This window comes from Adiantum capillus-veneris, chromosome 2 (assembly GCF_014529385.1).
Source record: "Adiantum capillus-veneris isolate H3 chromosome 2, ASM1452938v2, whole genome shotgun sequence".
Classification (NCBI taxonomy): domain Eukaryota; kingdom Viridiplantae; phylum Streptophyta; class Polypodiopsida; order Polypodiales; family Pteridaceae; genus Adiantum; species Adiantum capillus-veneris.
In genome coordinates, this window is record NC_140932.1 from 164,862,397 (window position 1) to 164,934,485 (window position 72,089).

Genomic DNA, 72,089 nt, shown 5'->3' on the forward strand with positions numbered 1-72,089 from the left:
GTTATCCTCTAGTTTTTCTCTTAAGAGAAATGACCAGGTCATGTAGGAGCCAAGCAATTTGGGCTGCGGTGTCCAAAATAAGTTTTTGCATTATGCAGTTATAGACTCACTTGTAGGGTTTATTTGGCGCATGTTGTCACATGGGATACAGCATGGTCTAGGGACTCAAGGAGTTTGGTTTAGCCAGTGTGGAGAACGGCTAATGAGGGTCCCTCTCACTCCCATCGTAGAGTGTTTGCAGTTACCTCCATGCACAAGTACATCTTGTACTTCAAGGATGTTCTTTTTTTAGACATCCTTACATGAGACATATTCCACATGTGGAGAATGTGAGTCTCTAGGACTGACACTGGCGCCCACTATTTCAAGTGTGTGTCACGACAAAGTCCCTAGGTGCTGGTCAAATATGTTTTCTAGACCATTTTTAGCACGACGTATCAGGAGAAACGTTGGCCAAAAATTGTCGGATACTGAGAATGACTTGTTAAGGTACAAGTGCAACTAAACAACATTACATATGGTTGTTTATGCATATAGCAAGGCTATGAAAAGGTTTCATTGGTTGTACCTAGAAGTGATTATTGTTTCACCTTCTATTATGATTCAAACGTTCCAGCAAGGCTTGCAAATGATTGCAGCTGAAAGTATTTAGTTCTTTTCAGAACTATTTACATTCCTCTTTCATGTGTGCTAGGAGCATCACATTTGCCATCAATATTGGTCAGGATGATCATGGATATACACGTTCAGATCTCTTTTTTGCTAAATGCATGCACATTAAGTGTTATGGACCCTAGTGTTTAGCAAAGGCTGATTTGGAGCGACATGCATATTCATCACATTAGTTGCTTATGAAGCATTTTTACACTCTATGTGTAGTATCTCTATGAGCTTACTTTTGGGTCTACCAATCACCAATAGAGGTCAAGGCTCAGTTTGGGTGCTTGTGGATTTTTTTAACGTTAAGCAAGATGGTTATTCAACAAGATTGTTGTTTGCTCAACAATGCTGTATGATATGGTGATCTTCATTTACCAGTCGTTTGGGAAGACTGTCTGTAAATCATGGGGAAAAACACCTCAGTACTGTCAGTTATCCAAGGGGATAGACAGATTACAAAGGGTAATTTGGTGCTAAAGGATATACAAAGTGCGTACATTAGCACCAAGCAATCCAATTAATAAGCATTTATTGCTCTACTTGGAGTTTGCTTACCATAAGTTAAAGCATGTTTGCGACTAGGTTTAGTCTCTTCATGTATAACTTAGGTTCTCAACCTGGAACACTAGCTATGGTGGGGTTGTTTACATATGAAATTTGAGAGCAAGTCAAGGACTTAAACTTGGCTGATGAGTTATGTCATCAAGTTACTTTCATGGAAAGTGAAAGGAGGTACTCTTTTGGGTACATCTTTGTTGTGATAACTCGTTTAGCATGCTCAGGTGCGTTCTAAATGGAGTCTACAAACTATGATTAGATGGGAACTGGTAACAAAACATGGTTACAAAAGGACAAAATTATGGAAAATCAAGATGTTACTCTTGGTTTCATTGAACCTCCTACCGTGTTCCGGTCAAGCATATAGTTGGATCCATGAAGAATGCCATTGTGGACAACATTAGTGTATCACCACTATTGTTTTTGAGGATGAAAACACTTCTCCAAGGGGGGAGTAATGTCAAGCAAGGATCCTAAGGAGCAAGGCTCGAACTAGGGGGTCAGGGACCTGAGGCAGGGGCTCGGACTGTGGACCGGTGTGGATTGGGGATCCATATTGTGGCTAGGGCTAAGAGCCGGCCTATATTTAGGGTGGTGTCAAAAAAATTCAAAACTATTCCCAAAAAAACTTTGTAAATCTCAAAAAATCATTGGCAATCACAATCAAACACTTTCAACACACACAAAGACACCAAAAATAGCAGTTTTTGCCAAAAATGCCAATTACGACAAAAGCAACAACCCGACCCTCAAAAATAGCGAAACGATCAAAACTTGACCAATGAGGGCACAAATGCGCTCAAAATGATGCCTAAATATGCACACAAAACAACTTGTCAAGATCACAAAATATAAAAATTTTGGGGAATTTATCGGAAATTAATGTAAAATCAGCAGAAAAATGCCCCAAAAATTGCCAAAAAAACTTTCACAAAATTCTTTACACATAGGGAATAGTACAGCCAAATCAAAACTCAATAATCACATTGATTCAATTGCCAATTAATTTCACCCTTAAAATCCAAAACTAAGCAATTAAACCGATAATTTTAGGTAAAAATTTGACGCAGTCGGAGTGTGTACACCCCTGTTTTGAGCTCGAAAATGCAGCAATTCACCATTACACACATCAATTTTGCAATCAAACAACGGATTAATCATGCACATTAAGGACTTTTTAGATGCATATACTAAGAATTGGCAGTTTTTATCAATTTTTAGGTGTGCACACACGTGTTAATCTTGTCAAAATTGCAAATTAGACACACAAATGTCTAATTGGGCATGACCATATCACAAATCAATCATCACATTTGCAAAATCATTATGCACACATTGATTTTTTGGTGCACACACAAGGGAAAAATAGTGCGCACACACACCTAAAATTTAGCGTACACACACTCAATTAGAATACACATACACTTGATTTTTGTGCACAAAATTGCAATTGACATTCCAAGCATGCAATTAAGTAAATTAGCATTGCACATTAGCCATAAAACTGTCAATTTGCACATTCAGTTCTAAGAAAATTTTGGCATTACGACGGCATGCAAAAATGTAAAATCAAAAGTTCCAAATCATCAACTTGACAATAGTGAAGCATACCACACAAATCATCAACTTGACAATAGTGAAGCATACCACACAAATCTTGAATCCAATAGCACCATCCAACCACCAATTATACAATGTGTAGGGCGCTTCTGTTGATGCTCCAAAGCCCTAATGTTGTATTCCAAAATCAACAAATCATTAAGCAATTAGCACAAACCAGCATTGTTAAAATGCAATCGAAGCCTCTAATTAGGCAAACATCAAAGCATAAGCACAAAATGTTAGTCCAATTAGTAGAAAATTAGTGTGTAAGTTAGCAAAAATTAATGAAATTAGCAAGCGGTTTGTGTAAAATTAGAGCGTGTAGACACACAATGAGTAAGATATTAGGGAAAATTGAACACATTGCTTCATGCATACACATCCAAAATCCACAAAACCATGAACAAACAAGTGAAATTAGTGAGGAAACCAATCGGATTATGCCATAATTACACTAGCATAGGCCATCGATCCTCGACAACGGCGCCAAATATTGGGAGTACCATCGTAGCATAGCTCCAATGATCAACAATAATTGTCAATCCGGAGGGATGAGCTACCCAGCTAGGGCCTGATAACTCTCACCGATTAGTGAGCTAATCATAGCAACACGAATGACAACTCTATGAAGTAGGCTTCTCGATCTATGGAGGAGCTTAGCCACAAAGATTGGCAATCTCCACATCCACTTCGCTTCCCCTCAAATCAACCCAATCACACACATTAATGATTGCAAAGACGTACACATCACTAACCCTATCATGAAACACACTAATCACAAGCGCGCACACACATAGATCTATTGAGCATCCGCACTCCAATCAAACATACATGCACACACAAAGAATAGAGGCCAATAGATTAGGCGGGATCAACCACTAATTAGTTATGATATAGCTAATCAAAGCATCATTAACAATCATAAGAAGTATGAGAGAGGCATAGTGAAAGAGAATTAAGCTTTGATTGGTGTTAATCAAGTCACATGCGCAAGGAGAAGCTCAAGGACTCCATAGCCACACACTTCATGAGCTCTCACCAAAGAATGGTCTCCACAAATGAGGCTAACAATCCTAATTTCTTTTACACACTGCTTTATATACCTCGGGTAAAAATATGCATTGGCCTTTAGGGCTCCATGACTTAGTGAATTTGCAACCTAAGTACACTAATTGGCCTCTTCTTTACAGCTTGGAACACATTATAAATATTACAATGGCTTGAAATAAACTTGGAAATTGCAATACATGACCATTTTGGAAAATGTGAAAAATTGTGTAACTCCAATCTTTACTGCTTCTTTGTATTGATCTTCGATGTGCATCCATAAGGCTTGGGCCTTTAGCAGCTTCTGTTAATTGACGCCGGCTCAGTTAACAGGTTTTGAACTTATACATTTGGACTACATGCCCTTTCCAATATGGCTCTTAGGTTGAAAATTCTTATTTGGTTGGTGATTACACTCTGTAGGAAAAATACAATTTTTTTCCTCAGACTTGGAATCTCAACTATGATAATCTTAAAGGGTTATGGGTATGTTTCCCATGATGTAACAAGGCTATGGAACCAATTGTACCTTGAATGTGGCACTTCATGGAAGACTTAGGCTATTTTTAGGCTCTCGAGTAGATGAAAATCCAAAGTATGGGAAAAATAGACATCCAATGCATGTGAATCTTGTTGGGCAGGGGTCTCTCATTGTGTTGAACACTATGGTGATCATCAAAACTTTGTGTGCTGCCAAAAGACTAGGCCAGAGAAAAACAAGTGTTTTTTTCCTACGTAGCACAAAGGATAAATTTTTCAATCATGCAAACATCCTAACATGATCATATACTTCCTGGAGACCCATTTGAGGTGTCACTTCAATAGCTGGATGGCAAAATCATGGCTTTGGGCAATTCTACCCTTTGAAAGATCCTTCAAGATTTGAACCAGACTAAAGGCTATTACCGTACACAATGTAGCATGGGGGATGTTGACCTATGGAAACTATATATGAAGTCACTCCCTTTTGATGCCAAGTGCACGATTTGAGGCGATTTGGCACTTTCTTTGGCCATGAAGCTCTCTTGCTATTAGTTTATCATTTACCTTAATATTTATTGATATCCCTTCAGAAAAGTTGTTAGTCTTCATGCTTATGAGCAAATGGTGAATTTTGGTTTTGACTACAGGAAAAAAACATATATTTTTTTGGCACGATTTATTTTCCAAGGTCGGTTGTGATTCTGAGGCTATGGGTTGGTTAATAGACTCAAAAGCTACTTGCCTATGAATCTAGTAGGATTTGGTCAATCGTGACGAGAGTTACGGCTTGCAAACCAACGATCCAAATTCTAAAATTTTGCTACCACATCATCCCTTAATCATGTTGAATCAGATGGTACCATTGCGGCCAAATGGACAACTAGATCCATGACACTACAACAAAAACAAGTGTTATCGACGCTGCCCGTCGCTATGCGCGTCGCTATACGCGTCGCTGCGAAACCAGTTGCTATTAGCGACGCAGATAGCGATGGGCATAGCGACGCATATAGCGACGACCATAGCATAAAAAAAATTTCTTGGGCAGAGGGCAGGTAGCCTGGCCTGTGCCGAGTTAAAAGATGGACACAGCCACAGCCAGACTTCCTGCCCTCTGCCCAAGAAAGCGAGCAGCACCAAAATATCAACCATGCTCCCGCGCGCAGAAATTTCGACAAAGTTCCCTTTGTTTTTACATAAACTTTTCAAAAAAAACCATATCATGTATATGCCTCCTACATGCTATCCATGTAAGATCTCACATGAGATTTAAGGCCAATGAAAGACAACCGTACCAACTGAAAAGCATAGCCATAACTTAAAAGCATAACCATAACTTAAAAGCATAACCATAACGAACCATAACCATAACTTAAAAGCATAACCATAACGAACCATAACCATAACTTAAAACCATAACCGGCTATAACCACTTTGATCAAAACCATAATGCAGATAACCATAACCCTAAACAAAATTAACAATAACCATAAGCATAACCAGAAAGAGAAACAATAACTGTCTATACAATGACAATGACAATAATCATAACCATAAGGGAAACAATAACTGTCTGAACACTAACTGTTTGTACAAAAAAGAGACACAAAAGCGTGTCTGTGTCTCACAAAGCATATAGATGAAATCTGGTCCACTAATGACTAGGCGTCGCAACCTGCACATAGGACAACTCACAAAATTAGTATTGATATTACTTCACATATACTGACTTAATTAAATCAACTCATACATATTAACGTCTCACCTCAAGCGATCAACGAAACTGTAAGGCCTCCCAGTCTACAGGCTATCCTGAAGCTTCAAGATCATTCAGTACTTCATAGATACCTCTGTGATATCCATCTGACTCCTCTTCGCGTGATGGAGCTTGATGCATCGCAAGATTCTGCGTTTATACAAAAATCAAAGTAATAAGAATACATGATTCATCGCGTTTTAAAAAACGCCATAGTTAAGATTGGATTAGAAACTCACAAACTCATAGCGAAAGGTGTCGAAGCCTCCTCTGTCAAGATGAGATGTCCCCCTAGTCATCTGTCGTACCTGCGCGGCCTCACGCTACTGTCTGAACCGCGTGGCCGCTGTCCGCTCATCCTCCCTGATCTGCAGCCACGTCTCGTGTGGGATGCCCGAAGGCTTCGGTGAGCCGGTCCTGAAAGCCTTCCGAGCTGCATTTCGTCGATGTTTGATGGTGTCCCGTGCAACACCCTTGATCCACCGCGCCGAAACAACGGAAGAACCCGGAGCAGGCTAGTACTCTCTCAGGATGGTCTCCACTATGTAAGTGACTTTTTCCTTGTCTTGCTGATCCCAAGACGTCAGAATGCTGGTCCAAAATTGCAGCTCCATGAGCTGGCGAATCCGCTGTCGCATCTCAGTCCCGACTCTATCCATGTCAACAGAACCATCTCCCCGTACAGTATAGAGCTTGGAGGCACTAGGATCGTGTGCCCCCCAAGGTGTCCGAGGTGTGCCAATAGGTGTATCGAGAGGTGTGCCTGGGTAAGACGGGGGTCGTGAGCGAGGAGGGGTCGAAGCATCTGTGGACCCTCCTCCACAGTAACCACCACCTCCACCTGACGATCGCCGAGATCGGCGAGTGCGCCTGTGCTGCGGAGATGAGGACGTACCCGCCTCTGCCCCACCCCTAGGTGTCGAAGCGGCCGTGATGGGAGAAGAAGGCATCGTACCCATAGGCGTCCTGAACCCCGTAGGCGTCCCCCCCTAGGCGTCGGTCCCTCGGGTGTGAAGCCCGGAGGCGTAGTACCAGTGCCTCTGGCTACCCAGTACTGAGATGCCTCTGCCATCTGAGCAGGCGTCATCCGTGTAACGAAGCCCATGAATGCATCTGCACTCATGGAAGCGAGATCTGGAATCTCGTCTGCCATACTAAAGTCCTGCACAAAGAAAGCAAAATGAAGCGTCAGAACACAGTTGTTTAAATTAACTTTAAGCTTAATTTTAAATCAAAGTCTTCACACAAACACTTACAGGCCTAGGCCTCGACGAGTGAGGCATCATCGATAAGATCTAGCATCTCCTCCATGCCGTTGTCTTCTCTCTGTAAGCCCTTTTCTGCTTCCATCCGTGGCTCTATATTGGTCGGACCTTCACGCATAATCTTTTTTCTCTCTCTCTCAAATGTAGGTGCTATGTCGCGGAAATCAATGCCCGTTCCATAGGAGTCGTATCGTAGATTCTGTACAGTTTCTCTAGCAAACTCTCCATACTTGTGCACATGCTCATTACATATCCTACGCTTGCGCAGGATTTGATACTTGCAAAGCGTGCACGAGCATGCAATCTTTTCCTCCATGTTAGTTGATGACGTTGCCATCTACAATGATTATGAATGTTGTTTTAATATATATATATATATATATATATATATATATATATATATATATATATACTCCTCACAATGTAAACTACCTCGCATTCTCTAGTCTTGCCCAATCTCCGTACACCTCGGTCTAGAGGTGTACGGAGATCAGGACCACCGGGTCAAAATCTCGTCTTTATTGGTCAAATCCTATATGGGTAGACACATATGTGCACTCCCAGGTGTACATGGCAATGCATGTAGCAGACAAAACCCCTTTGCCTCTTTTAGTTCCATAGTTTCTTCTCTGTCTACGAACCCACCTGCCTCCATTCCAAGGTAGCCTGTCAGAGAAAGCTTTCCAATGCCGCACTTGATGAAAGCACAAGCCATGGAAGTTCTCAGCCCAATGAAAGTTTTCTACCTGATTGTAAACCGGACGGGGCCTCCATGTCCAAGCCAGAAGATAATGTGAAGATGGATGAGCAACTTGAGAAAGATTCAGAAGCCTTGCATGGTTCTTGCTCAAAAAAGCGATCTCGATCTCTCTTTCTCTCTCGATCTCACTCTCACTATCTCTCTTTCTCTCTCTCTCTCTCTCTCTCTCTCTCTCTCTCTCTCTCTCTCTCGCTATCTCTCTTTCTCTCTCTATTTCCTTATTTTCCTATCTCTCTCTCTCTCTCTCTCTCTCTCTCTCTTCACTTCCCTACCTCTCTCTCTCTCTCTCTCTCTCTCTCTCTCTCTCTCTCTCTCTCTCTCTCTCTCTCTCTCTCTCTATATATATATATATATATATATATAACTCTCTTTCTCTATCTCTCTATTTCCTATCTCTCTCTCTCTCTACTTACCTCTCTCTCTCTCTCTCTCTCCCGCTCTCTACTTCCCTATCTCTCTACTGATCGAACGAGAGACTGAGCTAGGGAGATCTAGACGTCCACGACTGCGGAGGACTACACAACATCGATACAGGCTGCATTAGAGGATCTAGCTAGGTCACTTTGGCTCGACATGCATAACGCCCGATCAGACTACTGACCATGGAGGAGATTGATGAGATCCGCCAGCGACAGCTGCTGGATCTCCTATGATCTACCTATCCCAGCTAGCTGGTTTAACCGTTTAGTCCATACCCAGCAGTTTAGGATTCCATAATATTTTATTTTGTCATCTTCTTACTCTGACTTTGTATCAAATCCATCACATTGTAACTTTCTTGTCTCATGTCTCATAGGTCACTTTGGCCTTTCGAAGACGTTAATATAACATTTCATTTCATTTCACTCTTTAATTATTTTTCTTTAATTTTAATTTCCTAAGCATACATTAATTCTCTATCTCTCTCTCTCTCTCTCTCTCTCTCTCTCTCTCTCTCTCTCTCTCTCTCTTTCCTAGACACACACACACACACTTTTCTCTCTCTCTCTCTCTCTCTCTTTCCTACACACACACACCGCTCTCTCTCTCTCTCTCTCTCTCTCTCTCTCTCTCTCTCTTTCCTACACACACACACACACACCGCTCTCTCTCTCTCTCTCTCTCTCTCTCTCTCTCTCTCTTTCCTACACACACACACACACACCGCTCTCTCTCTCTCTCTCTCTTTCCTACACACACACACAGCGCTCTCTCTCTCTCTCTCTCTCTCTCTCTCTCTCTCTCTCTCTCTCTCTCTCTCCCTCCCCTACACACACACACACACGATGTAGAGAGAGAGAGAGAGAGAGAGGGGTTGGGGGGGGGGCATAATACCTGCGCAGCAGGTGGAGGCCAAGATTTGAGCAGAGCGCAGGCGAAAATGGCCCCTGCTGCTCGCGGGTTTCGCTTTTTTCCCCTTTTTTTTTTGCGTCGCTATACGCGTCGATATACGCGTGAGAAGTAAAGCCTTTCCACGCGTATATCGGCGTACATTGAGACACGTATATCGACGCGTATAGCGACGCCCGCTAATTTCGTCGATATACGCGCGTCGATATCTCCATGTTGTGTTGTAGTGTGAAGGATGCCACGATGGAAAACATTAGTGTTCTTACGAAGATATCACCACTTTTGTTTTTGAAGACAAAAGCACTCCTCCAAGGGGGGAGTAATGCCAAGCCAAGGGCCAAAACTATGCAGTACGGGGGTATGTATGTAGCTAAGAGCTAGAGGCCACGGCCCTATATATAGTACGATTAAGTGGTTATTGAATGTGTTGTTCCCCCCGGTCTTAGAAAATGTGGAGCGAGGAGTTTAATTAAGAACGTAGGAAGTAGGGAAGGAGTGGAGGTTGGAGATGATGAGTGGAAGGAAGGAGAGAGGGATAGCCCTAGGGTAAAGTTAAAGGAACAGGCAGCGGGGGAGAGAGAGAGAGAGAGAGAGAGAGAGTTTCGTTGTTGCATTTGATTATTGATGATTAGATATGGGGGTTGCTCTCCTGTGTATACTAAATAATGCAAAAGGTTGGGGATGGGGTGATAGATCAAAAGGTGGAGGTCGGTATAGAGATGGGTTGTCAAAAAGAGTATTCAAAAATAAAAAAATAAAAAGTGTGTGTGGCTCATAAAAAATGGTGCCAAAAAAGGGTGAGAGAGAATGGGATGATGTGTAACTGGTGAGAATTGTCATTGAGGGTGGGCGGTTAGCGGTTCGGATGGCTAGCGTAGAGAGAAGGGGGGACTGCAGTTGTAGAGAGAGAGAATCAGTGGGACTGGTTTGCAGGTATATGAGATGAGGGAGGGAGAGAGGGGAAGAGAGTTGGACATCGTGGGTAATTGTTCATGGGTTGGGTTGTCATGCACAAGACGATTGGCAGCATGGTTGAGAGAGAGAGAGAGAGAGAGAGAGAGAGAGAGAGAGAGAGAGAGAGAGAGAGAGAGAGAGAGAGAGAGATAAAGTGTCATCGCAGCCCATTGACGATCGCATGGTGAGTGGGAGGGGGGTTTGGGTTGCATGGTCATGTGCATCACTGGTTGGGAGAAAAATGTAGTGGTTCAAGGGGGTTGCATGCTATCTACCCACTTCCAATTTCCAAGAAAAGCCTATCGAGACTCGCTAGGTATGTGTGAAAGCTTTCAATGAGCCAGGAATGTGGATAGTTCATGGGTGGGTGGGAGTGAGTTGCAGAGCAAAAAGGGGGGGTTGTGAGTGGTTATAAAAGGCATCGTAAGCAACTAAAAAAAGAGGAGAGTTGTGTGTTGTTTGGCAACGGACGCCACAAGCCAGTTACCAAAGTTGGCCAGTAAAAGTCAGCGCCACACGATGTCATGGGGGGGGTTGGGTTGAGCTCAATGCAAGGTTGGGTGGGAGCGAGCTGCAAAGCGAAAAGGGGGGGTTGTGAGTGGTTGTAAAATTGTGTGATAGTAGGTGCCGTGTAAGTAGCTCAAAACAAAGGAGAACTGTATGTTGGTTGGCAAGGGACGCCACAAGCCAATCACCAAGTTGGCCAGTAAAATTCGGCCCCACACAATGTCACAAGGGGGGGAAAAAGATCCATACAAGGTTGGGTGGTACCATGTAAGGGTTTGTGAGCTACACACGATGTGTTTGGGTTGTATGCAAGAGCTGTCGAGAATTGTGGGATCTGCCACCTTTACTCTTCTGCATCTTGTTTCCCATGCTGCTCCATAATCTTGCCCGGTTTTGCCATCTTGTTTGGACCCGTGATGTTACTCCTCCCACAATGTTCTTTTATTAAATTAAACTATTACTATGTCTTATCACTGGTTTGAAAAGAAAATAGTTTGAGGGTCGTTTCCCACCACGTTGAGGTGTGGTAGATGGGTCAATCGAGTTCCTTGTCAAATAGGAGGTCACAATTAGATCTTTGAGGTCTTTGGGATTTTAAAATTTATCTTCCTTCTACTTCGTTCGAACTCTATTCTTGCGACACTGAAACTACTATGATCCTTCTTCTCGTTCTTGTTTCGAAATGACCGAAGCGTGATAGCTTAGTTATCCTATTTTCTCTTGAAAAACAATCGTTGAGCACAAGTTTTGGGATAAATCTATGCATATTATAGGAGTCATCTCTGCTTACTCGAAGGCTCTTCATACATTTTTGCCATGCTTCTCCTCCTAGTCAAGCAACATGGTCTCTACAACATACAAAACAATTATGCAGTAAACAAATTTCAAGATTTTAAGTTAATTATGTTCAATCAAAACATCGTGACAAGAATAACATATTCTATAGTTTGTTAAAAAAACAAAACGCTTATCTTCTTTACAACATCCATGGCTTGATTCTTGATCTTTGCAACTTGAGCATGACCAAGAGCGTTGTCTGAGCTAGGATACCACTGCAACAGTCGGAAGGGTGGTGTCCCTACGAAATACACAAAAAAACCATGCTATGATCGATAAAAGATCTCCATACTTGGCGTACCACATATACATATAAATGAGACTACCACGATCTGAGAGAGACATAGAGCAAGAGGGAGAGAAAGCATGTGCATATGCACCTCCTAAAGTGGAGTTCTACACCAACACGACGAGAGAGAAGAGAGGAGAGGAGAGAAGAATAACACAAACACTTGGTGCAATCTCCCCTTCGTGCAAGAGTGAGCATTTTCCTCTTGTACATATTTATTTATAGATTTTTTGAATGCTCAAAATGATTACAAACTATCCACCCATAAGTACACTGACCATAACTCATAAAGAGCACTTTAATAATAATATATTTATGAATGTGCTATCCTTTTTCCTGGATCGTTGTTCGCTTATGATTTTGCTACGTATCAGCTACGATAAATAAATAGTTTTCAATTTCCATTACAGATTTTGCTAATGCAGTTAACTCGAGCCAATCCTCGTCATGCTAGTAGGCATAGGTTCTAAGCCAAACAACGACTTCAATTGCTTCTTTTGGATAATAACATTTTGAATTTGTTCTTTCTATAAAGAAAAAATCCTAACATAAAACTTTTTAATGTTAAAAAGCTCTTTATTCGATATAGATGCTACCATATTCAAGCACGAGAATGCAGCAAGTGCACGAGAGAATTTTTTGATAGTAATTGGGCAATTTTGAAAACCAAACCTTTGGAAAAGAATGCATACATCAAAAGATGAACTAAGGCAAAGAATCTCTTAATATTCCGAGAAAAGTTTGACAATATTTCATCGTAAAACTCGAATGATGACAACCATGAATAATGAGTAGAAGTCTATCAAAGTTTGGGCTTAAACAAAATCTATAGTGACTCAAGATAGTGTCAAGCCAATGGCTAGTGAGCATTCATGCCCACCTATACATGTCCTATGGCTCTAGCGACTTAATCCACCTCTCATAAGTAATTTGATTGAGTCCGATCCCCAATGCCTCACTTCGAAAAACCTCAGGTCAACCTTGCAGAAGACTATGCAAGCACAACTCAAGACCAACTGCTATATAGTGCCAAATTGGAACCACACAAGCGTACAAGGTAGTATCCATATAGTGTACATAAGCCTGAGATATGTAGAGCAAAGTGGCTAAACAATAGTAGATTTGCATGTAAATAAGCACCAAAGTAAAACAATCAAATCAAAATCTCTCACTGAACTAAACACCCACCTCAACCAAACATTGCCTCAATCACTACATGAGAGACATCAACTTATAAGAGAGCAAAAACACTGTCAAAAGTGCATCACAAATACCTACATGACACATATGTTGTGGGATTAAAGAAGAAACATGGGACTTGTTGAAACTAAACTAGGATAAAGGGTTGTCGAGGTTTAGTTCTTGGTTGGGTTTAGTGTCCTGAAACATTTAGTGGCACCCTAAAATTTGGCCCCAGTTGTGAGCGGTGGCCCGTAGGCCTACTATGCCCATGTGTCAATTAACCCTGTTTGCCCTACTTACATGCACATGGAGAGACGATCATTAACAATTCCTCACATTTGACTTCTCCTCCTAGGCTCAAATTACTACTATTACTACTGGTAACCCTTAAAAGAAAATGCAATAGTTGGGAATATTCCTTGACTCCCCTCTCTTTTTCTCAAACTTCATCACCTCCTTTGTATAGCCTTCCTCTCGTCCTCCTCGCCTCCACCCTTGCGAGGATGGTACACCATTGCATATAGCACATAGTGGAGCCCTGTGAGGACTGGTCCACCCTTGCCTATAGCACATGGTGGAACCTTTGAGAGGATTGGTCCACCCTTGCCTGTATTAGCCCTTCATTTGCTCGCTACACAACTCGCCTCCCTTCCATGCTAATTGCCTCCTCCTTCAAAACACCTCTCCATTGCTTTACGCCTCAAAGAAAAACTTGAGAGCAGCCATGGAAGCTATATAATTAGCAGAAAAGGTTTGCTTGTGTGACCTTTGGCGACGATCGACAATTTGCTCTTCAGCTCCCATGAGAATCTCAAAATTCGAGAGTGGGCGAGGTCTGATAAGGGATCACATTGAGCGGATGAGCCTTGCATCATGGTCCTGCTCGCATCGTGGGACTGCGTGCGTAGAGCGATGATGCCAAGACTTATGTGCATGTGTAGTGCAACCAAAGAAAGAACTTGGAACGCAAGGAATGCAAGACAATCCAACAAGACCATGTCTTCATCATTTTCTCGTGCTTTGCACGCACATCCTTTCCTCATGCTTTGCATGTAGCATGAGAGAGAGAGAGAGAGAGAGAGAGAGGGAGTATTTTAACGTCGTAGAAACTATCCCAAGAGACCTTAACGATCTATCCGACAAGGAGAGTCGAACTCAAGACCTGTTACTCAAGAGAGAAATGGCATAACCAATCTACCACACTTGGGTGGTAAAAAGGTTATACCATTTTTCTCTTTTTATTAGCGCGTGCACACACACACACCCCCCCCCACACACACACTCGAGAATAAGAGCAAGAGAGTATTTTAACGTCGTAGAAAACTATCCCAAGAGACCTTAACGATCTATCCGACAAGGAGAGTCGATCTCAAGAGCTCTTACTCAAGAAGGAAATGACATAACCAATCTACCACATTTGGGTGGTAGAAAGGTTATACCATTTTCCTCTTTTTATTAAGAGCTTTCCTCGAGAAGGAAATGACATAACCAATCTCCCTCACTTGGGTGGTAGAAAGGTTATACCATTTTCCTCTTTTTATTAGCGCACACACCCACACACCCTATTACTCAACAAGGAAATGGCATAACCAAATCACCACACTTGGGTGGTAGAAAGGTTATACCATTTTCCTCTTTTTATTGGCACGCACACCCACACACACAAACACACACACTTGAGAGTAAGAGTATTTCAACATTGTAGGAAACTATCCCAAGAGACCTTTAAAGATCTATCCGACAAGGAGAGACCCGTTTGTGAATAGGGAAACGGCATAACTAGTAGAGAAGGTTGGTCTTTGTGAATGTTGGCATTTGTGCTACTTAGGTCCGTGTCACACTAGGGCAGACAAGAGGTGGCCTTGCTTAGGTGGCGAGCATCGGTTCGTTGGGCGAAAAGGTAAAGTTGGTCGAGTACCTTGTCAGAGGGACGGGCAAACACCTCGGCCAAGTTTCCAAACTCCATGGCCATCTGCAAAAAGGCACGCGGGAAGGGAACTCACGGGCTCTGAGCCCTGCTGTGCAACGTGCAACGCGGGGGCTTCATCATCTGCCCTACCCCCATTCGCTGTGCGCTCAGGGCTTCTCTTTTGTTAAAATTTGTGTGTGACAGCGAAGTTGCGAACCCTCCGAAAATCAGAGTGGGACGGGTGTCCCAGTCTGACAGGGGCCTTACACATAGTATAGACCAATTTCTAGAGGCTAGACCCAATTCATTTTTCCATTTAAAATGATTGGAGGGCCCTACTCAATAGAGCCTAGAGAGACACAACCCTCCATTCTCGTCCCTCGTCGAAGCAAACCTATGGCGACTGCCAACGTCTGATTTTGTGCACCCAGTTTGATGGCTGCTCGCCATCGACTCTGCACTGTGCTTCTTCGTTCTGTCAGAAGCGAGCCCCGCTACTCAACTGGGTTTGAAGCTTCAGCTGCAGTGCATTGCGACCTCGAGCGAAAAGCAAATGCAGTCTGCCGCACTCGCTGCTTTATTGCGCAGGCTATTAAGGATTGCCGTTCTCTCAGCAACCAGCTCTCTTCTCTCAGCTTGAGGGGCTCCAGGTTTTCGTCTTCATCATCTTTTGCAGAGGATGATCTTCCTGGAAGAGATGACCCTGGTTGCGAGAGAGACTCTTTGAGATGGGAAACCGAGCAGCAGAAAAAGCAACAGTTTCTTCCAACTTTGTCTTCTGCTTCCCCTCAAGCCATGCTTTTACCCTCCTCAAACTCGAACCCTGTGCAGGATCAAGAGGCTTATATGATTCCCGAGGAACCTAGCTCATTACCACCGCCAGCCCCTTTTGGTGAACCTACCGACATCTACATCCCTGTGAAAGCTTATTTCATCTCTCGGAGGTATGCCTGCTCCATTCCATCTCATAGAGTTGTGCTAAAACTATAAGACCAGTGAAAGCAATGCAACGTGGCCATTCACTCAAAGTCAAATCAGAAGATCATATCTGCAGAGTGAAACAACTACTGCAAAGTGCTCTTAGGTTCATTTCAAAATGAGTTTACCCATACATTGTATCATTGGGCTGTCTAAAAGTGTGTTTCCCTGCATTAGACCTTACACTACAAGTGGACAATGTGAATTGCATGGTCCAAGGTCTAATGTTAGCAAAATTACTTTTAGACAGCTTCATGATACAATGTCTACATGTGTTTCACAGGGCATTAAACTTTTTGGGATTATGAGGTGGTGTGGTAGAAGTTACACGAGAGTGGAAAATTATCATCCGAGTAGTTTCGATATGCCATGACAATGTAGGAAAACTATCATGTTTTGTCTCAGAAGTTGCACCAAAACTCCCAATGACCACTAGAGCCATGATTAAGGAGTTTTCGTTTTTGGGTCCATCACGAGGAGAAGATTTCTGAACAATGTCAAGCAAAGAGAAAGTATAGGTTGAGCAGGTTCTTGTAGCAGGATGATGGTTATGGATACAAAAACTTATGCACTTCTTTTTTTGGGCTTTTATACAGAATAAACTTGAAAAGTTTGCAAGATGAGCAGTTTCTTGGAACAATTGCATCTCGTAATCATCTAATCTTGAAATGGAAGGATCGACCTCCAGGATGTCCTCCGGCCACTGGCAAATTTGTGTGTGTTTTGCTTTCCCTATGGTTAGCATCAGCGCCAAATCGTTTTTCATAAAAATTAACTGGTTAATCTTTTGCTTGACACCAGGATATGCAAGGGATGACCACATGGAGCTCTACGCGCTATATTGTGGTCTTCAGTTATGGAGCAGTCGTTCTTTTTAATTTTGGGGATAATGAGGAGCTTGAGTGCTTGGATGTCATACGTCAGCATGGTTCGGAACAATGCCAAGAAGCTAAGAAGGATGGTGAGTGTTGTGTTATGTAGACAAAGATGCATGGTTAGGTTGTCTTTACTGCCGATGGTTATGTATTCTTGTGGATGATTGAGATGAATTTGGGAGTGGCATCCTCTTTTGAGGTGGATGCTTTGTTTAGTAGAGGTTTGTATGGATAAACACCAAGACGCGTGTTCATGCACATACATGGGCACACAAACATATACATACGCGATATATTATATGCTATAGTTTATGGTCATTTTATCTTCTATCACCTCCTATCGAGCATGATCTCTATCCATTGTGCAATTGAGTGTATTGTGCCTAGCTCACACTTCAATGGGAAAGCTGTGAGTTGAGAACGCTTAAAAGCATAATTAACAACAATTACAACATAATTGTCAAGAGAATAGAACGCTTGTTGGTTAAGTTTTATTTTAAAAGCTAGCAATTTCATGGTTTTCCTTAATATAAAGCTTTAGCCCAACTTGTGATCCTTACATTTGCAAACTTTCCTCAAGTCTTGGCGTTCTAGAGTGAGAGCCCACCCATAGAAATGTCAAAAGTGCAGCGAAAGGTGTGGTGACACGGGAGCATGGTAGAGAGAGACGCTAGAGAGAGAAAATGGATAGAGAGTGGACAGTCTTGCGGGGGCAACTTTGCTATCGCGAGAGATACAAGGCTCTATTGCCAAAACGAGGGCACCCCCCCTCCCCTATATAGGGGGTCACAGAAAATGCCCAACCCAACTCCAAATGAAGAGAGAGAGTGCAAAAAATAGGGCGCCCAACACAAAAGCCAACAAGGGACAAAATCCCCCCACATGTCTAGAATTGTAAAAGCCTCAGAAGGTTAGGCACAGGCACAAAGAAGCCCTCACTCACTAGATCTAGATGGGAAACCAGAAGATGGCCTTCAAGTCCTCCTAAACTCTAGTATAGCGAGTGTATTGTTGTGAGGGGATGGTCATTGGCATTTCTGTATAACATCAGCGTTCGCTCAAGAATTGAATTTGTTTTCTAGATGAAATTACTCCTCTTAAGGGGAGGCATGTCAAACAACTGAGTGATGTGGCTTGACCCTATGGATCAAAAGAGGAAGAGGATGAGTCCAGTTTAAGTTCGATTGGAAGCGGTGATCCAAAGTTGACGTGGTAGGTCCAATGTCAGCCTGCAATGGAAGGTGTAGTGACAAAGAAACACGTGAAAGGGAGAGAAGATAAAGAAAAATTACTTGAGATAGAAGATGTAGAGAGATCGGACAAGCCTTGCAGGGCAACTCTACTACACTAGAGAGCTGTAGGGTTTTGTGTTGCCAAAATGAGGGTACCCCGCTTGGGCTCCAAAATGCCCGACACTTGCAAATACCCATGACCCAAAACTATGGAATTATGAGGAAATAGGGCATACAACAGGGCGTCCAACTCAAAGGCCTACAAATGGCCAACTTGGACAAAATCTGGATAATCCCTCGACATGCGTAGAATTTGGAAAAGTCTCACAAGGCCGGGAATAGCTGCAAAGAAGCCCTCACTCACTAGATCTAGACGGGGAAACCTTGTTAGACTTACACCACTCTGTTGCTTCACTCAAGTCTAGGGCATACATGTACGGCTAGTATGTCTGCGGGCTGGCCACCCATAGTCTAGGTTGTACCTGGTCCGACCGCCCGAGTTTGGGGCCGGTCGCCCACCTTGTCCGAGCGCCCTCATATTTCTTGTCACAAGACGGGCACCACGTGCCAATAGAAAAGAACAGATTGAACAGACTTTTACCACTCAAATAACAATTGAACTGAGAGAGAGACGACACGCGACACGGAGTGGCAGAATTCCACCCCAGAGAGTATTGGCCCCAAACTTTGGCGCCCTTTCGGTATTTCTTTATATTGCATCAACACAGTACAAGCCGATACTTCAGACTCTGCACCTTCTCCAGGAAGCATGCCATAGAATTAGCCCTAGCCTCATATTTAAAGGCCCTAGGCCCCAAAAGCAGTTTAACATGAAAAGCCTTCAAACTCAAAAGCTTCTGGTCCAAAAGCAATGCCAAAAAGCTGCCAACGAAATCCGTATAGTCTGCCACGACAGCATAGAGAGAGAGAGAGAGAGAGAGAGAGAGAGAGAGAGAGAGAGAGAGAGAGAGAGAGAGAGAGAGAGAGAGAGAGAGAGAGAGAGAGAGAGAGAGAGAGAGAGAGGGAGAGGAGAAGAAGAAGAAGAAGAAGAAGAAGAGGAGAGTTTTAACATCGTAGGAAACTATTCCAAGAGACCTTAAAGATCTAGCCGACGAGGAGAGTTGAACTCAAGACCTGTTATTCAAGAGGGAAATGGCATAACCAATCTACCACACTTGGGTGATAGAAAGGTTATACCATTTTCCTCTTTTTATTAACACACACACACACACACCCACACCCGAGAAGAAGAGAGTTTTAACGTCGTAGGAAACTATCCCAAGGAGACCTTAAAGATCTAGCCGACGAGGAGAGTTGAACTCTCAGAGAGAGAGAGAGAGAGAGAGAGAGAGAGAGAGAGAGAGAGAGAGAGAGAGAGAGAGAGAGAGAGAGAGAGAGATTCATGACAAGGGTTTTGTTCAGGTCAATCAGCCTAGAATAGGAAGTGTTCTGGCACTTTTGTGAGTCTGTTCGCAGACCGTGTATGCCCAGGCACTTAGAGTAGATGCATATCCTCTAGTTGCACACAACATGATCATTAGAACCCATCAGGAGCATTTTTACAGTGCACAGACCAATTTTCCCTATTTTAGCAATTTTCACTTGTTATTATTACGTGACTTTTGTTGGGAAACTAGGTAGGGCAATCTGACTCAGCAAGTATGTAAGAAAACCTAGCGCTAGCACTTTCTGGTAGAAGAGGCAGCAGAGACGTGACATCCAACAGAGCACCTTCTCAGCAAGAGAACCCCCCCCCCCCCCCCCGGATAACTTAGCGTTTTCACCCAAGGACCAAAGACCAAGAGCGAACGTTTTCATTTGCATCGCAGATCAGCTAGGGTTTTGCATTTGCAACATCCTAGAGACAACAGACATGTCACGATTGTGACTATGTTAACAGCAATACATCTACTCTTAGTTGTAGATACGCGAAGTGCCATGCCAAGCAGAATCCCTACGCTTGGATGGTCACACCCCTTCGCCCAAAAGACGTGCCTCTTCGTCAAAAGCCACACTCCTTCGACGACTGGTCACACCCCTTCGCTCTACGGGTGCGACTCTTCGCCCAATTGTTGCAGCTCTTCGCCGAAAGGATGTGTCTTTACGTCTAAAGTCATGTCTCTTCACTAAGAGACATGTCTTTTCATTTATGTCTCTTCGTCTCCTATATAAGGAGCCTATTGTACTCAGTTTTCAACAAGTCATCAATCAATCAAACACAGAGTCTTCTAAGTCTTGTTTTGAGTTCAGTTTCAGTTTCTTAAGTCTTAATCATGAGTTTAAGTACTTAATTAAGGATTAGCGACTAGAATCCTTACAGTGGTATCAGAGCAAATTTTTCCCGGGACCCGAAGGTTGTGAGCCTCTCACCCTCGCCGCTACCCTCTCCCCCCCTTCCCGGAGTTGCATGGAAGCAGAAGAAAGGTGGTATGCATGTGCATACGAGCATATGAGGTAACCTAGACCTTATTTCTCAATTCTGTAAACAGAAAACAGAACACAGATGTGTGTGCGCGCGTGCGCGTACCCGTGAAGGTGATGTTGGTGGTCCTGCTATTGCCCTTTCGTGGGATGCACCCTTTGGCTTTTGCTTGCACCTCTTTGTGCAAATAGCCACATATTCAGCAGGCTGCCCCTTCGAGCTCGCACCCCTTCGCGACGGCACGCCCCTTCGTGTTCGCACCCCTTCGCGACGGCGTGTCCCTTCGTGATCGCACCCCCTTGGCACATGCAACGCTGGCTGGATTGCTGCTTCGTGATGCAATCTACACCCCATGGCGCATGACATGCTGGCGGCCCTGCAATCTCTGCCGGGCCAGTGCAAATTTATTGTGATATGTGAATTGTTTTGAAATGGTTATTTGGTGCTATCGCGGTTGATTCTTGACTTGGAGTGTCCAAGTCTGTTACAGTGGTATCAGAGCACGGCCGATTTCTCTTCTACGGGAAATCTGATCCCCGATTTTTTCTTTTCCGCGGCACCTGTGGCTTCAGGCAATGATCAGTCGACTCCCTCTGCATCTGGAGATGCGGGCTGGGATCACAACGAAGATTCAGACAGAGTATGGCCTGCCTTGGCCTACTTGGGCGGAGCGGCGAGAGATGGAGCGTCGCCAGTTGATCGGCGATGCAACAAAGATGATGCTCAATTTTGCCAAGGACCCGAAGATGGCAAAATATATGAACCAGACCTCTTTGGAAGAGGTACAGATGGAGTGGGAAAGAACCACAACACCACTCCCGAAACCCGCTCTCAAGAAACCTTCTGCCTCCAAGAAAATATACGGAGAAGGAGCTGGAGAACGTGGTTGATGCACGGATTGCTCAGCTTTTTGGCGCGCACAAGAAAGCCAAAAAGCACGACAAAAAGCTGAAGAAAAGCATTGACTTTCCATGTTATTTGGGTCGTCAGTCGACTTTTGACAAGGCAAAGAAACAGAAGAAGCGTGTTCTATTTGAAGGAGTACCGAGTTCTTCTTCTTCTTCTTCTGATAGTTCTTCTAGCTCCTCGGATTCGAGCGAAGAAGACAGAAAAGGTAAAAAGCGAAGCAAGAAACAAAGCTTCGGAAAGGGCAAGAAGAAGGCTACATCTCGCCCAGAGACTGACAGTTTTACTGAGGACTCGTCTACAGACAGCTCAGATTCTGATCATGGAAACTTTTATGCGAACAAGAAGAATTTTTTTTACAAAGCTAACCAGTATGACTTTCTCGAAGATAAAAGCAAGAAAGTCCAAGAGTTTAAGGAAGGTGGCCACTCGATCAAGTTTGATACTTTTTCAGGATACTTAGATGCTTCGAAGGCTTTGTCTTTTATACAGCAGTTTGACATCGCTTTCGCGGGAGGACGCTATTCAGAGCACTCCAAGATTCGGAGAGCTACCTCTTACCTTAAGGGGAATGCTCGTACTTGGTGGTCCACGCTTCTTTTAACAAGAGTGCGCCAGTTAAATGGCTGAAATTTAAGAAGCTTTTTATTTCTTCTTGGTTGACGCAAGAATATGAACGAGATGTACGAGCTGCTTGGAACCATCTTCGGATGATCAAGAAAGATACAATCAATGCTTACTGTGAAAGATTCTGGAGCTCTTTTCTACCCGCCTCTTCATTCAAGAAGATCTCGTTCAGAGAACAGATTGAGCGGCTTACCTTGGGTTTACCTACAGAGATCCGAGATCACTGCTTGGAACAGAAGTCAGCTTCTATTAAGGAGTTGATGAGTCATGCGAAGCGGGGCTTTGCCATTCACTCTGGCAGTCTGACCTACCCCACACATGAGGCCATGACACAACGAGCCGAATAGACTTCTGGGAATGAAAGTAGAAAGAAAAAAGAGCAACCAAGAGAAAAATGATGCATGACCCAAGCTTACTCCTGAGGAGAGAGCTCGCTTCATCAGAGAGGGGAAGTGCTTTGGATGCGGGGAACAGGGACATATCTCCGCGAAGTGCCCTAATAAGGCACAGAAAGAACAGAATGATAAAGACGACGACAGGCCTGAGAGTTCGAGAGCAGCTGAGGAAGGTGGCAGAAAAGGCAGATAGAAAAGCGGAATTGGTATCACATGGCGTGGGACCTGCACCAAATCTAATGAATGAAAGTACAAACTTTGCCGCTTTTGGGGCAAAGTGAAGGATCAGGAAGCTCTTTTGAAGGAGCCAAGGCCAACTTCTTTTCACTTGGAATTGGTGGCTCGATTTGGAATTACGCCCGACAGACTGACGCCACAGGCACAGGTAGTACCCGGATGGGATGTTGCCATTACACCGAGCATTGGCAAACTTTGTTTGCAATGACAGGGGTGTTCAGGGCACGCGAGTGACGTTCTACTTAGGATCCCTTGGTACCACAAGAACTACACCGTGGTTGACTACCGGGCCGAGAAAGCGACTTTGATAAATGAAGGGCTTAGAGATTGTACTTGATGAACTTCAGTTTCTTACTCATTCTTTTGGGAGAGAACTGAACGCTGGATAAAGGTTGAATATGTTTTGACCTGTTCAAAAGAACGCCAAGATTTTTCTCCACACTCATGCCGATTGCTTTTCAAAGGGCATGAAGATCAAACCATTGATCTGATACCTGGAAGCACGTCACCGAACCGGCCACCTTATCGTGTGAGCCGAGTACAGAATGAAAAGATTATGAACCCAGTGAAAGACCTCTTGGAAAAGGGTCTTGTCCAGCCTAGTACTTCACTGTATTGCTCTCCAGTGTTGTTGGTTTTGAAGAAAGACGGATCTTGGAGAATGTGCATCGATTATAGAGCTCTCAACAAAATCACCATCAAGAACAGATTTTCGATTCCTAGGATCGATGATATACTCGACAGGTTACAAGGATCCTCGTGCTTTAGCAGGATTAACTTGAAGAGTGGATATCATCAGATCAGAATAGCGCCGGGAGACGTCTACAAGACAGCTTTTCGGACAACTTTTGGGTTGTTTGAGTTTTTGGTGATGCCTTTTGGCTTAACCAATGCTCCTGCGACATTTAACCGGATGATGGATAGGATTTTTCGAGAGTACAGGCTATTTGTTGGCACTTTCTTTGACGACATCATTGTTTTCTCCAAGAATGAGGCAGAACACACAGATCATCTGCTTCAGGTCTTTCACGCATTACGAGATCACACGTTAGTGATTAATGCAAAGAAAAGTGAAATTTTCCTACCAAAGATACATTTTTTGGGACACTTTGTGTCAGCAGCAGGAGTGCAAATGGGCCCGGCCAAGATAGAGACTATTCGTGATTGGCTCGATTTGAGGAATGTCCATGAAGTTAGAAGCTTCTTGGGACTGTGTTCGTACTACAGGCGGTTCATACGAAAGTTTGCAGAGGTTGCTTCCTCTTTGCATACCTTGACACAAAAAGGAGTACCTTTTTCGTGGGGACCCACAAGGTGACTGCCTTTCGGACATTGAAAGAGAAATTGACTACGGGACCTATTTTGACTTTGCCGGACTTGCAGAAGTCATTTGAAGTATATTGTGATGCTTGTGGTCGTAGTCTGGGTGTGGTCTTGATGCAAGAAGGCCATGTCATAGCTTACGAGAGCCGTTTGTTCTCTAGGCCGGAGATGACAGCACAGATTTATGAGAAAGAGCTTTTGGCAGTTATCCATGCTCTTACTCAGTGGCGGCATTACCTACTCGGAGCGGATTTCGTTGTCTTTACAGACCATCAGAGTTTGCGCTACTTCTTGTCACAGAAGCAGCTTTCGGAAAAGCAGATGCGGTGGGTGAACATCTTGTCACAGTTTCACTTCCAGATTGTCCATGTGCAGGGACAGAAGAATGTGGTGGCAGATGCTTTGTCTTAGAAACCGTTGGTTTTGGCTGTTTCCGCGATACATCATAGGAGCTTCGAGGATATGGTCGATCAGTATGCCACAGATACAGATTTTGCAGATATTTTCACACGGATACGGGATGGGGAGACAGTAGCTGGATACTTACTTCGGGAAGGCTACTTGATGAAAAAGACTATGTTGTGCGTTACACAGCCGCTGAGGGATAAGGTTATGATTGAATGCCACTGTCCACCTTTTACGGGTCACTGCGGCATTGCTACCACCATGAAGGGGGTAGAGAAATACTTCTTTGGGCCGAGACTCAAAAAGGATGTGGAAGAGTTTGTGCGCAGTTGCTTGGTATGCTAGAAGGTCAAGTTTGACAGGCATAAGGGACAGGGATTGTTACAACCTTTACCCATACCCACCCACCCCTGGGAAAGTATTGCAATGGATTTCATTTTTGATCTCCCGAGAACATAGAAAGATCACGATGATTTTTCGATTACATGGCACGTCTGAGACGATTGTGTCCGACAGAGACCCCAGATTTATGAGTTTGTTTTTGAAGGCAATTTGGGAGAACATTGGCACGCTGTTGCAGTTCTCGTCATCGTTCCACTTGCAGACTGACGGGCAATCTGAGATTGCCAATTCAGTGATTTTAGATTTATTGAAGTCTTGTATCTCGGATCAGAAGACTCAATGGGAAAAGAACTTACCTTTGGTGGAATTTGCCTACAATAACACGATACACTCTTCGACGGGGAAGACGCCATGTGAGATTGTTGAAAGTGCTGCGAAGGTTCCATCCTTCTTGAGCACGAAAGATTAGATATTTGAAGCGGATGAATATTCGCGAGATTTGGATACGGCTGTTGCCAAGGTTTGCGAGACTTTGCAGGAGTCTCAAGAACAACAGAAAAAGGCAGCGGATCTCCATCGTCGCGACTTGAAATTGAAGGAGGATGATTGGGTGCTCTTACTTTTGAGAAGGCACGCCTACGAAAGAAAAAGGGAAAGGAGAGGCTTTTTCCAAAGCTTAGTATGCGATACTACGGACCTTTCCAGATTACTGAAAAGATAAATGATGTCTCTTTCCGATTGAAACTGCCAGATACTTGGAGGATTCACAATGCATTGCATGTGAGTCTCTTGAAACCTGTTAAGGGTGATGTGCCTGATGATGGGGAGCCTGATGAGCAACCCGAAGTGGAAGAAAACGAGGAGATCCTTGTTCCTGAACAGATTTTGGCACATAACGATACGAAGAAAGGTAAAGTCCGAAGGCGGTTCTTGGTTAAGTTCAAGAACTTTCCTGCATTTGATGCGAAGTGGATGGAGGGAGGAGGACCTAGCAGATACTCCTCAGATTGTGAAACTTTACCTCGATGCTTTTGGTTTAGCTTAGTCTACTCCAAATGGAACCCATAATTTAGCTTGGCCGGAGATCTGGTGCAGTGGGATGCACAAGAGAGGAGTCACTCCACTCCTTTGTCAACAGATGCCTTGATTTTGATACTAAAGTCACTGATGTCTCTTTGACCTTCAGGGATACTGAGAGCTGACAGTATTCTGCTGGATGACTTTATGAAATGGAATTCTTGATTATGATACTGATTGTTCTTGACTTCTTGTGAGTGCAGGAACTGATAGACGAAATGACTGCAGCATTTTGGTCTGATTGATCTCGAATAGACATGGTTGCAATAGGGGTTAGTCAATTGGACATCGATGAGGTCCCGATTGGACCTAGATGTGATTGCTAGCTACATTGCCGATAAATCATGGTCTAAGATCCGAATGAATGTTGAATGTCATGTGATGTCTGGTGTGACTGTCGATTTTGTACATGTGCTAGATGTGTGTTCCTAGTATGTAGGTACTAACAGTCAGTGTCTGCTAAGACTGTTTATGGCTTTTGTAGGTTTTGCAGGCGTAATCGCGGTCGATTACAATGCTTTCAAGAGGGGGGTATGTCACAAAGTGATGACATGGCTACGGACAACAGAAACCCTAAAATTCTTGCAAACCCTAATTTTTGTAGGTCTAAGATCCGAATGAATGTTGAATGTCATGTGATGTCCTGTGATGTCTGGTGTGACTGTCGATTTTGTACATGTGCTAGATGTGTGTTCCTAGTACGTAGGTACTAACAGTCAGTGTCTGCTAAGACTGTTTATGGCTTTTGTAGGTTTTGCAGGCGTAATCGCGGTCGATTACAATGCTTTCAAGAGGGGGGTATGTCATAAAGTGATGACGTGGCTACGGACAACAAAAACCCTAAAATTCTTGCAAACCCTAATTTTTGCCAAAAACCCTAATTTCTGGAAATCGCGGAGGTTGATTTTTTTTTTTTTTTTTGAATGATGAGCGACGCGAATTTTGCTTTTGAAGAGAATGCTTTTTTTTAAAACAAAGAAAAGGAGAACTTGAGAGAGAAGAGCTTTTGAACTCTTATGCTTTTTATTTTAAAAGCTTTTGGGGCTCTGCTTTTGGGCATCCCTTGTAACCTTTAAATTATGTGGAGAGGGCTTCACTTCTCAGGGCATCTGGACGCAGAGTCTGAGAGTGAAACCCTAACCGCTCTCTTGTACTTTGATGATTGATTAATATAAAAAGAAATACCGAAAGGGGCGCCAGTCTTTGGGGCCAATATCTCTAGGCACGGAACTCCGCCGGGCCAGTGCAAATCTATTGTGATCTGTGAATTGTTTTGAAGTGGTTATTTGGTGCTGCTGCGGTTGATTCTTGACTTGGAGTGTCCAAGTCTGTTACAGAATTGAGCAGATAAAAGATTTGCAGATTTCAGCTATTAGCATTTTCAGATTTTATCCTGTCTCGTTGTCGTTCTCATCGTTGTCGACATCATCGGCAAGTCCAAAGCATTGTAGAGATTTGTGCAATTAATAGTAGACCGCTCTCGCCATAGAAGTGGGGCTTCGGAGGAGGGTTTGACAACTTTTCTGGTGTCGTATTCTTCTCTCTCTATCTCTCAGTCTGAGCACCTTCATTCACAGTGTTTATCCACTTTGTTTTGTGACCACTTGCAGTCTCTCACTAAAGGAATGGAAGGCTCTCCCTTCCGTAAGGAAAAGGAACCTTGAGCACAATTTGGAGCACTCATCTTGAGCAAAGTTCAACATTCACATCTGCTGCACCTTACATTGGTATCAGAGCTTTGGCAGTGTTCTGTATCACTCAAGGAAAGAACCACAATAATTTTTTTTACTTGTTGTGGTCGCACGTAACCCATGTCCTCTTGGGCGTGTCGATTCCTAATCGTGTTTTTGAAGAGTGACAGGAAACCCAAGAAAGAAGGGCTTGTCTAGGCTTCCCTTGTTTCTCTTTTCACTCATTGAGAGCGGACCATGCACTTAGCGGCCGGCCAATCGACGTGAGGTGGGAAAAAGCAACCTTGGTGTGAGTGCAAGGCTGCAAAGGGGTGCGCCCGCGGGAAAGAGAAGAGCTTGGGTAAGAGAAGATCCTTCTCTAACATAGATTGCATGCTAAAGAAGAACCTCAAGACTCAAGAACCCAAGAACCCAAGACCCACAAGAACCCAAGTTCCTTGTGAACTTAAGAACCCAAGACTTCAGTGTATGGTCATTACCTGAAGCGGAATGGATACTTCGCGTGGAGGTGATGAGCATGAAAGTGGCGAAGAAGGATTTTCCCCATCAGGAGGTTTTTCTGACCCTCCCCCTTCCCTATCTACGCCAAGGATTGCACCAAATCCTGTGGAGGCTTTGGTCAAGACGATGATGGATATGAAGTTACAACAAGAAGCGCAACGCGCTGTCTTGGAGCGTGAGCGCGCAGAAAGAAAGCAGAAAGAAAGACCGACTTTGAGCGTGAGCGCGAGCAAGCACGCTTGGCGGCCAAAGAAAGAATGGCCGACTTGGATCGTGAATACAAAGAAAGAATGGCAACCATAGAGCGTGAGTGCGAGCAAGTACGCTTGGTGCCGAAGAAAGAAAAGCAGAAATGGATCGCGAGCACAAAGAAATAAAAGCTGAATTGGATCGCGAGCGCGAAGAGTGTCACAAGACGGGCACCACGTGCCAATAGAAAAGAACAGACTGTATAGACTTTTAGCACTTCAATAACAACTGAACTGAAAGAGAGAGACGGCACGTGACATGGAGTGGCGGAATTCCACCCTAGAGAGTATTGGCCCCAAACCTTGGTGCCCCTTTCGATATTTCTTTATATTTCATCAACATAGTACAAGCCGGTACTCCAAACTCTGCACCTTCTCCAGGAAGCATGCCAGAGAATGAGCCCTAACCTCATATTTAAAGGTCCTTGGCCTAAAAAGCAATTACAGTGAAAAGCCTTCAAACTCAAAAGCATCTGGTCCAAAAGCAAAGCCAAAAAGCTGCCAACGTAAATCACGGAATCCGTACAACCTACCATGTCATCAGCCAACGCAAAATGCGGAAATCCATACAGCCTGCCACGTCATCATGTCGCTGCAATTTTCGAAAATCTGCCGTACAACTGCCTCGTCATCAGTTTTGCGTGTGTGTATGTGGGTCTTGCTTTATTTTACTTCCTTTATGTCACTGGGGTCCCATCGGACGGGGTCCCCATAAGTTGATAGGACTTCTTTTGTTACTTGTTCTCTTAGGGTTTAGGCCCCTCGGCCAGCATCTGCAAGTTGGCTCCATTCTTTAGGGTTTTGATACGTCAGCAGTTTGTGACAAAGAGCGTGAAGCGCAGAGCGCCCAACGCATGCAACAGTTGGTCCTACTATTTTCTAATGTGCAGGCGCAGATTGAAAAGAATCGGGAGAAGGAGACTCTCTCAGTCTTGTCTTTCACAAAGCACGACACACATGATTTGCATGATAATGATAAGCATGATGATTTGCATGATCAAGATGTGATTATTCACGAGCATGATGATTTGCATAATCAAGATGTGATTATTCACGAGTATGATGATTTGCATGATAAAGATGTGATTGTTCACAAGGATGATGGTTTAGTTGATACGTTTTCTAGTGAAGCTAACCTCATTGCAGATTCGATAGATCACGAAGAACCGATCTTGGCTTTCGAGTCGAGGTCCAATAAACCCCCATAGGAAATATTATGTGTGCGCATAATTAGTCAGTACGCATTGTTTGAGTGTTCATTCGTGATGCTTTCCTGTATTTTAGTCACCGCCCTTATGTGATCCCTTTTCATAGGCATGACATATTGTACGATGAACATGATTCAATCATGAATGAGCACGGATGTATGCAGATCACTCATGAAACGATGAAATGTTTGCAGCCAAGGAATTCACATTCCATGTCTCTTCCTTGGCACGACACAATATCCAAAAAAGCACAAGAAGAATTGAGCATCAAGTATCGGCATTTCCATTATGATCTGCCACAGTTGATTGATTTAGATTAGAAAGTCAAGATTCGGCCCCAGTGTTTGCGTGTTTTTGGTGAATGGTTTGACACTCTGTCTCTATGTTTATCTACATTGCATGCACAGTCTTTTAGGTAGACTAGAATTTTTCCAGTCACTTTACATGGAATGGGTATGTTCATGTTTTTGTGTTGGAAGTGGTTTCAGGAATTTTTATCCTTGGAGATTCTTGAAGAAGGTACACGCATGACTATAGACGAAGTTGAAGCATTGAAGGAGCCATAGATGACTTTGTGTCGCTTTCGGCGCGGCCCAAAGAAGCAAGCGTTGCAGACCTTTATGAAGTTCAAGTATCGCACGACCCACGCATCAGAGTGGGCCGGCGAAGAGTCCTTTCCAGGATTCCAGACGCTGTTGGCGATCTTCCTCGACGCCATACAGCTCGGTACCAGTATCTCACTTTGAGAAGGACGGGATGTCACGTGCACATCTAACCTTATGTGTACGTGGACAAGTTACTTCATGACAAGGGTTCAATTCAGTTTAGTCAGCCTAGAATAGGAAGTGTTCTAGCACTTTTGTGAGTCTGTTCGCAGACCGTGCATGTCCAGGCACTTAGAGTAGATGCATATCCTCTGGTTGCACACAACATGATCATCAGAACCCATCAGAAGCATTTTTACAGTGCACAGATCTATTTTCCCTATTTTAGCCATTTTTCACTTATTATTATTAAGTGACTTTTGTTGGGAAACTGGGTAGGGCAATTTTACTCAGCAAGTATATAAGAAAACCTAGCGCTAGCACTTTCTGGCAGAAGAGGCAGCAGGGACCTGACATCCAACAGAGCACCTTCTCAGCAAGACCCCCCTCCTGGCGGGTAAGTTAGCGTTTTCAGCCAAGGACCAAAGACCAAGAGCCAGCGTTTTCATTTGCATTGCAGATCAGCTAGCGTTTTGCATTTGCAACAGCCTAGTGACAACAGACACTGCAGATCCCCCTTGCAGTAGACCCTTTTGGATCAGCAGAACAGCCGAGCGTTTTGCAGATTCGCCGCAACAGAACAACTAGAAGCATCAGCGTTTTCAGTTTTTAGCATTTAGACACAACATAACAACTCCCGAACTAGATCTTACCTTCCCGCAATAGATCCTCGCCGCATAGCCAAAGTTTGCAGATTCAGCCCGGAAAACGCAGATTTCAGCATCTGTGTTTTCAGTGCGTCGTCTGCATCGTCGTCGTCATTGACATAGAGTCAGAATTCAGCAGATAAAAGATTTGCAGATTTCAGCCCCATTAGTGTTTTCAGATTTCAGCCCTTCTTGTCGTCGTCCTCATCGTCGTCTGCAAGTCCAATGCAATTAATAGTAGACCGCTCTCGCCATAGAGAGTGGGGCCTTTGGAGGAGGGTTTGACAACTTTTCTGGTGTCGTATTCTTTCTCTCTATCTCTCAGTCTTAGCACCTTCATTCACAGTGTTTATCCACTTTGTTTGTGACCACTTGCACTCTCTCACTAAAGGAAAAGGCTCTCCCTTCCGTAAGTAAAAGGAACCTTGAGCACAATTCAGAGCACTCATCTTGAGCAAAGTTCAACATTCACATCCGTTGCACCTTACATGCGTTTTCAGCCAGCAGGTCTGCGGTTTTTCCTGGACAGCAGCACCTGCGTTTTTGGGGCTGAATTGCCAGCGTTTTCTGGACAGCAGGTCAGCGTTTTTAGAAGTGGGGGGCAGCGCTGGGCCTTGCCCATTGGATCTTGCTATTCCTACACAGCTCGGCATCTGGTGCCTTGCCGGAAACAATCCTCTTCATCTGCTACAGATTTCAGCCAGATACACCTGCTGTTTTCTCTGTTTCCAGCCCACCCGGGGTTGCTACATTGATTCCCTACCCTCCTCAGACCCTTGCACTGCTCCGGACCCCGCCGAGAGCATACGAGCACGCTAAAAATCGTTGGACAATAGCGTTTTCATCACCTCACAGTTACGCTTTTGGGTGGACAGCAGCCACATGGCTTGTGTTTTCACAGAGGATGAAGTTACCTCTTGCCACAACACCATTCGATGGTGGTCCGTGCGATCTCTCAGTGACTGCTGCAGTACACGGTATCTTCAACATCGGCTTGATCATCTACAGGCGTACGATCCTTGGGAGATCCATTCATCCAAGCCACCATTCGACGGTTGCGTACTCCAGAGGGGGTGGTGACTTGTGGTTTGCTATGGACACACCTATGCACTCATCAAAGGAGTTCACACGAGATATGACCATGCTCATGGCATATGGGATTCCAACATTCCCAGAGAAGACACCACCATCTTTGGTAGATACACTTACCACTTGACCTCGACACGTCAGATCACTTGCTTACACAGGAGCATCTACATGGACTTAGGGAGAGAATCTGTAACAGACTTGGACACTCCAAGTCGAGAATCTACCACGACACCACAAACAATCACTTCAAAACAGTTCACAGTTCACAATTGATTCGACACTGGCCCGGCGGAGTTCTGTGCCTAGAGATATTGGCCCCAAAGACTGGCGCCCCTTTCGGTATTTCTTTTTGTATTAATCTGTGTTCAAAGTATAAGAGTGTAGGCAAGCGCTCACACGCAGACTCTACGTCCAGATGCTCTGAGTTGTGAGGCCCTGCCCACATATTTAAAGATTACAAGGGATGCTAAAAGCAGAGCCCCAAAAGCTGAGAATTGCAAGCTTTTAAAAGTAAAGGATATTCTCTCACAAGGCTTATTGGTAAAATAAAGCAAAAGAGGTCTCTCTCTCCCCCTCTCATTTCTCTTGCGTAGAATAAAGTAACCAAAAGTTGCGTAGCCAAAAGCTATCCAATCTTCGTACGCTGCTTCCACGTCAGCAATTTCCGTATAGCCTGCCCGCGATTTGCGGAAACTATCGCACAGCATGCCACGTCAACACTACAGCGTGTTTTTCAGGTTTTCTGCAGCCAGCCAGCCAGGGAGTATTCTGTTGCTCTACTGCCTATTGTAAGGCCAGCCACGTCACCATTTCTTGCCAGAGGGTGTGTGTATGGGCAGCCATGTCACCAAGTTGTGATATACCCCCCTCTTGAAAGCATTGTAATCGCCCTCGATTATGCCTGCAAAACAGACAGAAGCCATAAGTTGTCTTAGTAGACACTGACTGTTAGTACCGACGCACTAGGAACACACATCTAGCACATGTACTAATTGACAGTCACATCATACGACATCATAGGACATCACAAGACATCACAGGACAAATTACATTCAACATTCATTCGGATCTTATACCATGATTTATCGGCAATGTAGTTAGCAATCGTATCTAGATCCACTCAGGACCTAATAGATGCCCGATTTGACTAACCCCTATTGCAACCATGTCTATTCGAGATCATTCAGACCAAAATGCTGTAGTCATTTCGTCTGTCAGTTCTTGCACTTAAAAACAAGTCAAGAACAAATCAGTTTCATATTTGGGAACTCCATTTCATGAAGTCATACAGCAGAATACTGTCATGTCGTTCTGTTCTTTCGGTGCCTTTTTAGGGCACTTCGCGGAGATATGCCCAGTTTCCCCGCATCCAAAGCACTTCCCTTCTTTGATGTAGTTAGCTAAGCTTGGTTCGTGCATCCTTTTCTTTCTTTTCTGGGTTGCTCTTCTTCTTTCTACTTTCATTGTTCGAAGTCTGTTCGGTCCTTTGCGTCATGATTTCATCTGTGGGGTAGGTCAGATTGCCTGAATGAATTGCAAAACCTTGTTTCGCATTACTCATCAGTTCTTGAATGGAATGTGGCTTTTGCTCTAAGCAGTGATCTCGGATCTCTGTAGGAAGTCAAAAGGTAAACCGCTCAATCTGTTCTTTGAACGAGATCTTCTTAAATGAAGAAGCTGGTAGAAAAGAGCTCTAGAATCTCTCGCAATATGCGTCCAATGCATCCTTCTTGGTCATCCGAAGATGGTTCCAAGGAGTTCCTATGTCGCGCTCGTACTCGTGAGTTAGCCATGAAGAAATAAAAAGCCTTTTCAATTTCAGCCATTTAAGTGGCGCTTTCTTGTTTAATAGAAGGGTGGACCACCAAGTTCGAGCATTTCCCTTGAAGAAAGAGGTAGCTCTCCGAATCTTGGAGTGCTCTGAGTAATGTCCTCCAGAGAAAGTGTAATAGACTTGGACACTCCAAGTCAAGAATCAATCACGACAGCACCAAATAACCACTTCAAAACAATTCACAATAGATTTGCACTTGCCTGACGGAGTTCCGTGCCTAGAGATATTGGCCCCAAAGACTGGCGCCCCTTTCGGTATTTCTTTATGTATTAATTAGTGTTCAAGGTACAAGAGTGGTTCGGGTCTCACTCTCAGACTCTGCGTCCAGATTGTCTGTAGAGTGGGAGCCCAATCCACATGTCTATTTTACAAGGGATGCCAAAAGCAGAGCCCCAAAAGCTTAAAAATAAAGCAAAACTCTTTTCTCTCACAAGCTCTCTCTAGAGCTTCAAAAAAAGTAAACAAAAGATTTTCTCTCTTTCTCATGAAATTGCGTAGAGCAAAATCTACTTTTCCCAGCGCGTGATTTTCAGAAAACTTCCGTATGGTGCCAGGTCATCATGTTGGCGCTTTTTCCGGGGTTTCCTTGCTGCCCTAGGGTTAGGGTTAGGGTTTTTGGCAGATTTTAGGGTTTGTAGGTTTGAGGGTTAGGGTGTCCAGAATTAGGGTTTTCAGCAGCAGTCAAGGTTAGGGTTTCGTGCATGCTCTCGAGCAGACACGTCATCACTTTGTGACAAACGCCCCTCTTGAAAGCATTGTAACCACCCTCGATTACGTGTGCAAAACAGACAGAGGCCATAAACCGTCTTAGCAGACACTGAATGTTAGTACCTACGTACTAGGAACACACATCTAACACATGTACCAATCGACAGTCATAATAGATTTGCACTGGCCCATCGGAGTTCCGTGCCTAGAGATATTGGCCCCAAAGACTGGCGCCCCTTTCGGTATTTCTTTATGTATTAATCAGTGTTCAAGGTACAAGAGTGGTTCGGGTCTCACTCTCAGACTCTGCGTTCAGATGCTCTGCAGAGTGGGAGCCCAATCCACATGTTTATTTTACAAGGGATGCCAAAAGCAGAGCCCCAAAAGCTTAAAAATAAAGCAAAACTCTTTTCTCTCACAAGCTCTCTTTAGAGATTCAAAAAAAGTAAAGCAAAAGATTTTCTCTCTTTCTCATGAAATTGCGTAAAGCAAAGTCTGCTTTTCCAGCGCGTGATTTCCGGAAAACTTATGTACGGTGCCACGTCATCATGTTAGTGCTTTTTTCGGGATTTCTGTGTTGCCCTAGGGTTAGGGTTAGGGTTTTTGTTGTTTTAGGGTTTTTGGCAGATTTTAGGGTTAGGATTTTGAGCAGCAGTCAGGGTTAGGGTTTCCAGCATGCTCTCGGGCAGACACGTCATCACCTTGTGATAGAAAGCTATGTCAAACTGCTGTATGAAGGCCAAAGCTTTCGAAGTATCTCGAAATCCAGAAAACGTGTCAAATTTAATTGGTTGTCCACCTTCTTTAAATTCTCGGACTTTCTTGCTTTTATCTTCCAAAAAGTCATACTGGTTGGCTTTATAAAAATTCTTCTTGCTTGCATAAAATTTATTGTCGTCGGAGTCCGAACTGTCCGAAGACACGAGTCCTCTGTAGAACTATCCGAAACTGGGCGAAATCTAGACTTCTTTGCCTTTCTCTTGCCCTTTCCGAAGCGTTGCTTTTTGCTTCGCTTTTTCCCTTTTCTGTCTTCTTCGCTCGAGTCGGAAGAGCTAGAAGAATTGTCAGAAGAAGAAGAAGAAGAAGAAGAACTAGGTACTCCTTCAAATCACACACGCTTCTTTTGCTTTCTTGCTGAGGCAAAAGTAGAGTGACGACCCAAATAACTTGGGAAGTCAGTGCCTTTCTTCTGCCTTTTGTCGTGCTTTTTGGCTTTGTTTTGCGTGTCAAAAAGCTGGCTAATCCGTGCATCAACCACCTCTTCTAATTCTTGCTCTGTAAACATCCTCGGCGTACGAGGTTGTTTGAGCGCCGGTTTGAGGGTGGCTCCTTGGTTTGCCGCCACTGTGAGTGCACCTCGTCGAAGGAGGTCTGGGTGAATTTTTTTTCAAGTTTAGGGTCCTTCGCAAAATTCATCATCAACTTTGTTGCTTCATCGATCAATCTCCGATGTTCCATCTCTTCAGGCGGAGGGCCGTACTCTTCGCGTGAATCTTCTTCTTGATCTCTTCCCCCATCTCCGGATACAGAGAAAGTCGATTGTCCTTTGCTTGAATCCATAAGTGCCGCGTAAAAAGGTTCGGATTTCCCGGTAGAAGAGAAATCGGCCGCGCTTCGATACCTCTGTAACAGACTTGGACACTCCAAGTCAAGAATCTACCGCGACACGATAGGAATTCACGTCAAAACAGTTCACAATTTGATTCGACACCGGCCTGGCGGAGTTCTGTGCCAAGAGGTATTGGCCCCAAAGACTGGCGTCCCTTTCGGTATTTCTTTTTATATTAAAGTCTGTGCTCAAAGTACCAAGGGAGTGATTGGGTCTTACTCTCAGACTCTGCGTCCAGATGCTCTGAGAAGTGGGAGCCCAAACCACATTTATAAAGAGTTACAAGGGATGCCAAAAACAGAGCCCCAAAAGCTGAAAATCCAAAAGCTCTCAAGCCTTTTAAAAAAAATAAAGCAATTCTTTTCCCCAAAGCTTTTACTAAAATTTGCATAGAGTAAAAAGCTACCAAAATTCAGCGTAGGTTTTTCGTACAGCCTGCCAACGCTTTTTGCGCCGCAAATTGTGGAGACTACCGTACAGTCCAGCCACGTTAGCAGCCTGCGTGAATTTCGGGTTTTATGCCACGTGACATTGCAACCTTTCACGGGCCTGCCATCCGAGGGTGTGTGTGTGTGGGTGCTCTGTTGCCCCTTGTATTGACCTGTTTGGGCATGTAGGTTGTGTGAGAGGCTCATAAAGATGCTAGATTAGATCCCTAACTAATAATGACTCTAACTTGTAGCAGTAGCTTGTCCACATGGCTCAAGTGCAATGCGCATGTGACATGGTAGATGGTAGTTGTGCATGCGCCTCTGTCACAAACTGTTGACATGTCAAGCCACTAAAGAACGGAGCCAACTTGCAGATACTTGCCGAAAGGCCTAAACCCTAAGAAGAAGCAATAGAAGAAGTAGAAGCAGCAGAAGAAGTTTAAACAACTTACAGAACCTCGTCGAATGGGGCAATTTTTAAAGTTGTTCCCACCCGGCTTATGGGACCCCGTCCAATGGGGCCACAAGGGACCTAAAGACGATAAATAAAGCAGGATCACACACACACATACTCAATTCTCGCGTAAATTTTGGATGATGTGGTAGTTGTATGGATGCCCACGTTTTACGTCGATGACGTGGCAGCCGTACAGAATTACGTGAAACAAACTGACAGTTTTTGGACTCCATGTTTTTGGACCAAATGCTTTTTACCTGATGCTTTTCATGTAATTGCTTTTGGGCATAGGGCCTTTGAATAGGACCCATGGGCTCTTACTTTGGCAGTGTACCGACGAGGGATGCAGAACAGAGCCATGTGAGTTGTACTATGGTGAAAGCAATATAAAGAAATACCGAAAGGGACGCCAAGGTTTGGGGCCAATGCTCTCTTGGGGTGGAACTCCGCCACTCCCCGTCTCGTGTGTCGTACATCTCTTTGAGTTCAGTTGTTTTGAAGTGCTAAAAGTTTTTTCAGTCTGCTCTTTTCCATTGACACGTGGTGCCCCCTCCTCCAGTTATAGTGGTATTAGAGCTCCAGTCGTGTGCTTTTCTGAAAGCATACCGGTCCTATCAAGGAGCAGACATAGCAAGATGACACTTCCAAGTTTTTGAGAATTTTTTATCAAAGAATCTTTGTGTCCCTTCCCGGACTTACTAGCCATTCCCACCCTTAGTCCATCGTGCATCGGGCAGGCTACCGTCTTCATCGCTCTGTCTTACAAGGCATAAGCCATAAAGAATCCAAGACCACTTGCAAGGGAAGAAAGAGTTCATCTCGATGAACCCTACGTATTGACGCGAGCGGATATTTCGGGCCATTGCTTTTCTTAGAAGTAGTGCCATGCAGTGGTGGATGTCTATAGCCACCAAGCCACACACTCCAAGGACTTGGCAAGCTTTCAAGAATTTTTTTGCCCAAAGCTACTTTTCTTTTGACATCTTCCTCAGCTTCTGGTAGAGTGGGGTAGCTTGGAATGCTTGCCACGGAAACCCTAGAAGGTTACGACTTGAAATTTTTGGACATCTTGCAACAGGTATCTCTTCTCGAGCTGATAACCTTGGAGGCCCGGTGTTCATTAGACTATCATCACCGCTACAAGAACGCTCTCTGTCCAAGCCAGTTTCGACCATTCAAGAGCTTATGGGCCATGCTGTGGTCGGATACAAATTTTTGGAAGAAACCTAACCCTAAGTGTTGGTGCAGGTCTCAAAATGGAAAGCCAGTCATCTTTTTGACTTCGATCGACGTCAAGAATGCTTTTTTAGTTTGATTTAGCAGTTTTTCAGAATTTTGTTTGAGAACTTGTTTGGTGATGTTGAGGGAAATATGAGGAATGAGGATAATAACAGAGCACCTAGCAAAAAGGACTACAAGTTAGCGAAAAGGACTACAGGTGTGCCAACTCGAACAAAATCTGGAAAATCTTCCCACATGCCTAGAATCTGGAAAAGTTCACAAGGCCGGGCACAATCACAAAGTAGCCCCTCACTCACTAGATTTAGACAGGGAAACCCAACAGACGACTTGCAATTTTACAACGCAAAACGTGGAATACAAATATGAAAGCGACAGTCGTAGAGAGTATTCTCAAGCTTTACCTGTCGCTCCAAGTACGGAAAAGCGACCTCCGTATTTTGAAATTTGACTTCTCGCGATCACTTGCGGTTTCCACGCGGCAAAGATTCCTTGTGCTAGCGTTGGAAGAGTTGAGAGGAGAGAGAACGCTGGTGATGCTTTTATAGGACTCTGGCGCTGGCAGGAATGGCGGGCGGAATTGCCGTAGGAATAGCAAGGCAAGGAAGCGCTGGAATAGCAAGAGGGGGGAGAGAGAGAGAGAGAGAGAGAGAGAGCTTGTACACCCCACGTGACAGGCTATTTTGGCATCCGTTGGGGATCATATTGTACTCAGTAACATACAGCTCTGATTTTTCCAAAAAAGAGAGAGAGAGAGAGAGAGAGAGAGAGAGAGAGAGAGAGAGAGAGAGAGAGAGAGAGAGAGAGAGAGAGAGAGAGAGAGAGAGAGAGAGAGGCTGGCGGCTGTTTTTAGAGAGAGTAGAGAGAAACAATGTGCGCTGTTTTCAGTCGTAAGGGGAAGCGCTGGTTTTTTTAATTTTAAGGGAAAATTACCAAAATACCCCTCTAATTTGTGGAAATTCCCAAAATACCCCTCAAATTTCAAAATTTCCCAAAATACCTTTGTATCTATTTTGGTTGAATTATTTAAGCTTATCATTCCTTTATTCTTTTCTGACAATCAAGATCCATTTTTGAGTGCTTAGCATGTAATTTGTCACAAATTACCTCGCAAAAAAGGGCAATTATATGTAAAAATAATGAAGCAATTCATCTCCAAAGCCTACATAACCTACTCAAATTCTAGTTTTAGTATCTTGTATTGATAGACAATCAGTCTTCTTATGAAAGGTACACTTTTTTTAATCTTTGGAAAAATTTAATCTCACAACCAGGGGTATTTTGGGAATTTTGGAAAATTTGAGGGGTATTTTGGGAAATTATGACAAAATATCGGGGGTATTTTGGGAATTTTGAAATTTGAGGGGTATTTTGGGAATTTCCACAAATTAAAGGGGTATTTTGGTAATTTTCCCTAATTTTAATAAGCCTTGTTCTTTTTTATTAGGGAAAATTACCAAAATACCCCTCTAATTTGTGGAAATTCCCAAAATACCCTTGTATCTATTTTGGTTGGATTCTTCAAGATTTTCTAATCTTTATTCCTTTTTGAGAATTGAGATCCGTTTTTCTGTGTCTTAGCATGTAATTTGTCACAAGTTACCTCCCGCAATTATGTTAAAAAATAATGAAGCAATTCGTCTCCAGAGCCTACATAGCCAACTCAAATTCTAGTTTTAGCATCTTGTATTGATAGACAATCAGTCTTCTTATGGAAAGCTACAAAAAATTTTATCTTTGGAGAAATTTAATCTCAAAGCTAGGGGTAATTTGGGTATTTTGGAAAATTTGAAGGGCATTTTGGGAATTTAGGACAAAATATCGGGGGTAATTTGGGAATTTTTGAAATTTGAGGGGTATTTTGGGAATTACCACAAATTAGAGGGGTATTTTGGTAATTTTCCCTTTTTATTAAGTGGCTGCCCACTTATTAAGTGGGCGGCCAGTCACTTAATAAAAAAATGTGAACATGTCAAAAAAACTCAATAAAAACTCTGTGAGCTTAAAACTGATGCTACACAACACTTCCCTCATGCACATATGCAATGCAGACATAGATTTCCTCTCGCGGGAAAGCATATGCTTTCACGGAAAGCACTTAAAAATATCCCGCTTTTTGGAAAAAGCTTCTCACGTATTTCTTTATCCAGTTCGGATTTTCTCCCAAACCAATGGAATATTCCATATCCGATGCTCTCGTCACCCATCATGTGATGCATCAAAATACCCATTTCTCGATCTCTTCCACTGAACTTACGGAACAACTCCTTGATGCTAAATGTTGTTCGTTCCTGATGGTGTTTATCAGTTCGAGTAGATCTACAGTTCCTAACTTTTACAGTTCAAGTGTACACTTCAAATATCCTAATTTCAGTAAATAGAAATTACTCAGAAAAATAAGAAAATAGTCCATTTAGCAACATGAGGCAGCTGAAAATAAGAACAGACCTAGAAAAAAAAATTTGGCCACTCTAAAATCTGTCTGTTGAGGGGTTAAGACTCAAGGGCAGTCAGCCAAGGCACCGCTGGGGCCCGGCACAAGGCCTGTAGAGTCTATAGACCTACGTGATCTCTCGCTTGGAAATGCTGGAGCACCTGCAGCTCCATCTAGGAGGTGGTAAACTTTAACAAGTTCTACATGTCCGATTGCTTCCATTGTACTAAAAAAGTAAAGAATAAGCTTGCTGTTAACAATGCCATGTCAATTGCAGTAAGGAAGTGCTACTTTGAGATGATTGAGACAGTTTATATGATGGCGTTTTCAAGCAGTTGCTTGGCCTGCTGCCTCCCTTACATTCTCAAATAGACCATTTTTTTAAAGAATTGTCCAAGGAATGTAGCGGATTGTTTAGTTAGCTTGATCATGTCCTGTTTCCTAAATATGAATGTCAAATGAGTTTGGTTATGCTAACAACTTTAAGGCTCTTGTGCTGCACTAAGGCTCTTGTGCTGCACTGGCTGCAATGGCTTGAGCTTTCTCAATTGTTTGAATGCAAGAAGGCAGAAAGTGGAACTTATGTGAAGCATGCAATTGGCTTGAGCTTTATTAATTATTTGATGCAAGAAGGCAGACATTGGAACATATTTTAGAAGAGTTTTGCAGAAGACGCAGAATTCCCTCAGTTCAAATCTACAAAAAATAGGTATGAGACCACAACAGACATTGAGAAACCAAATAAACTTCTTAGGTTTTGACTTACATGACATCTATAACAATCAATTGTTATAGCGGTCTGTATTTGCTTGTGTCTTCTAAGAAAAATCTACTATTTCACTTGCTAGCTTGAGTTGACTCATGAAGGTGCGACCACCTGCAGATTCAAAGTGTTTTTGACTCAGGCTGACAGGCCCTTTAGTATAAAATGTTGTGCACAAGTGTCGAGTTAATTGCGTTTTTGTTCAATTTGGCAGACTTTGATATTATCATCCGACCAACTTTAGAAGGATGGTGTCAGGGTGGTCACGACAAAGTCCTATTAAAGAAATTGAATACAGACAACATCCGTATTGTTTCCAGCATTCTTGGCCAGAGTATCGCTCTTGATCATTTTGGGAGGAAGGTGAGAATATCTCAGAAGATATGCGAATCTTATATGATAACTTCAAAGTTGTTCCTACCTGTTTATGTTCATGTTTGCAGGTTGATGCATTAGTGAATATATTTAGTGATCTCAATCAAAAAATGGAGGAAACTGGGACATTTACCATGAAACGTGCAGCTCTTTTTAAAGTTGTTGCTACTGCAAATACAACTCTCGCTGATGTCATTCTGCGGCTAGGACTTCTTGAAAGGTTGTCACACAATTTTCTTTCAGTTTTGTTGTGGACTGTTCTTATTGCTGGAAAGTAATTGCTCAGTGGCAACCTTTCAATGTAGGATAATGCTCATCAACATGGCTTGCTTTTAATCCAGTTTTTTGGGTGTCAAAGATCATGTAGGCTGGTGTTCTGGCATGTGCTTTAGCCCAGTGACCTACCATCTTTGCTCAGTCAGCCAGTTGTGCATTTGCGCTTTTCGTATGTCTTTTTTGGCCTTTTGAGGGTGTTTACCCTTCATTTTTCTCTACTATTATGAGGGAGCAAATCTGGGGCATGGTCTTATAAGTTCTTTTCCAACAGCCCGGCACCCAAAAGCAGGGGCCTTTGAGCCCCCCAAAGCAAGATGCCTTTGGGTTGCACATGCAATGCTCAAACTTCATGAGAAAATCAGCCGCAGAGAGTGCAAGTAAAAGACACAGAGTGGGTGCTTAAAAAGGGGCTTTTCAGCCACAAAAGCAAGACGTGTGGGTGTTTGCACATGCTTTGTCTCTTGGTGGGTGGTCTTTTGGCTGTTTACAGTTTCCGGGTGCTCACCTTACTTTTGAGGGGGAAGGAGAGGATCCAGTTTTCCCGTTGGCAAATCTTAGTTAGCGACGGGGCACTATGGACAGGTGGCCATCACTCTACATGCTTTTGAGCCACACCCTCTCAAGATCATTTTGCCACGGTGGTTGCAGTTATTATCTAGATGATTTGAAAGGCTAGTAAATGCTTGCATGTTCTTGATGGTCAGCCTTCCACTTCAGCGGATACACTCAGTACTATCTGGCCAGAGAGAGTTCACATTCTTTGTAGCTAGTGGTATACCTACCTCAGTAGCCTCCTCCAAGGTCATCCTCACGCCTTCCTAAGGTGGTGGGCGGGCACCACCACGTTCTTTACAGTGTCACAAGGACGGATTGGCTTGGATTATTCTCCCACCCCCTGGTTCATTCTATATGAGTTCTATCCACCCTTAGCTAGGAGTACTTTTACATACGTTTTTGATCTGTGTGGCTCTTTGAGGATAGAGTGACCCAGCATCTTCAAGGACCCACAGTATGCAGTAATACAGCCCCGTCTTTTTACATGAGAGAGGGGGAGAGAAGTCTTCTCACTGGTAAAGTTTTCACTTGAGTGCAGCCAAGCCAAAGAAGTCGTCCTTTACAACCTGAGCTGATTGTATTAGGATTTAAAATGGCTCTTTTTGTCTTATATTTGTGGCCTTGTACTGTAGGAATTAAGTCTTTGGGCTGTGTTATCCTTGGTATAGATGTCTTTAATGTTGAGCTCTTGTTTAATGTTAAGCTTTTCTCATTTATTTTGCCCATCTCTTTGCACACAGTTTGAGTAACCTCTGCATTGTTTTCACATCTTTTTTTTGTTGATATTTAAACAAATTACATGATTATTGAATTCACTATCCCCCCTACGTGTGTTCTAACTTCTGTGCAAGCGTTTTAGCCCCCTCTTATTAGTTTACTTGACCTTATGAAGGTATCTCTTGTAGAAAGGAGCGCTGACCAGTGATCTCTGAGCTGAAGAGTATAATTGACCCGAAGGCTGCATTCAGTGAAATTTGGGACTAGATGGAGAAAAGAGTGGTCATTAGAGGGAGACAAAAATTTGCCTGCACCAAATTGGACTGTTTTGTGAATTCAGTAGGTAGAAAGTCCAGGAGGGTAGTTGATTGTAGGACCTACTCAAAGCCTGGCAATGACCACATCGGCATTGTAAGTTTCTGTTTTACGTAGTGTCAAGAGCAACGTAGGTACGTATGTTTGTGTCCTTAGCAGGTGCAAATGGACTAAATTTAAGGTGCGCAAGGGCGGTATTTTCTGTGTTGGTTTGTAATATATGGCAGCTGATTGAGATAAACAGATCATGTGGTGAGTTGTTTTTGCCTGATGTGGGAGGAGGAAATGTTGAGGGGGAGGGGGACACTTAGGGAGCAGCAAACAGCGATTTGCTATCGCACCATCATCTAAAAATCGAAGAGAACCGAGTAGCTTGTCAGATGGCTAATTTTGAAGATAATTTGTCGAGCTTGATTGTTACCCAGATCTGCTAAATAGTTATATGCCCATCACAATATTAAAACTTTGAGGTGGAGGTTTTACAAAAGTAAAATCATTTGTTGACTGTGCTTCATCTTTCAAATGTTCTATCTTGAAACAGGTCAGATGCAGCTTGGAAGAATGCTAACTATGCGGTTCTCTGGGAGTTTTTGAGGGAGGAGTATGAGCTAGATACACGGTTTGAGAGTTTCGACTTTAAACTGGAGATTATTCAGGTAATATCAATGCTTGCTGCCTTTTGTTTGTGGCTGGTCGTTACGCTTAAATCGTAACTCCACTTTTTATCATGTTTGCAGCACAATGTACGATTCTTTCTGGAGATTTTACAAAATCGAAAGTCTGACACATTAGAGTGGATCATTATTCTTCTTATTGCGGGGGAAATATGTGTCAGCTTGTATGAAATTTTACATGGAAGTGGTGTTGTATAAGTGGACCTTGCCTGATGGAGTCCCTCAATTCGGCTCACAGATCAGCATATTTAGCATGCCTTTCAACCCCATACAAGCTAAGGCAGAAATCACTGTACATTTTTGTGGAAGGCGCATAAACTTTTGGGAAATGGTGTGGTCAACAAAAGATCTCTACCAGACAATGTACAGCGAACTAGTGAACTGATAACATAGAATCAATCAATCCAATCAGACATTGATTCTGTCATGAAGTGACTGCGTCTACATATATCTGTGGTTTGTGAGTAGCCCTCTGAAAAGTGATGCCAGAAGGGCAGATGGCGGCTGTGCCTGCATGAGATTAAGGATTCGTTCGATGTTAAAATTTTGATTTTTTTGCATAGTAGTTTTTGTGTGAAGCTCGACGTAAAAAAAACTCCGTGTTTGCCGTGGATATCTCACTTTCTGTTCCGGGCCACTAGTTAGGGCTGTCCCTATGCTCGTCTGTCATGTGTGTAAATTTCTACACTCTCAAAGAAAGAACACGCTGCCAGTGATTTTTGATTTGGTTTTAAATTCTCTTCTGTAGCCAACATTTGCATGCAAATCTTTGCAGTGTTTGAATCTTTATTAAAAACAACTGCTGTATTTGCTGCTTCATCTTGAGAGTAGAATGGTGGGCTCAGTAAGAATACTGGCCCGTGTTTGAATTAATACTAGTTTTGCCGGGGCTCAATGGAAAAACTAAGAGGGATTGTGTAAGTGAAGCAGGCAGTGGTAATGCCAAGAAGGATGGTAAACGGTCATCTGTGTAGCGGCTACTCCCGGACCTTCTGAATTGCAGAACCGAGTTTCTGTATCAAAGATTTTGTTGTTGGTTTGGTTGGACACTACTGAAATTAATAGTGAGCTTGCTACCATGGGCGCCAATATGTGGGTGTGTAAAAATGCAACTTGGAATTTTGGCGACATCCAAATTCGGCAGTTTGGAACACTACTCTTAAGTAGCACATAAGAGGCTAGGCACTAAAAGCAGTCAGGCTCACTACTAATCTGCTGCCCTTTTCTTTTCAGCACATTAGAAGAGAGAATCTTTTAATGTGGTAGAGACAATACCAAGAGCCTCAAATATAAGTCTGACGAGTCTTTAATTGAGAGAGAGAGAGACAGAGAGAGGCTTATCACTCGATGACAAGCACTTAAAAATGACTAGTGAGGTGGTAATTTACCAAGAAACGTACAAATGAGGCTTTAAGATTTTCACAGTTGTAGCATTGTATGTATGAACAGCAGGCAAAACATTGATTGCCATTGACAAGATATGGAGCTGTGTGAGTATGTGTACAATTTATATTTCACTTTGGAGCTACTTTGAGGGAGATGGTTTGAATTGAGTAGCACTGAATTTGTAAAATTATTACAGCTTTTGAGCAACGGTTTTGACCGCGTCGGCAAGAGCCACAAGAACTTTAACTAGACTCGCCGTCTCTTTAATCTGCTCTGATTGTGTTGCATCGAGTGGTGGTTGAATATTGGGCAGATATGATGTGTTGCAAGAGGCTTTGTTTTCCTGCAAGTTCTCTTGCATAACTTGCGCCGTGCAGGTTAGCTCCTCTCTGTTGATGCTATCCATTCTATGTGCAGGGTCAGCTGTATTTGTATTTGAGTGCGCAATGGTCAGAGGCACTTGAAGCAGAGGTAAGATTTGACCAAGTTTCTGGCCGCCATGTGGTAAATCTAAGGCACTAGACGGGTGAGGCTTTTGATGACTGAAAAATTGAGGATAGTCTTGGAAAATCGATGCAGACGATGAGGACAAGGGCGGCATTGGCTTCAGCTTTGGAACAGACGGTGAACGTGATCCTGACGACATGCGGCGCTGTTCTTCCTTCTCGTTCTGGATGGCATGCAGAGAAGAGAAGATAGCCTCATCCATTTGAGGCGGGAGGCGTGCCTCTTTGCGCTCTTTATTGGTCATATGCTTGAAGTAGTTGCGGCCCCCGCTACCACCTTCCATGTTATCATCTTTATCTGCATTGCAGTGCTGCTGCTGCCAGTCGCGCACTGCCTTGTAGTCCTTCATCATGTTCTCCCATTTGTCTTGGCACTGGCTCCCACTCCGTTCCATCTCTTTGCTCTCCAAGTACCTTGAAACAAGCTTCCACTTTTCTGCACCTGGCAGCTTAAGCCCTCGTGTCTTGTAGGACATGGATTGCTGTCTCTCGTTACGCTTTGCATCGATGAGGGCCAGCATTTCTGCAATACTCCATGGCGCGCTACGGCTCCTCTTCTTGCCTGCATTAGTGGCACTGCCATTGATGCATGCCATCTCTGTTCCAGTATTAACCCCATGAGTGCTTCCATTGGCAATGCCTGCCCCATTATGGTTGCCATTGATCATGCCTGGGCCATTCTGAATGCCATCGGGGCTAGTGATACCACTATTGTCACTCCCAATCAAGCTTCCGTTCAAAAGGGATGTGGCGCTAGTGCACATCTTTGTTGCACTCTTGTTGCTGCCATTGCTTGCAGTGTCATTATGGCACATGCTGCTTCCGTTACTAAGACCAGGACCGTTTTTGCCACAATTCGCAATATCTGGACACTCTGTGACTGCATTTGCACTGCCGCCATGAATGACCGCAGCATTGCTGCCGCCTTGTGCCAAGATGCCATTGCTATTGATTGCACCGTGGGCACTAATGCTGATGTAACCATTACTGATGCTTCCACTGTTGCTACTAACCCCATTCGCACTTGCACTGAAGATACCCATGGCATTCATGTAACTCATCATGGGCCATCCATGGCTTTTGCATTGCTTAGAGGAGTGCTTAGGGGACAAAGTGGAAAGGGTGCGCTCATCCACTTCAGTTTCGAGACATGAGACATATTTGCTTGAAGGAGGAGTTCCTACTTGAATGCTGTAAGGCCTACACTGCTCCCCATTGAGACTCTCCTCCCGTGTGTATGTGGCTGCTTTTGAACAGAAGTTTTCACCGCCAATCATCAATCCTGAAGTATCAATCTGATGCTTGCTCTCTGAAGTGATGACACTCTCATCTGGAACACTGTGAATTGCGCTTTGTCGAATAACGACACCATCATTCTCTATCGATCTCAATATAGAGGCGGCCTTCTGTTCGTCCATGTTGTGGTCTGCCAATGGTTCATATCAAGCCATTTGGCAGGACTGTTGCAGACCCAGAAAGGGCCCAGAAATGCGTTATAAATGCCTTTAATCGATGCAAGCACATGGTCAGGCTTTGAAGATGGGTAGCTCACCACATTTTGAGCTTTTCAGAGGGGAATGTAATGGGAAGGAGTGAGGAGAGCTTCGTGGCGATGGCGGGGGAGGGGAGGGGAGGGGAGGGGAGGGAAGGGAGCGAGCTCCATGTAAACGGGCAAATGAAGTCGATTCCTGTGAGATTCAATGGGTAGGGAGCAGTTATTGGGTCGTAACCGATGGTTATGATTCTTCGTAGCCCTTGATGCGAGCAACAAGTCCCATTCTGCAGGATTTGAATTTTGAGACGCGGCTCATTCTCATTCTTGAATGGCTGAATTTTATTAAACATTCCCTTTATAACCTATTTTTGGCTAACATTATGATCACTTAACTTCTGGTGGAAATTTCATTCTCTTTTTATCCAACATGCCCTTCATAATCCATTTTAATGACCACTTGACTCTTGTGGAATTCTAGGCTCCCGAGTGGCCCACGATGGAGCTTCGAGCTCCCCCCTTCTTGTGGAATAGTACGGCCGACCGCCTCTCTCTCTTTCTCTCTCCCTCTTTGTGTCCTCTCTCTTTTTCTCTCTCCCTCTTTTGAAACGTAGCCTTCATCTCGTAGCTTGCGTCACGTGTAAAAGGGACTTCCCTCCACCATATCATGTTAAGTAGATGTAGCAAGTATGATTGATCAGTGGCTTTTTATGTGGTGAGTCATATTTAGTCCTACTTGGGAGGTGTCTAGCCTTGTCGCAAAAGGCTTGCCACATGTGGCAGCCAAGTAGGAAATTATTGTTGATGTTATGCCGAAGGTGGCTCCCTATTAAGCGAGTGATGTTTCTCTAACTTCTGAATTGTGGGTGTCTTGGCTCTGCCCAAGCAAGACCTTCTTTGTAATTCTTTTTGGAAGCTAATATATAAACTCACATTTGTGAGTATTGCAAATCTTGTGATTTTTTTTTAATGAAAATTTTGGATTTTTTAGACCATAAATTTCACCCTTTTTGGCATGTTAAAACATGCCTTGGAGAAGGAGGAGAAAAGCGTTCAAATTTATGGACTACAATAATCCACTCAAAAAAAAATAAAAAATAAAAAAATAGTCCTCAGTAAAGGGTGGATTTTTGGGTGCAAATGTGGACCATTGGAAAAAGCTTGCCAATTAATGGCACATGGTAAGTTAATGATAATAAACTTTATTTTAAATTATTTCTGTTGAGCATTGGCGAGAGAGTGTTGACATTTGTGTACCTCTCTTTAAAGAGGGGCATTGGTGTCAAACATTATTTTCTATGTTTTTGCAATGTATTGTAAACTAAGTAGTTGATTGTTGTCACTCTTTTAAAAAAAAAAAGCGTAATCTTTTATTGGGATACCACATGTTTTCAAGTACTAGTGTCACTTTTATTCTTTGTTTCTGGGTGCGTAGTCCTGCTCGTTCTTCTTGTATTTTTTTTTGGTGTATGAGGACCTGTTCTTCTTGTATTTTTTCTGGTGTATGAGGACTGACTCCGAAAACAAAACAAAAAACTTTTATTCTTTCCTCTCACGAAGAAGCCTTTATTATTAAACACTTCTCAATAGCCTTATGTAGTAGGGCATAGTGAATTTTCACCTTGTGTAGTTTGTAAATGGATCTCTTCATTAAAGACCCTAGGGATTTCCTTTTTCATTTTTGCATTTGCCAACCTAGTTGGAAGGTTGAAAGACCTAGGGGCATTGAAATGTTTAAAAAGATTATCAAGCACGTTAGAAAGGAGTTGGCTCTTTATTAACTTGCCACCTATTGTGCTTGGGTTCTTGTCCTCGAAGAACTACAGTTTTTCATGGCTCCCTTCCCCCCCCCCCCCGACGCGACACATGTCGTGAGCTCCTTGATCTGGCCACCTCCGACAGTGTCGCTTGCAGTTGATTGCGAAGAGAGAGAGAGAGAGAGAGAGAGAGAGAGAGAGAGGATTGCATGGAAAAAAGAGAGAGAGAGAGGCAATTGTACTAGTAGTGATAAGGGGGATTCCTATGTGGCTCGTACACCATGCTATGTGGAACTTGGACCAATCATGAAGCATGACTTTTATATGGAGCATGACTTGATTTTCACGTCGAGAAGCACTTTGAAGATTAAGTTTCGCAGTCGTGCATTATGTACAACCCAAAATCATGTGAAATTGAATCTAGGTAGTAAAGTAAATCATGAAGCACAACCTGATTTTCTTCAATTACCAATGATGTTGTGCATTTCTGAGTACTTTCAGTGGTTGTTCATCTTCTTGAAAAAGAACTTTATAGCTTTTAACCTCTTTCACAATTTTGTGAAAATCTCAGCAATATACATTTCCTCGATGCTAGCGAAGGCGACGGTGGAAACATTTGTATATGTACAATGTGCTTCACAAACGGGTGTAATCGATCGTAATATGGCTATTTCGGTATGAGAATCGTGCTTGATTGGATTTCATTTAGGGTGGGGGTTAGCTTAAACCTTAACATTTGGGGTGATGTTCCTCTCTTTCCTTGACATAGACCAAGATTTACTTCCTCACCCTCTTTGGAGGCTTTTTCTTGGATTGGGTTGTTTGGTATAATTTTCAAGCTACTCTTTTTCGATCATTTATTTAGGCACGTCCTTTGGGTTGTATAATACAATAAATGAGGAGCCCTCTTGAGATAGTGCTTTGCTATTACATTTTGAAAAATGTTTGTTGCATCTTGAAAATTTTCTATCTTGGCCTTGCATTGTTGTATGTTTCTTATTTTTATTCAAGGGATTTTTGTCTACGTGACTTGATTTTGGAAAGAAGGTCGATTGGGATGATCTCTACACCATTGTTGAGCATTGTGAGGTGGTTGGTATTCAAGGGGCCTTCACTTGGTGGTACTTACAATTGCAGTTTGGGAAAAAAAAAACACATCAATTTCTTAAGAAATAGCATTCACTTTATTACCTCATAGCATGTAAATATAGGGACTTTTTAAATACCCTTTAAGCACATGCTATACGCATGACTTTTTGTAGGTGAACCCCCCAAGCCTCACCAAGGGCATTGCCCAATCACTAGAATTTTCTAAATTTGCAAGATTTTTGAACTATTTTCTTGTAAATTTTTACCCAGTTTTCTTCCCTTTACCTTGGTTTGCAACCGGTTAATCTTGCTGGTTGCAAGGCTAAGCTGAGACAAACCTTTCCCAAACGCTACCTTCCTTTCAGTAGAATGTGCATGTGCATTCTCCTTTGAGCTTGCACTAACACATTCTCCTCCTCCGCCATCTGTGCATTCTTGTCCTCCTATGATGTGCACTGCACATTCTCTTCCTCATGAGAGAGAGAGAGAGAGAGAGAGAGAGAGAGAGAGAGATGGACGAGTGGCATTTTTTTGGCTCCCTAGCCATTAAGGAGAAGCTAGAGCTTCACTAGTGAAGCACGCCATGTGAGCCTTCATAAATTTCACAAAAATCAAAGCTATAAAATAGGAGGTATATTGCATTCCACCTGGCCATGTTTCCACCCCATGGGATGCACAAGGGGCTATCGTATGGTAACCCATGCTCGTGTTAGGGGGGCGGGGGGATTATGCTAGGGAGGAAAGGTGCATTGAATGGTCCCGTAAATAGGCATCAAAAAGGGGGTTTGATGAATGCAGGTGATGTTTCCTTATTATTACCAATGAAACCCTAGGGCTTCTACCCTTCCAAACTTTTATTAAGCATCCTCTCTCACCCTCAGGACTAAATGACACGGAGCATTTAAGAGGGGGGAGGGGGGGGGGGGGGGGGGGGGGGGGGGGGGTGGGTTGGTTGAGGGGACCAATGGACGAGAAGTCCGAGCGGCCATCGAGGCGATGTCCGCCGTAGATCTCTTATTAAAACTAAACCCGACCAAGAACTAAACCCGGACACGGGGCCTATCCGGGCTTAGTTCTAGGCGAATCCAGGTTTAATGTTTATAACACCATGTAAAATAGCATTGCTTTCACATGCACGCGGATGGGTGTCGTGGTTAGCTCAAGCCTCAAAAGGCATTGGGCCCGAGGTCGTGGGTTCCAATCCCGCCTCCTCACCTGCGCCGCAATTTTTTGGGGGGGCCCACACTCGGGATGCCCGCCACCCTCCTCCACCGTCGATCCCCTTACCCACCCCCAAGTGCGCAACTGTGTTTACTTAGTGTCGTGGCTCTCCCACCTCCAATTCACTTTCCCTTAAACACTAAATCGTACACTCCTTTTTGAAAGGACAATCTTTGGCTACATTAATGTTTTAAGAAGCTTTAAGGACATTGCTCAAGGAAAACGGTGTAAATCAAGATATTTGGAGCTTAAATACTATATTAAAGAAACTTCAAAGTCTACCCGTCATTCCACTTCAACCTCTTTCATGCTCAAGGTCTCATTCCCATTTTGGCAGGGCAACATTTGGCTCAAGGTTCGATTCCCATTTTGGGAGGGCAACATTGAACTATATTTTGGCAGAGTGTTGGACAACTCTCCACTCTCAATTTGAAGATTCAAAGATGCTTTTGATTTCTCATCATGAGCAATGATCTGCTATGCAATTGTGATCCATTGCATGAATCTAGAGAGTGCCCAAAACAAGATGGCATTAATGATCTAAATTTTGGCCATACCGAGTTTGCATCCTGATGTGCCCACTATGCCATGACATAGTGACCAAACTACAGGATGTACAAGTGTCAAATACATTGCCTCATGGCCTGCACAACCTTATCCATGATTGATGCTCCATCAAAAAATCTATATAGCTTGAAGGAATCATGCTCATGTGCCGTTCAAGGTGCACAAGGTGTACTCATTGGATATGGATAGCTTGTTCATGCCTAGTGGTGCCGTACCTCCACTTTCCATCCACACCTTCTTCCACTTGCTTGTCTTCAATGCTTGGTTTATAATTTGTAGGAGTCATATTCAAATTCAACTTTTATACTGCAACACGCGTGGAGATGAAATCATGTGTGCTTCCATCATCATGCAATAAATTAAGAATTAAATACAAATATGCCTCGACAAATTAAACGAATTCCATTATGCAAAAAGTGTCTATAGTCCAAAAATTGCAAAAACCATCTCTCTCTCTCTCTCTAACACACACACACACACACACAAACATACATATATACATACATACACACACATGTGTATGTATACACACACACACACACACACATATACACACACACTCACACACATACACACACTCACACACATATACATATATACAGACATACGTTATCAACAACACGTCTTGTATGCTCAGCTCATGGTGCATGGTTTATGGACACCTTCATCTTGCTTGTCATGTGGAGCACCCAAGGAATGGAGAAGATTCATTACCATGCAAGGGGAGTTTATTTTAAGAACACAAGACATGGGGGTGGTTAGACTCCCACAAACTAGCACCGAGAAAAAATTGATCAGTTCTTTCATTTTTCCTTTGGAAGGAATCTTTTAACGGAGAGGTCCAAATTGGCCCAACTTGCCAAGTGTAAAGACAAATTTAGGAATTTTGAGAATTATTCAAGTCCCATTTCTTATAACGCTATTAAAAAACTTAGTATTTTTATGTAGTTTGAGCTAGCATCTATTTGCGGTTACGCGCTATGTCCCATATATCCCTTAACACATATGTATAGGGACATATGTATTTAAATACATAGTTATATGCATTGACTACAGTGACATGAAAAGCACGAGGAAAGCATGGCACTAAACTTAATTTGCATTATACAACATTATTCATGTGAAAAAAGTGCTTTGAATCAGTAGCTCAAATTTGAGACATTAACGTTAAAGAATTGGCTATATCAACATTGAAAAGAATCTAAAATAATCAAAAACAAATTTTACAATTGAAGGGACCTCAAAATAGTGTGGTGTTTAGAAACACCCAGATAGAAAATAAAATCCAATTCACATATTTACATGGATTTAAGTATTTTACAACTCATCCTTGGAAAAGATACTATGTCAAGAGGCTCAATGACTACAAATACATTCTTAAACAACATGTTTTCTCATGTATTGCTTCAATACGTACAAGGTTTCTCTATCACAAGATGCTTCATTTAACAACGTATTGCAAGTATATTCTTGTTTGTCCCTTGCATAGATCCAACCAAGTAAACATGCAATGATTTTTCTCTCCAAAAAACTTTCAAGCTCTTCTACTGATTGATTCCACATTTTTGGAAAAATCAAGTAGGTTCCGTGCATATTCTACATTACACTGTAAAGAGCTTCGTCGAAAATTCAGTTATTATTTCCATCCAAATCATGAAAAATTCTCCATGCTACATCCAAGTTCTTATGGTATACAAATTGATATCCAATTAGAAGATCTGTCTTTTGTTAGGCTGCCTGTCCTGCTATGCCATTAAATTTTTGATGGTGTTGTGGAAAGCATAACTCAAGAATATGGCGAGTCCTTTGCAATCTATTAGTGCTCCAAATCCACACCTCAAACCATTGCATGCAAAAATCAAGGAAAGTGAATGCATCTTTGCGAATAAAATGCCACACATTGGTACTCTCTTCAACAAGATGCATATGTTTTCCCCAATCTAGACATACATCACCATGTTGCATTTCAATGGTCTCAAGTAAAACACCATTGAGCTCAATGATTAATACTCTTTTTTGTTTCTATGTAGTATATGAGGGTGGTGGAATCGATATCCTTCTAGGCGTATGAGTCCTCAATGAAATGTGCCACCTCAATAGTAAATAATTTGTACATTTGAAATCAAACTTATATACTTCAGAGTTTCCTGTTCAAAATAGACACATGATGGTCGATGGAAGAGAAAATATTTTCAATTAACACACTATGCACCGACAACATTTATTTCATTCATTATATATATATATATATATAGACTTAAACCTTGAGAAGACAAATTTTTCAATACAAAAGAAAATATTTTTCTTCAATACAAAAGAAATCTTGTACAAAGAGCTCCAACCACAAAGATAAAAGAGAGACTTATTTGCAAGGTTGAATAACACCTAATTGACTGATGAGATATAAAAGAGAGACTTATTTTGCAAGGTTGAATAACATTTAATTGGCTGATGAAATATAAAAGTGTACATATATGGTTCATGTTCAAACAATCGAACCCAACACATTGTTTTGGCCAAATTTTTTTCTATCTCCTTCTTCTTAACATATTTCCTCCACTCTTGATGTATGTGAACATTCTATCATGTGATTAAGTTAACGCGCACGCCAAGCCCTTATTGATTATTTTCTTCCATTGCAATAACAAATTTGCTAGATTAGATAACAATTTGATTATAGTTTTTATATTGTTTGATAAATCTAAAGTGAATCCTACCCATAAGATTAAGTAGGCCTTTTATAGCTTTGATATGTATGCTTTTGCTGCAACTCCGCTAATGAAATGACCACGATCATCCCCCAAGCTAGTAGCATAAGCAATAACACATTGATCACTCAAAATTTTTGTTTTGTGAGACAATTTAAACAAGTTCAATTGGTTTGAAGATAGTAGTGGCACACCAAACTTGGATGCCAACATAGCTGGTTCCTTGTTTAATGAGTTTACTACTTTCTTGCCCCTACTTTCTTGAATGTAATTTAACTTGTTATTGTACAATGGTAGCTGTGAAGATGCACAAGATGAGCTTTCCACTTTGACTAAATTGTTGTCAAGTTCTTAACTTAGAACTTGGGCATTGAACATGCCCATTCTTCCATTATGTCTTGAAACTTTGTAAATAGGCCATGAACCTCTGTGATTGGAGATTGTCCTAGCCGATTGAGTGAAATAACAGATCAAATGTCATCTATATTATTTAGATTTAAAAGTTATGGTAGAAGCTCATTGCAAAGAAGATAGTTAGACCTCCCTTGAAAAATTTCAGGATATAAGAAATTATCTTTTGGGTTAAAACATCCCTTGAAAGGGCTATCATCAATGAGCAATGTATTCTTTGTATTGCATTCATTCCTGCACTGATACCAATCTGGTCATACACTTTTTGAAGATTATGCATGCAATAATCTTCTTGTCCCCATACCATAAAGAAATGATATTTTTTTTTGTGCATGCTTTCCAAGAGTGTTCACATAAGTGCAAACATTTTTGTAGCATGGTGGACCAAATATCAATATGAAAGTACTAACATATATCATCCAAAAATTCAAAACAACTTGAGCGAACAACAATTGTGGCCCTGATCAAGGTCAATTTTGACACAATCTCTACATGGATGCCTCTTGTCTTCTTTGTTGAGTAAAACTCCATTAACGCTAGAATGGAGAACATGACACTTTTATGTCCCTGGACACTTTTGTGTCCTCTTAAGTGACCATTTTGCTTGGATTATTTGAAGACTATGAAAATAAATTTCTAGGTTCTATATATCCACAAAATTGCCTTACAAGCTGAAAAAAACTTGACATGTTTTTGGGAATATCGATCTCACCATTGACCTTACTTTTGCACGACATTTTTGAACCCAAACTGTGTGAAAAAGCAGGTCCTGTTTTTGGTTTTTCTCAAATTTTTGCAACTATACCACTCTAAACTTCATGTTTGTGAGGTTTAGATTGCTAGAGGATAAGCCTTCATATTTCTCAACATGTTTTGATGCTTTTAGGGAGAACTAAGTGTTAAAATTGAAAGTTATGACCAACTTACAAGAATTGCATAAACTTATTTTTTGGCAAAATTTAGCACTCTTATGTTTTTTTGGTGGCTTTCTTGATATACAAATGCAATTTTGATTGTGTAAGTGGTATGTATAACATAAAGCTAACCTTTGTTGAGTTTTGGGGGACCTAATACGCTATATAGCATAGTATATGATGATGGTTGAGTTTTTTGATTGCTAAAGAATACAAGACATTTTAGTGTAGCAAGTATAGCTTTCTCAATATTGCAAGTTTTTTAGACCAATTGTGTGTATATTGTAGGTAGTAAGCATATCTAATCATAAAATACAAATTTGGCTAGATATTGAGTAGTTTCTATGGGATTCTAGAGGTCATAATGCTAAACCTAATTTTGTCATGTTTGCTGTATTTAGCACTTTTCATTGTCCCCAAGGTTCCACTTAGTAAGACATCCATTATTCTTTTGACATGCTCCATGGCTTCTTTTGAATCCAATCGCCCAAAGGGAACTAAGAAAACATGTATATAGTATCAGTATTGAGCGTGACTATAGAAACTTTGATGATAGGTCCGTAGAATGACAAAAATGCAACTTCTTTGTACCTATTTTTTTGGCCCAAAAAAAAAGTTAGGCAAAAGAAACCATATGTTTTGATCACCAACCCATTGAAGTTAACAAGGCATTTTATCTCATGTCCTACAAAAATCCCCACTCTTATTTATATGCAATCAACCGTAAGAAATGGCTGTTTTGGGTAAAATGCATTGGTCCATCAAATTTGGACTTGTTGTGACAAAGAGATGAGAAACTTTACAAGTTTCTCATTTTTGCCATAAGTACTAGTCCTTGTACTATAAGCTTATGAAACGATTTTTCAAAATGAGTGGATCTACTATGGTTTTGGAGTTTTTTTCCCAAAACCCTGAAATGACAATTTTATGTCCTGTTAGGTTACCAGACTAGTGTTAAGATAAAGAATGAGTGCATGTTTCTTCATGCTGATTGCATGAGAAATATTTTTTGCATACGATACAAAAGAATGATAACAATTTAAGGTTTTGTACTTATAAATCTCAAAACAAGGAATCATATATTTGCAGCATATAATTGAAAATTGCACACATTTATTTATGTCTCATATTCCCATACTCATCTATAATAATGTCTCCTAAAAGTGATTGAATTTCTCTATTGATGTGGGAAGATTGTAAGACTAGTTTATATCCATCTCTCTCAAAAGAATATAAGCTTCCAAGTGGCCTACATTTTCGTGCATCTGAACGTAACTCCTCAATGTGGATGTCTACTTGTGGCACACTTGATCCTTGATTTTGAATGTCAATTTCACCTGCAAAGACAACATAATAGGAATTTTTTATTAGCTTCCAAAAAGGGCCATATCTATACTAATCACATTGGAAAAAAAATGTACCTTTGTTTTTCTCACCATCTTCAATCCCTTGCTCCCTTCCTTGAATGCTTTGGACTTTGTTTGTATTTTCTGTAGCTTTTCCTATCCATTTGTCATTGTAAGGAATTCAAAAAACACATGTTGTACTGCTTTCTGAAATGTTGGTGGAGCATTTTTCAAGCCAAATGTCATCTCTCCATTCAGTCACAAAGGCTGTTTTTTTTCTGTCTTCAAAGTGCCATTGAAATTTGGTTGTAACCACTAAAACCATCCAAAAACTATAAATCTCATGTCCAGCTACTGCATGCAATAGGGTAAAGGAAATGGATCAGTTATGTAGCAGCATTCAATTTCTTGTAATCCACACACACCCTGATCTTTCCATTCTTCTTTGGAACTACAAAAATTGGTGACAACAAAGTAACTTCCTCCAAAGGATAAATGAAACCCACAGCGAGCAGTTTGTCAATCTCTTCTTTAACTTGTTTGGCATAAATAGATTCATCCTGTACCTTTGTTGTACAACTAGAACTGCATCTACTTTCAAATTAATTTTGTGTTGACAAAAACTAGCATCTACTCCTTTCATATATGTGTATTTATATGCAAAAACATCTTTGAATTCTAATAACAATTCCTTCAGTTTCAGTTTAAATTCCTCATCCATATCTGCTGAGACCTTCACTGTCCGTGGTTTCTCCTTAGTGTTCAAGTTCAGTTCTTGCAGTTCATCCTGAGTCACTCAAGAAGTTCCTCCCATCTAATGTTCAAAGGCTCTCTCTGCTTGCTTCACTACTTCAATGGATTCTCCTCTTCTCTATTTTCAATCTTTAGATTCTTAAATAACTCATTACCCATTTTGTTAGTTGATTGTTTACTCCCCTGAATAATCACTGGTTTTTGATCTATTGAATGTATCCCATCATCTTTTGGCTGTACCACATATTTGGTTGCTATCTTTTGCACATCCACTTCAAACATAGGTACAACTGATGAATTAGCTCTAAGAAATTCCTCCTCTACATCCTCTCCAATTTCTTCTACCATATTTAGTCCTTCTGCATGCAGTGCGCTGAAACCAATTGGTATCACCTTTTTTGCATCCATTGCATTCTCACTTTCTTCTTTTCTCTTTTGATCACTATAGAGTCTGCTCCCCATAGCTTCTTTACTCTTGTTGCTCTTAATCAGGGCCTCTCCAACATCATTGGATAAGAGAAAGTAGATTTTTCCAATCTGAGAACCACAAAGTTGGTTACAAACTGCAGTCCTCCAACTAAGATTTGCAAATTCCTCAAAATCCCCAAAGGCTGAACCCGTCTTTGGTCTGCCATCTTTATCTAAAAATGCGATGGATCCCATTTCAAGGGATTCAAACGTTTGCAAGTTGACACTGAGAGTATATTAACTCTGACCCATCATCCAAGAAAACTCCTGGAACAAACACCTATCCAATAGATACCCCCACTACTAGTACCTTGTAATTGACATCCATTGGTAGGACTTCACATGCTTCTCCAGAAAATTTTTCTTCAGTTTCCCTACCTATTGTCTGATTTTTACCTTCCACTTCATTAGTCAATCTTTTCAACAATTGTTGGAAAAATGTAGGTACCAACCTCAACATTTGCTTTACAGTAATTTCTAATGGATGACAACAAAGCTTCATAAGATTCATCACCATTGCCCTACTCTTTCAGTAAAATCTTTCTTTTCTCTAATGTACTTTTCCCTTGGTCAGCCCAGGATCTTACAACAAACTCCCATTCTTCAGGTGACATATTCCCTCCTTGGGACACTCATACTTTTTTGGGTGCTTTTGTTCTCATTTCTTTATGCTCCTTCCAATTCACAGTGCCTTGATCCTCGTTTTCTTGCACAATTGCCTTTCTTGGCTTTGATTTTGATCTTGTTACAACCATGACTTCAGTGCACCCATTGCTTTAAGGAATATCCTCAATTTGGATACATGTTGCACAATCGCAATTGTAATGCTTACCCATTCCCTGAGTAGATTGACACTCTTGTACTTTCTGATCAGGTGTCTATTCCTCCTGATGAAACTGTACCCTGTCCTGAATCCATTCTTTCTCAATCCATTCCTCTAACACCACTAAATTAGCCTCACCTGGAGGTCTTTGTTGCTGCTGGGGTGGAGGTTGTTGATTCTGTTCTTAAGGCCTATTATTATTGTTGTTATTGTTATTGTTGTATAAATGCCTCTATCATTTTTGTGTCTACACCACAATTCACAATCAGGACCTTGTCTATGTCCTATGCTTTATAGTGCAGGTCCCTGATATCTCCTCTTAACACCTTGAGGAGCTACCACATTTGCAGCTGCCTCGCTCATTTTTTGAGTAATATACTCAGGTCTTTTTCCCTTGAAATCTGGTGATCCGAGCCTATCACAAATTTTTGTTTATCATATTTTGTTGGTTTTCCTTGCTTCTAGAGGTTTACAATAAAAGAAAGAGTGAGAACAACCTCTTGGAAAAAAATAAAATAAAATGATTTGATAGGAATGTTTTCTTGACTAGTTCACCGGAGATGAAAGGTAGAGGGAGAACCTAGTGGTAAAGGGAAGGAAAAATATGTAAATGTGAAAAGAAAAGATATGATGTGGTTGTGGAGCCATGCACCCATGATTCAAGGGTCATGAGTGGCTCATATCATCATGGCTTTGGAGCCATATGATGATTCAAACAAATGGGACCCAAGTGGAAGACTTGGTAAAGGAAGGAACCAGACACATGATTTTGCTAAAATTTTAAAAAATACTTCCACTCTGATCCAAGAAAAGTTGTCTTCATCAAAGTTGTAGCTGATGAGCTGGAGATTCTGGCCATATTTTTTTTATAATTTTTGCATCTACGGTCTAGGAGATATGGCCAAAATGGCGGACGCCAGTTTTTTCAACTGTGGCGGAGACCACCCCCTCTACCTTTACACACACACACCCTTCCTTTTCCACATTGAGACCTTCTCTAAAAATCAGCCATTAGTCTTCTCACCCTCCTCTCCTTCCTCCTCTCTCTCAAGCTAAAAAACCCATCAAAATTCCTCTTCTAATCACCTCTCAAGTCATGCTTAATCTTGTTGTAATTCATAAGTTCTCATTCAACCCCTTTCTATTATTACTAGATATGTATTGATTTTATGTAGATTCTTACATTTTAAAATAAGGAAGCTCTTGGACTCAAGCTATGGAGGAAGGAGTGAAGACAACACAAGTGATGATGGAGCTAATTGGTCAACAAATCACTTGGAAGGAGCTTCTTCATTGGTTGAATGTCCCTAATCAAGCTTCATTTGTACAAATTACACTTGGATCTTAACCTCACTCCTAATCACTCTCTTTCCTATATAAAGAGGCCTTCCCTTTTGTAATTTCAAGCCTCCCTCATCCCCATTGAGTCTTTGTATCACTCACCATGAGCCCATAAGCTCATTCATTCACTCTATTCTTGCACATTCTAGAGTGCAAATTGTTTCATGCTAGTAACCTCTCCTCCTCTTACTTATGTTAATTAAGAGAAATCTTTTATATGTGTGTGAGAGTGCTTGATGTGATCTTGGCTAATCCTTGAGTGGTTGTTTGGTAATCTACATGACTATTTGTGTTGGGAGTGTTTGAAGTCATCCATTCCTTGTACACACACTAAGGTTAATGCTTCATTCATAGTGATCTCTCTCTCTCTCTCTCTCTCTCTCTCTCTCTCTCTCTCTCTCTCTCTCTCTCTCTCTCTCTTTGTGTAGCGGTCCTAGCCCACGCTTCCAAGACTAGGTGGTGCCCTTATCTCATTTCCCTTGTGGCGCAATGGAGTTTGTTTTGGTGTAGAGGCCGCCATTCCAAATTTCCTTCGTCATAAATTGGTGCCCCCACGGAGGAGTTCTCAAGCAGCGCTCTGTCAATCCTATGAAGGAAGATCCATCAAATTCTCCGAGACTTCCACTATGGTCTCCCCAAGAAGCTCGAGAAAAGAAGCGTCTTTATTGACAAACGGCACGTATGCGGGTAAAGAGAGTTAACTACACACACCCTTCTTTGCTTCAAGGAAATTCTTGTAGTCATCAAGTCCCTAGGTCAAAAAATTGTGTTGAGTGCTTTGTGGCTAGTGTGAAGACACTTCCTTTGAAGCCTCGACTTCAGGTGGTGAAAGCACTCTCAAACTCGGGTATTAACAAGTTTTTGGAGGGGGAGCTACACATCAATGGGGTGCGGTATTGGCAAGAGGCTACATATGGTGATGCACTCCAACTACTACTAGCAAGAAGGCTCAAGGTGGTTGAGAGGGTAGCCATCGAACCCTATGAACTCTACAAAGCTGAAGATGGTCACACCAAAGCTAGGCTAATCACTGGTGAGCAAATTCTTCGCATCTCTCAAATGGTGGGATCCAAGAGAGCTCAACTTCAATGAAGTGCTTCATGGAAGCTTGTATTTAATGCACCAATGAATAATCCCATTTTCTACAACTTTCAATCAGTTCAAAATATTAGGGTGAATGTGCGCATTGATAGAAAGATTTTTTTCCAACAAAGATTGGTCTTCTATTTTGGAGCTGAGAGGTTGAGAGAGATATTGTTGTCCCTTGACCCTATAATATTTCCTATTTTGGAGTATAATGTATCTTTTGATGTTCACATCTTCATCTTGCTTTAAGCATACTCCATGAATCATAGGGATTTATATGGACCTTTCCAACCTCTTGCTAGACAACCTGTGCATATAATAGCTAGCACAAAGCTTAGGTTCCAAAACATCATAAGGAACTTACTAGGCCCTCGTCGTCTAGCTGAGATTAATGCATCTATCAATCCATTTATTCTAACCTTAATAAGATATGATTTGGGCCTAGACGTTTTCATCTTTGTGCTGTATTGAGAGGAAGGCAACCCAGTTTTATGATGGCTTTCCCAAATTTTTTTGGGCGTAGTGGAGAAAATGCTGGGGATTTTTTGGATAACTTGGAGATGGCTTTCCTTGTCTCTGGGAGGGATGATGAAGCATTGAAATTGAGATCTTTTCCTTTGGTGCTCAAAGAAGAAGCTAGGGTATGGTTCCAGGCTCTAGATCCAACCCAAAGAATTGATTGGGAGGGATTGAAGGCGGCTTTCCTACGAAGATTTCAACGAGCCAATTCGGCAGAAGAACTATGGCAACGGCTTCTGGCCCTTCATCAAGTTGACCCTCATGGTTATGCAACCTATGAGGAAGGTTTTCTTAAACTTTGGGGGCAATGGTCAGACTCACTAAACCCTGGTGAGAGAGCTCCCAATTGCCTCCAAAAGGATCGATTTATCTCAGGTTTTTACCCCTTGCTAAGGGAGAAGGTAAAGAGCAAATTTCCAAATGCTTTTGAAGATGCCTTAAGAATTGCTAGGGAAAAGAATAGAAAGATTCTCTATCAAGCCCAAGCTGGCCAGCTAGCTTTGGGAGGCAATATCACAACTATGGAAGCTTCTCACATACCTCCAAATGTGCCTAATGCACCAGACCTCAATAGAGGTCAACAAGAAGATATGCTCCAACAAATAAACAATCTCACAAACCAGCTAGAGGGGTTGAGAGTAAATCTTGTGTAGGGTGCAAGAAGGCCTATTGAGGGAAATGGTGGGAATCGGCCACCAATGCGACATCAAGCAAGGGAAATGTTGTGTTACAATTGTGGGGAAAATGGCCACGGCATGTATAATTGCCCTCATCCCAGAAGATATGACTACCCTGTCAGAGGTCCTCGACAACAAGTAAGTCCTCCCCGTGCTAGAGCTCAAGCACAAGAGCAACCGCAACCTCAAATTTTGCAGCCACCTCGTGCTCAAGCTCAAGCCCTTGCTACTCAACCAAATGTGAACATCATAAGGATGGAGGAGGTCCTCAAGGGCAGAAGCAACCAGGAAGAAATAGCTAAAGGGAAGATGAAGATAGATAAAGTGGCTACAATGCCTATCAAACGTGTGCGTGTCCAAGATGAAGTAGGTAAAGAAACAAGCAAGGATGCAAGCAATGAAGCAAGTACATCTCGGGCAACTAAAGATGAAGCCAAGAAGAGAAAGACCCGTACTAGGTCTCAAATTGACATCTCTGATTTCCCTATGGGATCTCGGACACAACCTTCACTACAAGAGGTTGTGTGCTCTTGTGACGCTGTTAGCGACGGAAATACATTGGGTTTTTATAACCCCCGGTGTCGCTAAAACCGTCGCTACGAGCGTCGCTACGAGAGCGTCGCTATAGGCGTCGCTATATGCGTCTCTATCAGCGTCGCTATATAGCGACGCCTATAGCGACGGTCTCACAGAAGACTATAGCGACGCTCATAGCGACGCTACAGAGCCATAAATAGCGACGCTTATAGCGACGCCCGAGAGAATATTTTTTTGGTGGCAGGGCATTCAACCATCAACCATATTGTACTTGATTCACTTTTTTAAAAAAAGTGCAAAGGTAGATAAGAGACCCAAAATAGTCACCCACAAGACGCATTGTTTGCAAAATTGACAATTGTACACATCATAATCAAAATGAATTGATTGGCAAATGTAATAATGACAATTGTACAACATCATAGGCATAAAGAATTTATTGGCAAAAGGAACTGCGGTGACAAATGTAATAATATACATGGTTCAAAAAGACGTATAAAATCCGTCTCATGATACATAAGCTATGAGAAACCCTAAACTAATGCTATCTAGCTACGGCTAAACTGACGTCGTCTAGTCAGACGTCTCATCGCGTCCAAGCGGCGTATCTGTCGGATTCTGCAAAAAAAGACAATAAGACAGTTTTCAGTAAATATAAACATATAACGACATTTATAAAACAATACAAAAAATAAAAAAGAGTAAACCCTAATACTAACCATGCCGCCGCGAGAACTGAGAATGTCCATCAGGGCGTTTAAGCCCTTCCTGCCTGCGTACTCGCGCTCGTACGGTGTGGGATCACGTCCTGTCATCGACCACTGTCAAAACATACAAAGATTTCATTATGTTAGAACTAAAAAACTCCACCGGCGTCTGGGCCCCGAAGCGAGGAGTGTCGAGTGGGGTGGCTCCTGGCGGAGTAGGTAGAGGTGTGTAGCTTCTAGGAACAGTTAGCCGTGCAAAACCTGGCGTAGACGGCGATGCTGTGGCTGGTGTGGGGGCGGGCAAAGAAGGGGAGGGTAAAGAGCCTCGTCGAACACGAGGCGGTGTGGAGGCATCGGTGGCGGAATCCCCACAACAACCGCCACCGCCACCACTAGAGCGCCGGTGTCTAGACGAGTGTGACGCTCGTCTCGTCGACGCCGAAGCTTCGGAGCGCGCCGAATGCTCCGAAAGAGAGGGAGATGCGGATGGTGTAGGAACGCGCGATGATGCGCCAGAGCGATGGCGCTCCACGTACCACTATCTCTGCTGCGGTGACAAAGAAGAAAGAAACTCCTCATCATCCATACCTGCATTAAACACACGAATATTTAAACTTAATATTGAATGAATAGAGTAGACAATGACGCAAAGACCATTAAATACAATGACGTAATGACGCATATAAATACAATGACGCAATGAATCGAGTGATAGAAGAGGCAAGTCGAAAACTCAGAATTTTCAATCAAAAGATGTGAGCGCGAGTCTAAAAGAGCGTTATACACCATGGAAGGTACTTAGAGAGCCAGAGCTTTTACAGCACGGAGCAAAATTGTTCAAATACAATATTTGTGGCTTTAAGAGATCTCTCTCTCATCCTCGCATAACTCAGCATAACTTCCTATATCTATATAGAGCTCTCCGTTTAAACACATATCCTCTGTTTCATTTTGTAGCTCCTCTGCATGCACCCCATATAGAGTAGTAGCATCTTGATGCTCGTCTGGCACCACCGCAGCGGCTTCTGATTGAGCATCTTCTCTAATCTCCTCCATTGATGTCGTTGTGATTGGCACATGGTAGCCTTCATACGTCCTTGCACTACGAGGGGCTACCTCTATGACGTACCACCAGTTTGATGTAGACTTTGTAGGATGAAATACTACCTGCCAGAGCCACATAACTTACATGAGAGCTTTCAAGCACATAACTTGTAAAAGGGGGATGTTAACTATTTATATACTTACTTGTTCACAATGCTCGGGTAGTACGAAAGTGTCTCTTAGGTCAGTCCATTTCTTAGTAGAATCCACCTCAAGAAAACCAGACTCTCCTCTACGCACAGTAGCGTTGCGACCCTCCATGATTATCTTGAACCATTGCACGTCGAATAAGTCGACAAAAAATCCTCTGTAATCGATCCTCAAAATCTCTTGCAGCGTGCCGAAGTAAGTGAGTTCCGCCACCACAGGATCTGCATCAGAGGAACGTCGTCGACTAGACTGTTCAAATTTTGCCATGATTCCACAATCTTGAGTAAAACGCTTTTTGTCGATTCGTTCCACCCTAAAATGTCGACCTTTACACCATGCTGCTGTGTATGACTTATACTACAACGAACAAAGATTATGAGTGGCCGTTCAAACGTTTATAAATAAAGTCACTTGCTAGTCGTACATTGCAAACTTACCTTGGTCGCGCAACCCCGAGAGTACTCCCACTCTTCTTCAGTCACTTCGTCACCGCATTGTTGTGCGCTTTTCAATTGGTTGTGCAACCATCTTAAGCTCATGAAGGTTGGTAGGCTCTCCAGAACCGCTGGATAGTGCATCGGTGGTCGTCTTCCCCGTCTCCACTCGATTCGTGCCTTTGTCGCTCTTGCTTTGCATCCTCATATTGTATTCTTCGTCTTATCATAACCTGGACAACAAATTTAATATTCTATTGGCATTCTTCGTCTTATCTCTCTCTCTCTCTCTCTCTCTCTCTCTCTCTTTATCTCACATTCTCTAGTCATGTCCAATCCCCGCACACCTCGGTCTAGAGGTGCACGGAGATCAGAACCACCGGGTTATAATCTCGTCTTTATTGGTCAATACCTATATTTGTGGGTACAAGAAATCTACACACCCACGTCTACATGATACTGCATGTAGTGGACAAAATCCCTTTGCCTCTTCTCTAGCTGTAGCACTTCACTTCATCTTAACATCTTTTCACAGTAGATCTTTTCACTGTTCGTCTAACTCTAAACCCTAAACCGTAAGTAATTCTTGCGTGGACTCGATCTAACGTAAATAAGCGTAAATCTAAATAAACGTAAATCTAACTAAAAATAAAGCTAAATCTAATTTAACGTAAGTCTAATGACTAGAGGTTGTCTAGATGGTCATTGTGTCGGGGATGTAGTGACTCTTGCCGCCCTGAAGATCCACCTTCTTCCCTATCTTCTGAAGACATTTCACCAGTACTTTTGGATCGACGGAGCCCACCATGAGTGAAGACAGCAATACCCTATATTCCATTGAGGGCTTTCTTCACCCGCTTCATGCAGGCATCGCAGTCTATGGAGACCTAAATCTAATCTAATATAACGTAAATCTAAATCTAGCTTAAATAAACGTAAATCTAGTTAAAAATAAACCTAAATCTAATTTAATGTAAGTCTACATATAACCTAATCTTTAACGTCTTTTAAGATAGTTTCCTAATACATTATAACTCTCTTCTTCTTGTGTGTGTACGCGTGTGTGGATGTGTGTGCCAATAAAAAGAGATAAACGGTATAACCTTTCTATCACCCATGCCAAGTATGATAGATTGATTATGCCATTTCTCTCTTGAATAATAGGTCTTCAGTTCAACTCCTCGTCGGTTAGATCTTTAGGTCTTTTAATTTTAATTAGTTTCCTACGACGTTAAATTAGTTTCTCTCTCTTTCTCTTTCAATGTGTGTGCGTTTTTTTGGATCGTATGCATGTTTTCTCTCTCTTTTCCTCTCTCAATGTGTGCGTTTTTTGTTTATGCATGTTCTCTCTCTCTTTTCCTCTCTCAATGCGTGCGTTTTTTGTTTATGCATGCTCTCTCTCTCTTTTTCTCTCTCAATGTGTGTGCATTCTTTGTTTATGTATGTGTGTGTGCGTTTTTGTTTTTGTTTGTACTCTCTCTCTCTCTCTCTCTCTCTCTCTCTCTCTCTCTCACAAAACACTGTGTGTGTGTGTGTATGTGTGTGTGTGAGAGAGAAAGAGAGGGAGAGAGAAAGAGGGGAAGGGAACATGAGAATGAGGAGAGGGAAGGAGCATACCTGGCTCTCCTTCCTCTCCTCGTGTGTGTGTGTGTGTGTGTGGAGAAGAAAAAGAGAGAGAAAGAGAGAGAGTGAGGGAGAGCGTTACCTGCTCTTTGCTTGAGGGCGTCGAAAAACTCAGATCTGAGATCTGAGTTTTTGGGCGCGCTCGGTTATTTTTTTTACCCCAGCCGGCGTCGCTATGAGCGTCGCAAATTTACAAAAATTTGCGACGCTCATAGCGACGCCGGGAAATTTTTTTTTTGAGCGTCGCTGTGTGAGCGTCGCTAATATGAAGAACCTCTTGTAGTGCTTATGACTTGACAGCTGATGTGAGTTCTCAAGGACCAAAGATTACTTGGCCACAACTACTTCATATCTCCCCAAAGCTTCGACGACAATGGTAAAAAATGGTGAGCACGAGGGCAAAGTGAAGTAAGCTAGTAAGTGTAATCAAAGCATATGGTCTCAAGGATATAGTGCCTTTGGTGGAGGCTCAAATGAAGGGACAACGGATTCCAAAAACTTACATTGACAGTGGAGTAGAGGTTTGTGTCATGACAGAAAAGCTAATGCATCAATTGGGTTTAGAGGTAATGGAATCATCAAACTTTAGGGCAAAAATGGCCAATAATGTCTCTGTCACTTGTGTGGGTGTAGTGAAAGCTTTGAGAGTTTCTGTTTTTGGAATCACTACAGAGGTTGATGCTTATGTGATGCCAGTAAAGGGAGAAGGATACCCCCTTATTTTAGGACGACCTTGGCTCATGGGTATAGGAGCTAGGCAAGATTGGGCAACAGGAGACTTGGAGTTGAGGCCTCGCATGGGTGGCCATAGTCGGAAGGTGGTTTATAACCTAAAGAATGGACGACAAGAGAACCTTGAACTAGAAACGTCAGTTGATGAGTGGAGCTCAAGTGGATGCTCCTCATCCATGGACGAGGAAGAGAGTTCAAGTGAAGAGAGTGACAGCACTCTCGAAGTCATGGGCGTCACCATAAAGGAAACTACCTCATCAGAAGACAACCCAAGGATCCAAATGGAGAATGTGTGGGATGCCAACCTAGAGGAGATGTTATCCAAGCATATAAAGGAAGAAGAAAAGGAGGGTTATGTAAATGTTCTCAAGAAGCATGCATCATTGTTTATTTCTGATTACACTCACATTACAGGTGTCACTGCAGTGAAGCATCATATCCATCTAAAAGAAGGGAGCAAGCGAGTAGTACAAAAACTAAGAAGATTAGGAGTTGTGCAACAAAATGCACTGTTGTCTGAGGTGAAGAGACTCTTAGAAGCAGGATTCATATACCCAGTAGAAGATTCAGAATGGGTCTCCCCAGTAGTGGTGAGGCCAAAGAAGAATGGTAAATGGCGAGTGTGCGTGGATTACAAGCCACTAAATGCTGCAACAAAGAGGGACCACTTCCCTCTCCCATTTCAAGATGAGATTCTAAATGAAGTAGCAGGCCATGAGAGATACACAGTGTGTGATGGCTACTCTGGCTACTTTCAAATACGCATTGCAGAGGAGGACCAGAAAAAGACTACTTTCATCACACCATGGGGATGTTTTGCATTTCGAGTCATGCCTTTTGGTCTCACCAACGCTCCAGCCACCTTTCAACGATTCATGAACATGGTCTTCCAACCTTACTTTGGTAAGTCCATAAGGGTTTTCATAGATGACTTTTGTATTTACAGCTCCAAAAGTATGCATCTCGGCAAGATTGATGAAGGATTTACTCGTTTAGCTAAGCTGGGTGGACAACTAAACAAGGACAAATGTCACATTGGGGAAAGCAAGGTTACACTATTAAGGCATGTAGTGTCCATTGATGGAATCGAGGTAGATCCTGAAAAGATAGAAACATTGCTAAATCTACCTTCCCCAACTTCCATCAAACAATTAATCTCTTTCTTGCAAAAGCTAAGATATTTGAGTAGATTCATACACTTACTCTCCCAAGTGATATTTCCTCTACAACAGCTGACTCGTCAAGAGACGCTTGTTTGGAGTGAAGAAAGTGATGGGCATTTTAGAGAGATTAAAAAAATGTTAGGGTCACTCCCTGTAATCCTCCAACCTTGTTGGGAAGAAACATTCTTTGTAAACCCTAGTGTGGGAGAAGAGGCCATTGGTGCTGCCCTCCTACAAAAAGATCCAAAAACATCCTTTATGAGGCCTGTGTATTTTGCTAGCCGCCTCATGGAAAACACAGAGAAGGCCTACACCCTGATGGAACAGCTAGTGTTAGCTCTCATGTTTGCGGTAACCAAATTTCGGCCATACTTGCTGCCGAAGAGGTTTGTAATTATCACTGTGGAGGATATGTTTCCTTATGCACTACAACATATGGAAATCTCTGACAAAATAGCAAAGTGGGTGGTGCGACTTCAAGAGTTTGATTATACAATACAGGTTGAAAGAACAACTCGAGCATGCTTAGCCGACATTTTAACAAACAAGTGCTATGAAAAAGTTTTCCATTTGAAGAGAAAGGAACTTCCACCACCTCCAGCTCCAGAGGCTTTGGTCAATGCTTATAGCCTCTACTTTGATGGAGCATGCAAGAGAACCAAGGATAAGGCAACTGCAGGCATCGTGGTCTTATCTCCATTGGGAGAGAGGATCCATGGTGAAGGGATCACTCTAGAAGATGTCCACTCCAACAATGAAGCAGAATATCATGCTCTAATTCATGGCCTTTGTTGGTGCCTCGATAATTCAATTAAGAGATTAAACGCTTTTGGTGACTCCATGCTTTTGGTAAGGCAAATGCAAGGTACATGGGCTTGCAAAAATGCCCGTCTCTCTACTAAAATGAGAGAAGCCAAAGCTCTTATGAGGAGATTTAGGGAGGCACAAGTACATCATGTGCCAAGAGACCAGAACAAGGATGCAGACCACCTAGCATCATCAAAGTTAAATGAGTCAATAGTGGGAGCAGTGGCCATCAAACTTCCACTTCAGCAAGGCAAGGAGGACTTGGAAGATATTATGCACATTCTGGAGCAAGGAGAGGCTCCTAAACACTTGAATGCAGGGGAAAGGCGATGGTTAGCTAGGAAGGCTACCAGGTATCGCATAGTAAATGATGACTTGTATTGTCTTGGTAAGGATGGTGTGCTTAGGAGAGTGCCTTTGAAGAGTGAAATTGAAGAGATTTTAAAAGCTTGTCACGATGATATGTGCGGAGGACACTTTGCACACGACGTCACTAGTAGAAAGGTTCTACAAGCTGGGTTTACTTGGCCAAGTCTTCATCGTGATGTCAAATACTGGTGTCAAACATGTGATGAATGTCAGAAAGCAGGACCACGACGGCTCATAGCTGAACCTCAGAACCCAATAAAGGTATATGGGCCCTTTGAGAAGTGGGGAATTGATGCCATAGGGCCTCTACCACGCACTCAGTCAGGTAAAGAGTACATCATCATGGGAGTAGACTACATGACTAGATGGGCTAAGGCTATGCCGACCAATAGAATTACTGTTAAGGATGTGAGTCAGTTCATCTTTGACCACATCTGTTGCCGGTTTGGCACCCCTCTTGAAATACTATCTGATAGAGGACCAGGGTTTAGAGCAGACTTGGTAGGAGAACTCATGAAGAAGCTAAATATCCAGCATCAATACTCTACTCCTTACTACCCTCAGTGCAATGGTTTGGTGGAAAAGGTAAATGGAATCATTTGCAAAATTCTCACCAAACAGGTACATGCCAGGCGCCAAGATTGGGACAAACACCTGAATGGAGCTCTATGGGCCTATAGAACCTCCTTCAAAACCACATTAGGGTACACACCCTTTCATTTGGTTTATGGAAAGGAGGCGCTTTTGCCCATTGAAGTGAAGTTAACAAGTCTTCGAATATTGGGTAGCCAGGTAGGCTCTCAAAAGGAGAGAGTACACCAAAGGATCATGGATCTAGACAGGCTGCAATTGGATCGTGAAGAAGCCATCAACCACTATTCTCAAGAAGCAGAGAAGCGCAGAGAAA

General features: G+C 42.5%; 2 protein-coding genes across 2 annotated transcripts; one reads left to right on the plus strand and one right to left on the minus strand.

Moving 5' to 3' along the window:
* Positions 1–15,486: 15,486 nt before the first annotated feature.
* On the plus strand, positions 15,487–44,919 carry LOC147463993 (protein RETARDED ROOT GROWTH, mitochondrial-like). Its single transcript, XM_086492300.1, has 7 exons — positions 15,487–16,082; positions 16,713–16,830; positions 16,918–17,077; positions 41,795–41,943; positions 42,024–42,175; positions 44,360–44,474; positions 44,556–44,919. The coding sequence occupies exons 1-7, from the start codon at positions 15,574–15,576 to the stop codon at positions 44,688–44,690; spliced, it is 1,338 nt and encodes a 445-aa protein (XP_086348426.1). The 5' UTR covers positions 15,487–15,573; the 3' UTR covers positions 44,691–44,919.
* A 931-nt stretch (positions 44,920–45,850) lies between these two features.
* Positions 45,851–48,150, minus strand: LOC147463994 (uncharacterized). The gene has a single exon (XM_086492285.1). It carries the CDS (start codon positions 47,800–47,802, stop codon positions 46,069–46,071), a length of 1,734 nt encoding a protein of 577 aa, XP_086348411.1. The 5' UTR covers positions 47,803–48,150; the 3' UTR covers positions 45,851–46,068.
* Between the last annotated feature and the right edge of the window lie 23,939 nt (positions 48,151–72,089).

Coding starts and splice junctions, on each gene's coding strand:
- LOC147463994 (XM_086492285.1), bottom strand. CDS start 47,802: ATGGACGAACAGAAGGCCGCCTCTATATTGAGATCGATAGAGAATGAT.
- LOC147463993 (XM_086492300.1), top strand. CDS start 15,574: ATGGCTGCTCGCCATCGACTCTGCACTGTGCTTCTTCGTTCTGTCAGA. Junction 16,083..16,712: donor GCTTATTTCATCTCTCGGAG/GTATGCCTGCTC, acceptor GCTTTTATACAG/AATAAACTTGAAAAGTTTGC. Junction 17,078..41,794: donor CCAAGAAGCTAAGAAGGATG/GTGAGTGTTGTG, acceptor TCAATTTGGCAG/ACTTTGATATTATCATCCGA.